This window comes from Vigna radiata, chromosome 8 (assembly GCF_000741045.1).
Source record: "Vigna radiata var. radiata cultivar VC1973A chromosome 8, Vradiata_ver6, whole genome shotgun sequence".
Lineage (NCBI taxonomy): Eukaryota > Viridiplantae > Streptophyta > Magnoliopsida > Fabales > Fabaceae > Vigna > Vigna radiata.
Genome location: NC_028358.1, coordinates 44114992 through 44184801, shown reverse-complemented (window position 1 = coordinate 44184801; position 69810 = coordinate 44114992). Strand labels below are relative to the sequence as shown.

General features: G+C 31.0%; 9 protein-coding genes across 17 annotated transcripts in view; 4 read left to right on the top strand and 5 right to left on the bottom strand.

The window, feature by feature from the left end:
• Positions 1-3717, bottom strand: part of LOC106771523 (B3 domain-containing protein At4g01580-like) — an 8504-nt gene extending 4787 nt beyond the window's left edge. The window contains exons 1-3 of one of the 3 annotated variants that reach the window (XR_002669503.1): positions 3283-3717; positions 1787-1901; positions 66-308 (exon numbers count right to left, since the gene is read on the bottom strand). Coding sequence is in view for 2 of the 3 variants with exons in the window: in XM_022785784.1 (XP_022641505.1) it covers positions 66-194 (129 nt within the window). In the remaining variant the exon portion in view is untranslated. The remainder of the gene's footprint in view (positions 1-65; positions 309-1786; positions 1902-3282) is intronic. The other 2 variants (XM_022785784.1, XM_022785783.1) reach the window with 2 other exon arrangements.
• Positions 3718-4465: 748 nt separating this feature from the next.
• LOC106770979 (NADH dehydrogenase [ubiquinone] 1 beta subcomplex subunit 7) lies at positions 4466-7105 on the top strand. The gene is made up of 2 exons (XM_014656841.2): positions 4466-4838; positions 7032-7105. The coding sequence occupies exon 1, from the start codon at positions 4519-4521 to the stop codon at positions 4813-4815; it is 297 nt and encodes a 98-aa protein (XP_014512327.1). The 5' UTR covers positions 4466-4518; the 3' UTR covers positions 4816-4838; positions 7032-7105.
• Positions 7106-21381: 14276 nt separating this feature from the next.
• LOC106771051 (protein PHOSPHATE STARVATION RESPONSE 1) lies at positions 21382-25241 on the top strand. The gene is made up of 6 exons (XM_014656939.2): positions 21382-22241; positions 22340-22416; positions 22519-22555; positions 23067-23223; positions 23422-23671; positions 24884-25241. The coding sequence occupies exons 1-6, from the start codon at positions 22115-22117 to the stop codon at positions 25175-25177; spliced, it is 942 nt and encodes a 313-aa protein (XP_014512425.1). The 5' UTR covers positions 21382-22114; the 3' UTR covers positions 25178-25241.
• Positions 25242-28832: 3591 nt separating this feature from the next.
• Positions 28833-33408, bottom strand: LOC106769847. 2 transcript variants are annotated; one of them, XM_014655626.2, is made up of 7 exons: positions 33141-33408; positions 32971-33017; positions 32707-32848; positions 32420-32603; positions 30304-30433; positions 29510-29680; positions 28833-29395 (listed from the first exon to the last, which is right to left on the bottom strand). In XM_014655626.2, exons 1-7 carry the CDS (start codon positions 33253-33255, stop codon positions 29237-29239), a joined length of 948 nt encoding a protein of 315 aa, XP_014511112.1. In that variant the 5' UTR covers positions 33256-33408; the 3' UTR covers positions 28833-29236. The 2 variants fall into 2 exon arrangements, with proteins under 2 accessions (XP_014511112.1, XP_014511111.1); XM_014655625.2 differs by having other exon boundaries at positions 33102-33404.
• A 1227-nt stretch (positions 33409-34635) lies between these two features.
• LOC106771059 (mitochondrial pyruvate carrier 1) lies at positions 34636-37693 on the bottom strand. Of its 2 annotated transcripts, none has more exons than XM_014656953.2 (5): positions 37537-37693; positions 36171-36281; positions 35999-36053; positions 35774-35909; positions 34636-34972 (listed from the first exon to the last, which is right to left on the bottom strand). In XM_014656953.2, the coding sequence occupies exons 2-5, from the start codon at positions 36261-36263 to the stop codon at positions 34933-34935; spliced, it is 324 nt and encodes a 107-aa protein (XP_014512439.1). In that variant the 5' UTR covers positions 36264-36281; positions 37537-37693; the 3' UTR covers positions 34636-34932. The 2 variants fall into 2 exon arrangements, with proteins under 2 accessions (XP_014512439.1, XP_022641503.1); XM_022785782.1 differs by lacking the exon at positions 34636-34972 and adding an exon at positions 35533-35644.
• A 1052-nt stretch (positions 37694-38745) lies between these two features.
• Positions 38746-40911, top strand: LOC106771203. 2 transcript variants are annotated; one of them, XM_014657135.2, is made up of 6 exons: positions 38746-39182; positions 39299-39347; positions 39480-39531; positions 39842-40008; positions 40193-40306; positions 40592-40911. In XM_014657135.2, exons 1-6 carry the CDS (start codon positions 38812-38814, stop codon positions 40748-40750), a joined length of 912 nt encoding a protein of 303 aa, XP_014512621.1. In that variant the 5' UTR covers positions 38746-38811; the 3' UTR covers positions 40751-40911. The 2 variants fall into 2 exon arrangements, with proteins under 2 accessions (XP_014512621.1, XP_014512620.1); XM_014657134.2 differs by having other exon boundaries at positions 39441-39531.
• A 1429-nt stretch (positions 40912-42340) lies between these two features.
• LOC106771979 (protein transport protein Sec24-like At4g32640) lies at positions 42341-59276 on the bottom strand. Its single transcript, XM_014658066.2, has 25 exons — positions 59101-59276; positions 58037-58949; positions 56531-56764; positions 56264-56338; positions 55632-55730; positions 53954-54065; positions 52684-52811; positions 51615-51734; positions 50713-50793; positions 50161-50238; positions 49971-50063; positions 48775-48829; positions 48000-48076; positions 47550-47621; positions 47341-47424; positions 46486-46605; positions 46335-46403; positions 45837-45914; positions 45569-45707; positions 45189-45353; positions 44575-44720; positions 44099-44278; positions 43797-43885; positions 43651-43682; positions 42341-42810 (listed from the first exon to the last, which is right to left on the bottom strand). The coding sequence occupies exons 2-25, from the start codon at positions 58847-58849 to the stop codon at positions 42701-42703; spliced, it is 3249 nt and encodes a 1082-aa protein (XP_014513552.1). The 5' UTR covers positions 58850-58949; positions 59101-59276; the 3' UTR covers positions 42341-42700.
• A 5100-nt stretch (positions 59277-64376) lies between these two features.
• Positions 64377-67397, top strand: LOC106769834 (uncharacterized protein At4g15970). 3 transcript variants are annotated; one of them, XM_014655611.2, is made up of 5 exons: positions 64380-64825; positions 65491-65856; positions 66565-66649; positions 66967-67046; positions 67162-67397. In XM_014655611.2, exons 1-5 carry the CDS (start codon positions 64565-64567, stop codon positions 67165-67167), a joined length of 798 nt encoding a protein of 265 aa, XP_014511097.1. In that variant the 5' UTR covers positions 64380-64564; the 3' UTR covers positions 67168-67397. The 3 variants fall into 3 exon arrangements, with proteins under 3 accessions (XP_022641502.1, XP_014511096.1, XP_014511097.1); XM_014655610.2 differs by having other exon boundaries at positions 64379-64825; positions 66565-67046; XM_022785781.1 differs by lacking the exons at positions 66565-66649; positions 66967-67046; positions 67162-67397 and adding an exon at positions 66356-66541 and having other exon boundaries at positions 64377-64825.
• Positions 67398-69598: 2201 nt separating this feature from the next.
• LOC106772341 (protein ACCUMULATION AND REPLICATION OF CHLOROPLASTS 3) overlaps positions 69599-69810 on the bottom strand; it is a 9249-nt gene continuing 9037 nt past the window's right edge. For both annotated transcript variants that reach the window (XM_014658707.2, XM_014658708.2), the window contains exon 16: positions 69599-69810. This exon is cut by the window's right edge and continues 54 nt beyond it. In XM_014658707.2, coding sequence (XP_014514193.1) covers positions 69807-69810 — 4 coding nt within the window. In that variant the 3' untranslated portion in view covers positions 69599-69806.

Genomic DNA, 69810 nt, shown 5'->3' with positions numbered 1-69810 from the left:
CTTATGGATGAGAAATCAGAATGTATTGCACAAAACTTACAAAGACAGAGATGGAAAAATCTTACCGCCGGTGAAGATGGTGTTGTTTGGCTCTTGGAGCTCTTGAAGATTGCTGGCTCTCTTTCTGAATTCGTTCTCCTCTTCTCTTTTTTTGATTGAATCCTTTCTCTTACTCCATTAGCCTTATTATTCATGAGTCAGATGAAGCCAAAGTCAAAGGCGTGGCCCTGTAAAATGGCAGCCACCCTATTCTGCTCTGCTGCTGTATTTCTTCTTGAGGTAAGCTAGCTAAAGGCAAAGGCATTGTACTGCTTACACAAAAATGGTTGATAGAAAAAAGATATTAGACCAAGAAAGAAGGATTGATATCATTGCAATCTCACTGATCAGTTTCTTTCAATTTTTTTTTCTTTTTTTTTTCTTTTTTCTTTTTTCATATGTTATCATTTTCATCTTAAAAATGATTAAAAGATTAAATAAAGTAAAATAAAAAGAAAATCAAATCAAAATAATAACATAAACTAAAATAAAAATGAAACACATAATTAAGTTAACACGTCTAACTCAATCAAAAGATTTTTAAGATGAAACCAATTCTACATACAATAAGACGAAAAGTGAAATCCATTTTATTTCAATACAAAAACAAGAGATTCCAAAAACTTTGAAATCAATTCCATAAGACACTGTATTATACTATTTATTTATCTTTTAATTTTTGTATTTCAAATATTTTTTTAAAACGTATTTAACTCATCAATATTATTTTATATTATTTATAATATTAAAAATAATTTGATAATCTTTATTTTCAATTAAATTAAACCTCTCATAAATTTTTTAAAATTTTATTTCTAAATTCAATTTTATCTCCTCCAAATTTCTTAAAAAAGAAAACACATTTTATTCATAATTTTTAAAAATACTTTTATAATGTATTATATTATATTATCTTATCAGTTTAACTTTCTTTTAAACCTGTCAAATAGATCCTGATATTAGTCCATGTGGGTTGGGACCAAAAAAGCCCAAAGAACCAAAAAAACCCTTTATTAAAAAAGTTTCCAGGGTTTTAGTCCCAAAGCCCTGTGGGTCACGCCAGCTCATGGACTTTCCTTTTTACTAAATTTTATGTATAGAAGAAAAAAAATTATGGTCCAGAAACATTGCAAAAAACATTCCACAACAAATCTGCATAGCTACAACATTCCAAATCTGCATTTCATTCTCATATTCCATCAGTCTTTGGCTCGATAATTTGTATCCATAAGAAATTCCATCGTCAATGAACACAAACGACTGAGATTCAGGCTCAAGACCAATATTTGAATGCTGAAAAGCCACTTTTCCTTCTGCACATTCATTATGATACTGTCAAAAATTAGTTAGGCTAGAATTTAAAAGTAAGAAAATTGATAATAAATGAAACAATACCATTTAAAACATTTGATAAACAGATACCCTTTATAAGCAAATCATAAGGAGAACAGGTGTTTAGAATAGTTACATAATTGTTTTAAAGAACTAGTAAGAACCATGCTTAACCCACATTCAACACACAGATCAAGAAACAAAACACACTAAACCAGAATTGAGAATCATGGCCAAACAAATTTAAATTGTATGTATGTGAGCCTCATTTGAGGGGTCACAATCTTGATAAAACACAAATGGTATAAACCAATGCTATACTTGTTTAACCCATATTAAAGCAAAAAACAAGTAAAAGTCAGCAAGATACAATAAAACAACCAATTGCAGGGATCATAAATAAACAGTATGTCACCTAATTTCATGGTGCAGCCAGGTAAAGATTCATGGGTAAATTTTCATCAACAGTCACAAGTCTTCGACTATTTTTAACCAAAGAGACTAGTCTGATTACATTGTTCTTCAGAGATCTGAAAAATAGAAAACAATAACAATGATGGGTTAGCAAAGTAACTAAATTAACTGCATGTAATGAAAACAAGAAGCAATAATGAATTCCACGATCTATAGAAGCATTGAAAGCTAAAAACCAATAACAACATTCTACTCTACTGTTCCAAAGGATAAAAAAGGAAGAAAAAAGTAAAAAGAGAAAGAAAGAAAGAGCAATTCTCTAATCATAAGAAATCATAAAATATTTATTTGCAGTTGACTATAAAACATCTTCAGTGAACTCAAATTTCACACACAAATATATCTAAAAAATAAATAAAAAAGATCAAACATTTGATAAATAAAACATCAGGTATTTGATAAGGGGAATATATCTGGATATTAGATCAAACACATTGTACATTGAGATCAAAACAAGAGGGTACCTAAAAGAACCTCAGATGATGAGCCGTGTGAAAACGCATTTAGATGACCAACATAAAGCATAATACCTTAAAAATTATAAAACTATTTGATTTAGAAGTTCATTGAATAAATCAATACAACACAATAAGTCTGTTAACTTTAATACCTTAAAAATTATACAATTTGTATTTCTTATTAGTTTACAATATTGTAAAACCTTTCACAATTTTCATTTACAAACAAGAAGGAACAATATATAAAGGGAATACTTGAAGTGTACCAATCTATGTAAAAAAAACTATAAAAAAGATGACTGTCAGATTTTGTTCTAAGAGTGCAACTACATAGTACCCTATCCTGAAAACCATTGTCTGCAGATGTTAAACTGTAACATGAACTGCTTAATATGTGTTAGCCTACTTAGATATTAACTAGGCCATATTAAGTTAAGCTGGTATGTTATCCCTGTCTTTAATCTTGCATCTTCTACTTCACCATGCTTGTTGTTTGACATCATATTCCCATGAGCAGATACCATATGCTATAGTTTTAGTTTGAATCATTCAACTACTTCAAGCAAACTAACAACATCCACTCCATTACAGTATAAAGAGAAAGATTACAGTAATTGGGAAAGATCGTATGTGGCTTTTAACCTGTATAAAGAGAAATTAACATTCATCTACGAAAATTACAGTGTCCTAATACATTAGAATGCTACGCATACAGACATCCTCATACACCCTCTTCACACTTGGTTTCCTAATATCCATGCACCAAAGTTGCAAATGAAGAATGCTACGCATACAGACAATTTTTTACATACTTTCCTTCAACAAAAAACAAATAAACCCTTGACCTTTGTCTAAGAATACATTAGATAGCATTTTCTGCAGGGGTCTCAAGAACTGATTTGGTAGCTCATGAATCATTGATGAAGTGGTTCACAACAATCTTTAGAAAAAACACGAAAAGTATTTGAAAGAAGCTAACCTTGATTCTTCTTCGCCGCCTGTACCACCGCTGCCGTGAAGTGTCGTTGACTCTACTTTGTGTCGTCGTTCACTGTGTGTTTCCGTCCACCATGCGCCGTCGCCTGCCGTCGACTCTGTACTGCCGTCTGCCGTCGACCTATGTTGCGGTTGCTAGCTCAAGGGTTTGATCAGAGAGAATGAGTGAGAGTCGGAAAAAGAAAAGTAACTTGGCGACTACGGGAGCTTTAGAGTAAACTTTTCAATGTTTTGAGAGATAGGGTTGACCCGACCCTGATTCAATCTCAACCCACTTTCTGGGGGTTGACAGCTCTACTTTCTTTTATCCTATCAACAATTTTTTTTTTTGAACTTCCACAATCTTGCTTTCAATTCGATAAACTTTTTCACCCTCTCCTGCAACTTCCATCGAATAAAAAGTTTAGGAGAGTGTGATAAACAGATGCAATGATTTCACCCTCTCTATTTAAAAGTTAATTTATCATATAATTTTCAAAATTTATATTTTTAAGTTGTGAATAAAATATTTATAAGTTATAAACAAATTTACGTACTTTTCTTTTTATCATTTTATAAATATTTATAGCAGAACTCTTTTTCTCCAATCTTAATGACTTGTGAAGGGTGAATTCTCCAGTAGAAAAAACAAATAAGAAGAAAAAGTTTATAAAAAATTGATAACATGGATATTCAAATATAAAACAAATTACAAATATAAAAAATATACAATATTAAAAGCAATATCAACCAAATTAATTATTTTTATTAATTTCCATGCTTATAATAAGAGTCTATTTTTTTAAGATAAAATCAACCGAATTAATCATTTTTATTAATTTTAATAATCATATTAAAAATGTTTATATCTTCAAAATGGTATTGTTTTATTTTTATGTTAAGATGTCATAAATATAATTAATTTGTTATCAACCTTCGTGTATTTGTAGATGTATCAGTAAAATTAGAAAAATATTACTCCTCTCCCCTATTACTATACTAAATTATATTTTCATTAGAGTTTTTATAATTTTATAATAAGCTTAATTAAATTTTAAGCATATCATAAATTTAAATATAAGTAAATTCATGTTAAAAGATTACATTTTTTATTAAACATTTATTCTTTTTATTTTCATTTAAATATTATTTAATTTTTAAATTTGAATAAAGAGTATATAGAAAACCCTGGGGAGGGAGGAAATTGATACACAGAGAAGAGCGTGTGGAAGAAAGAACGATGGAAGTTGAAGGATCGTCGAAGAAGATGATAGCGACGCAGGAGGAGATGGTGGAGGCTAGGGTTCCCTTGGCGTATCGGGATCAGTGCGCCCATTTGCTCATCCCTCTCAACAAATGCAGGCAAGCGGAGTTTTATCTTCCATGGAAGTGCGAAAACGAGCGTCACTCCTACGAAAAGTGCGAGTACGAGCTCGTCATGGAGAGAATGCTTCAGATGCAGAAGATCCGCGAAGAACAGCAAAAGGCCGACGCCAAACAACCGCTAATCCTCGTACCCAAACCCGCCAATGCCTGATTCCTTTTCCTCTACCTCTCGCTGTAAGTTTTTCAATTCCTTTCCTCTGCGCTTTTCTCTTATCGTCAATTGTCTCGTCACACCACTGATCGCCCTTTAGGATGACTGGATTCGCTGTTCTTAATTCTTCGGCAGTACCCTATTCACGTTCTTCTACTTTACTAATTAGAATTGTTAGGGCTACTATTCAATTTGGCCCTTTATCAAGTAATTAATCCCTTTTCCGGGTCTATGATAGAGTTCTTATGATTATACTATTATGTTATCACTTTCTGTACTGATTGTGTTGTGGCTGAAAAACAACTCTTGATACTATTCCATGTTGCAAATGTAGTTACCCTTTTAAGAGCAGTACTGAAGACTGATAGTTTGGGGGTACTATGCAGTGTATAGTTGAACCTAATACTGACTGATGGGGAGTAGTGTAGGACTGAAGGGTTGTCACCTTAAGCTTTATATTGATAGTACTAGTATGGTTAATTTGGCTGGCTTTGTGTGTCGTAATCAAAATATTATTCTGTTTTTGTTTCGACTGTAAACATCAGTGTGCGAGAGTTTGTAAGATACAAAAGATATACTTGTTGAAATAAATATAAATAAATCTGCGTAAGAGTATACTTGAGCATTAAGTGTAATAGGAATCTATTATGTTATTAACTCTGGCTTTTCAGTTCGGTCTGCTTTTCACTCTTCTGGTTTCCTCGTGACTCTTTTGCTGCTTTTCTGTATATTGGACAAAATTAGTTTGGATTTTTGAAACTACTTTAAATTTAGTTTTGATTTTAAATTGGAATTTGAATTCCTAGTCAAAGCTCACAATGAGTAGTGCATGATGAGCCAATGACATTTTGGTTGTGGCCATTTAGAGGATGACGAGCTAACACCATCCTGGCCACGGCTAACTAAACAATGTCTTGACCAAATGATGATTTATTAAGATTGTCATTGATTTTGGATTTTGTTTTTAAATCCTACGAAATATCCAATTAGTTGAATTTGATTTAAAATCCATCCATTAAAATGGACTCAAAATTGTTCGGTTTGGTGTGGTTATGGATTGATTTCGATTTTTTGCACACCCTTTTTCTTGTGGGTTTTGATTCTGCGAAGCAAGGACTTCCTCGTATCCCTTTAGACATGTCATGGAAGCAGTGTTCGCCTCAAGGACATGACCACTCAATTTCATAATTTGCCCTCTACACGTCACTCTGCTTTACCAACCCCTCTCCTTTTCCTCCCAGTTTCATTGTGTGAAACACGAGCGTCTAAGTATAGTTGTGGACGATGGGGATGCTGATGAAAATACAGGGTGCAGGTGCGAGGCCAAACAGAAGAAGTGGGACTCGGTCATCATGTTACAGACATAAGCGACATGCTAACAAGGATTGAATGCAACTTTTAACTTTTCTTTTGAAACGAAGAAAAACTCTTTTTAAATCTTTAATTTTCAACCTTAGATTTTATTTTTTTTTGTCTTTCAGATACAATAATTCTATATTAACATTATTTCCACACATTTACGAAGAAAAGATAGAGAAATGTGAGATAAGGACTGAAGTTAAAAACAATTGTATGCGAATTTTTTTTTAAAAAAGAGCAGTGGTGTGAAAATAGTATTTTTAGAACAAATTAAGCTTAAGTTTTGTCACGTATATATACACACATACTTTGTTTACCATGTTTTATGTTTTTGTTTGTTATGTCGTGCCCGAATCCGCTCAACGTAGTTTTGCTTTGATTAACTTGTGACACAGGAAGAGTCTGTTTTCTTAAGCTCACGAGGCTCTAAATCAACTTCGTGAAAAAAATATAGCGAGCAATATTTTCTTTAAAAGAATAGATGAATAATTTGCCGCAAGATTTATGAATAGGTAAGTTTTGCATACAGCTGAATCTATAATTCTCTTGGATGTGGTGATATTTATGTTATGCTCTTCTAGTTACACTCTGGTTTGCCGAGTGGTAATGATCAATGATATAAAACTGTTATGCATTATTATAAGTAAATAACAAAGTGGTATTTTTTCCTAGCAGAGTAGCACTATATGCTTATAAGTCTATCTTTGTAGATTTCATTTCCACCTTCATATCCTTTACATAATCTGTTGACCTTCTTAACCTCTGCCCCTACCCCACACACGCGAACACACAAAAATCTCTATTTATTTTATGCAGTTTCTATATCTTTTTGTTCATGTATTTTTAACTTTTGACAGGAACCATTGCTTGGGACAGATGTTATTTCATGTTTTGCTATTGTATGGATCAAAGTTACCTTGGAGTGTTTGTCCAAAAGACTACTTCAGAGTTTTTATACCTTTTTAGCTATTTCTTCTGTCATGGACCCATGTTTCTGCTTGGAAGGAATAAAATTTATTGTTAACATTTCATAGACATATTAACTGACTGGTTTCATACACACATCTTGTCCATGCCCTTGATCATTTTCAATAGCTTACTATTTTTAGATATTTGGTTGCCAGATTCAGATGTGATTCTAGAACACCTGCCGAGTGATCTAATCTAACGATGTAATTAGACATTTGAACGAGGTTTGAAGTAACCCTGTCAACATGAATTTTGAGACGGTATCAGAGCCGACGATGTAATATAGAATTCTGAAAAGACGATGGTTTACTATATTAAGGAATAGAAGGAGTTTTAAGTTGCAAATTGGAAAATCCTGGGGAAGAAATAGTACAATTTCATGAAACAAGATTCAACGACAATGTTTAGGAAGGGAAATTAATTCATTCTTGATTGCATTTTTAAGTTGGGGTTTGGCACTGCCAATTTCTTGGTGTTTGACCGATGAATATTCCTGAGGCTTATCAATATTCGCATCTAGTTCATTTCAGTCTATAGAAATGTCTGACCGTGTCATAAGTCAGGATTTTGGGACCTCGGGAGTGTGATGGTTTTTGAATTTTTCATCCTTTTATTAGGCTTGACTTTATAGCCCTGTATACGAAGCTTCAGTAGAGCTGTTTTTGGGTAGTTAATAGAAATGATACTTTTCTAACCTGATCAGTTGAATTCGTCCTGATTTGGAAATGTTTTCTGGATGCCCAAACTGTGGTTATCTTCACTTCTGTAACCATGATGTATCCGAAACATAATATGTCTTGGCCATATTACCTTGATAGAAATTTTACAAATGTAATTGTACTTTTTAAAGCCCCTCTAGCAAAAGAATTATAATTCACCTATAAAACATAAGTTTCTTTTAAATTTTATTAGAAAACAGTAGCAAAGGAATTATACTCCAGGACTGAGTTTAAGTGGGGTCACATGACCTTTATTAAGCCAAGTGTGTTGTTGTGCCCTGCAGCTTTAGTTAAAGGAATGGCAGCACTGCTATTAGATATTGGATGTGTCAATTATTTCTATTGGCTCACAAATTGAGTACAATTTTAGTAATTTCTATGCAACCTTTTGTGCACAACAGGCGCCCGACTTAAAGGAAGCATGGACCTTTACACAGTTGGCTAGCGTCTTGGGCTTGGACCATCTTTTAATAGTCTTTTCCAAATACACTTTTGAGGGAAAAAATTATGAAAATTTGACTCTTTTTTTTTTTTTTTACAAAGATGGAATTAGTTTAGGTATAAGTTAACTAAAATTTATTATATAATTTTCCAAATTTTTTTAATTTGTGCGTAAATTAACTCTAACTTTTTTGTTTTCTAGAAACTTTTTTCAAAGAATCATTCAAACAGACCCTTAATTAAAACATATCTAGAACAGAAAATAAATAAAAGGTATTACCTATTTGATGACTTAAAATACATGGTTCTTTTTTAAAAAAAATGCATATTTTTAATCTTTCTAATTTTGAAATTTTCATACTCTAAGCGGTTGAATAGATAGTGCTTAGAATATTTGTACTATTTTTATATAATTAGATAATGCTAAGAAAAATACCTTTCAAATTTTGAAAAACTATAAAAAAAAGAAGAGAGAGAGAGAGAGAAAGATAAACTGAAATTTAGATATTTTCGAACAAGTGCTTTTATCCAAGAAAAGGAGATAAACTGGAATTTAGATAAAAGGAGAAAAATATTTTTATTCAGCTGTCTCTTAAAGCTTGTCAGAATAAGTGGAATGTATGCCGTGATGGACCTACTTGGAATACCTGTCGGCAATTCCACATCCTATTATTCCAAATTTGTATGAAAATAAGCCAAAAAAGTTTATTAGCGTATTCCTAAATTTATACATTATCTTATTATTGAGTGAGAGGCTCCTATGTCAATATAAAATGTGTAGAATCTTATATTATATTGTAATGTTATTTATGGTAAAATATGCTTACATATAAAATTCCCGTAATATTAAATATACTTTAAAAAAAAACAAGTAATATTTTTATCTCAGTTAGCTCTAAATGTATTTTTTAGGTTTCTAAAGTTTAAACATATTTTGTAGAGTTCTCTAAATTTAAACTTGTTTTTAGTCTTTAATATAAACGAAAAATATATATACGAATGATGGTTTTAAGTGTTAGTTATATATCGAACATTATTTTTCATTTTAAATTTAAGTTTCATAATTTATATTAAAAAAGTGTTTGGGCATTGGATTTGGTCGATTGGGTAGAATTTTGACAAATCCATTATCCAACCCACTAAAAAATTTTGGGTTGAGTTGGGTTTCTGTATTGTTATGATAAATTCAATTAATCCACTCTACAGCCACTGGATTGAGTGATTAAGATTTAAAAAAAAAATCTCTTAATATTAAAAATTGTAATTTTCAAGTATCCTCCTAATAAAAATAATACAATATTTACAAAAGACAAATCAATATTGCAAGTAAGCTAATATGTCAACTCACACAAGTTTGTTCAAATTGATTTAATACATGAAGAGAAATATAATATAATTATTCTATAACACAAGTATTAGTAAGAGTGTAACTCGGATCATACATATCAAATTCATCACTTAATTCCTTTAAGAGTATGTCATTTAAATTAGATCAGATTCGATCCAGTCATAAATAAAAACTCAATTAGGTAATTGGGTAAACTTACAAGACATGTTTAAATTGTAGAGAGACAAAAAGTAATTTGAATTTTCATTTGCACTTGATATATTACACTATTCCCTATTATTTATTATTTATTAAATAATTTTTCTCATGGGTACACGTAAACGTGAATAAAAGTGAATAGAAAATTAGGAGTTTTAAAAGTTATGTGAAGGGAATGAATAATGATTGAACAAAAGGTACCTACCACCTTGACTTTACATTCTCAAGGCATTGAATTTGGATTAGGTTAAAAACAAAAGTTTGAATTTAATCAATTCATTGTCGTCTCTCTGTGTGTACCTTTTAAGCAAAAACACCTTCTTCCATATCACATACCAACAACTTTGACATCTTCTGCCTACAAAACAACCTCCACACAGACCTTCATAATCCAAAAATACTCACATTATTTTTATTTTTTATACATTGTATTGAATGGTTATTGAACCGACCGTATGAGATCATCAAGGAGGGATGTTTTGTTCTAGTAGATCGCAGTATTATATCTAACCAAAGACAAGTATTAATTACTAATCGACAACACAATTATGGAAAGAAGAGATCAGACGAACAATCTCTAGGATAAAGACTCTTAAACACAACTCCTTATCAAGATTACTGATAAGAGTTACTTAGTGAAAATTATGACATGATTGAGTTGTGATTAAGATTTCACTAATCACAAATCCATCTTGAAATTTATAGGTTAAAGATAAAAAGGTAAGTAATTGCATTTATTACGAATTTAAAGTATAATCATTGAGTCAAAATACTTTTAATAGATGTACGAGACGTTTTTTAGTACAAACAAAAAAAATTTTAACTAAAAACATTCATAACTCTCTAAACTGATTCAGAATAAAGTGTGAACGAGAATTTTATGAAAATTTCGACCTTACACCCAAAACATACATCTTTAACATTTTTATTTTTTTTAGTAGCCACTTAATAATAAAATTAAAAGAAATTAAAGAAGGAAAATGGGAAAGCTGATAAGATGCTATGCATGCATGCATGAGTTTGACATACATATGCAACAGTCGATCCAATGATGGGTACGTTGGATGGTATTTTTTTGACTTTGGTATTTGGTAGAACTAATAATGTAGTGAGCATTTAAAAAGGGTGAGTATATACATACATATATAGTAAATATGATTTGACGTAAAGAGAGCGTACATAATGCAATTTAAGATTATTCCTTACAAAGTGACAGGTGACAATTGCATGCAATAATATAGCATGCAGTTTAGGACCAAAATAATCCATATTATTGACTAATTATGATTAATAAGACGATAATATTGAAGAGAATGACACAATGGAAGAAGTTTATTGGGTGAAATAAAGTAATAGAAAATAGAGATTGTTTCTGTATATATCGAGGGAATATATAGATAGGTCCCATTTTCTTTGTCTCCATCTTCATGCTTTGCTTTTGTTTAATCCTTCAAGATACAGAATTAGGTTTTCTTTTCTTTTCAAACCTTATAATATGCTGTAGAAACTTCCAATATATATATATAATTCATAATCACCTAATCATATGCCCTTCGTGTCATGCATTTATTTTGGTAAGTTTCTTGTAATCTCTATATTTTATTCATTTACTTTTCTTATTAAAAATGAAAAACTGTTCATTTATTTAGTCTGTATATCAAATCACCATCGTGCTACACTCAACCTTTTGCTGTTTTCTTAAGTCATGCTGACGCTTATTGTGTGTCTAAATCACCAAAAATTTTCGATACTGCTGCCTATGTCTTAACCCTTTGTTTCTTTTAATTCTCAAACTATATTAATTAATAAGCTTTTTTTTTTCTTTTTTCCATTGGGTATGAATATATCTATCTTAATATACATGCAGACCTTAATTATCACACTAACTAATCTTAACATAAATTCCTACTATCACTTACTAGTAAAACATAGTTTTTTCACACTTAGATATTTATATCAATTCAATTCTATCAAATATAAAAAGAAAATAATGATAATTTTGTAAACAATTTTATTGTTATTATTTTATTTAATAGACATTAAAAAATAGACATTATGTTGATCCTTTAAATATAATTAATAATTTTTAATAAATACTTACTATATTCATAAAGATAATAAACTCTTTTATTACATAGTCAAATGGATATTGTGATTACTTTTCTTTTTAGTTTATCACGTTTATATTTGATTTATTGGGTGATATCCACATAAAAAATGAGTTTGAACAATAATAAAAATGAAGCTCAAAATCATGAGGTAAATGGTGAGATTGTGAATAACAGAAGCAAGCTATTCAAGATCTTAATTATGTGTGATCAATTAAGCAATCAAATCTAAAAAAAATTATATTTGGATCATAAAACTTTCTTTACCAATTTTAGAATCAATATAAAAAATTTCTACAGCAATTATAGGATCAATGTACAAAGTTTAATATTTTATATATTGAATGCATCTATACCTATTATCGAATTAGTATAAAAAATAATTTTTAATCCATGTAAAAAATCTATTTTGCACTGGGGATTCAATGTAACGGCACTCTATAGAGGAGAAATAAAGTTGAGTCACTTTCCTTCTTGGATCCTCATTGACTATTATGATTTGATCTGTGGGTCCCTTCCACAATGCAAAAATTTTAATAACACCATAATTACTAACTAAAGAGTAATTTGGTTTAGCTTATAACATCAGTAATTTATAATGTATATATTTGAGGACTGAAGCTCCTTTTGATTTTAAAAATATATTTTAACAACACTTTTTGATAATTTTTTTGACAATGGAATACGTGCCATTATTATATTGGTTTATTTGAATTTATGTTTAAAAAATATTTAAAACAGACCAATCATAAGCTGTCATGTTTAAAAAATATTTAACACAAACCAATCACAAGTTCTCACGTATGCGTTGTCAAAAAATTATTAAAAAAATATTGTTAAAAAAGGATTTTCATTGAAAAGATTTAAATTAAACTTCAAGCTTCAAGATTTTTAAATGTAAAATCAAATTTTCTAAAGCATGACAACAAAAAGAGAATCCAGTTAAAAAAAGACCACCTTAAAATTGAACAAGACATATTATATTTACAGGATGTAATGTTTTTGGAAAAGTGAAGTTTGACTAGGTAGGAGAAGTATTGGCGAAAAGTGTTGACAGTATAGTGAAATCAGAGAAACGTGTATTATACTCTTCAATAATGGAGTTCAAAATAGAAGTGTTTTGTCGGATGTAATTGTGTGTAATGGTCCCTTTATTTCTTTATCTTTATCAAACAGATTGTCAAAACAAAAGCATGGGGTCAAAACAATTTGTCTTTTGCCCAATTCCTAAAGCAAAAAAATGGTCTAGAAGCACCTCTTATTCATCAGACACTGTTATTTGTCAAACAATGTTTTATATAGTAACGTGCCTTGATTTAAGTGTTCCTTTGATAGGAAAAATCAATCTTAACGTTTGTTAGGTTTCCTTGAATGAAGGAAGGTATGGAAAGAATAACAATCAAGAAAAATGATTGTTTTTAGACAGTTGTAAATTAATTTTAAATCTAATTTAACTCTAAAAAAACGACTTGTAAGATAAGGTTTACACCTACTTATATATTATATATTATGAATTGACCTTGTTTGTAGTAGATTTAAGATTTCTAACACACCTCAATTTTTTATATTCATTTGATACTATTTTTATTTACTTTTTACTCTCTTCTTTTCTGAAAAACTACAAAAATTTATACTTTTATGACCATTTTACTCTTATATTTTATGTCAAATGAATGTAAAAATGTCTGATAATACCCTTACACTAATAAGGGGGTGTACATACTTTTACATTTATTTGACAGAGAATATAAGGATAAAATGGTTATAATTTATATTTTTTCAAGAAAGAAAAGAGTAAAAAATAACTAGAAATAGTGTCAAAAATTTAGGTCTATCAAATAATATTTTTTAATAAGAAAAGTGGGGTTTGTGTTTGTTGTGTGTTGTGTGTTATGGATAGATTCACGATCCTTTATTGACAATTTGGTTTTGATGGCAAGGAATGTGAAACCGAAATTAAGGTGTAGCAGGTTGTTCATTGTGGAAGAAGAACACGTGCGTCACTTTACCTTTTCTATGCTATAAACCTTGATTGACTTATGGCATTGCAGTGGCAGCAATTGGGTTAAAAGAAACTCATTAGGTGCATAATTCCAGAGATGCCCACATTTTCAAATTTTCTACTCTTCTACTGCATAAGCTCTATTACTTTCTACCTATAATTACCTGAATAATATTAATTTTTTTAGGCATGTGGGTGTTAGGTTTATCGAAGATGATGTTAGTTTTTAGAAAAATATAACACCAAAATTTATAGAAGAAAAGGTTTATCACAAGAAATATAATATCAAACATCACTCTAATCATATAAAAAATTAATATTATTCTCAAACTAAAATATTAATAATTTTACTTTCTCGTTTGTATAAAAATGAGACTTACATTCATGTTCAGATGCTTAATCATAAGTTTACAAAACTATATAAATAATAGTCATATATTAAAATTTTAGGACTTAATATGCAAAAAAAAGACGTTAAAAATTCATATAAAATACATTAAATAAAAACAAATAAATTTAGAATCCTTAAAACACTGTATTTAAACAATTATAAAGTTTTTAATTTTTATATAACCTCATAAGCCTATAACCAACTTAGAATGTTATACTTTAGCATTAAAAAAAATAAATAAAGTATTATAGCAAATAGCATTAATTATCTTGTAATGAAAGTTAAATGAATGGAGTCACACTTAAGTTTTAATAGTTAGATTATTATATTATTGACTAATAGTATTTAGAAACCAGGTCAAACCAATTTAAAGGATGAATTTTCATCTACTTTTTTCTTTAAATTCTAAATTTTCTCCAGATATAATCCATTTAATAGTTATTCGTGTTAAAAGAATTTATAAATAACTAACAAATTTAAGCTGAACCCGATTTCACATTTGATCAGTGACTCATCTGACAGCTTTACTCGACATTAATAATAATAATTTAAATTGAAATTTTGTACAATATTAATTTCTTTTACTTAATTTTCTTGTATTATAAAAAATCCTAATTATATAGCACTCAAAAGTATAACTTAGAACTCAGTATTTTTCCCACACAGAAGAAATCATAAGGAGAAAATAAAAAAGGGTAAAATTAGAGAAGCAAAAAAAAAAAATCGAACTTCTTTGACTAGCATAAGTCAATTTCCACAGAGAAAAAAGAAGAAATGGTGACAAGGTCTTGACGAATTTAGAAAAGGAGAAATAATTAAAGAAGATAAATTGAAAAAGTCAGACGAAATTTATCTTACTATTGATACCCTTTCTATAACCAAACTCACCGCTCTTTTTTCTTATTTTCTGACGACAAAAGTCAAAAACTAATAAAGTAGATTAGTTTTTGTGAAATTACAATGCTATTATGAATATAAATTAAGAGAAAGTAATAAGAGAAGAGTGATGATTAATGAAAAGAATATTTAATTTTGGTTGTAATTTAGTATTTTATTATAATTTTGATTAGAAAAATGATATTTTAACACTATTTTTTGACACTGTACACATGTCAAAATGTGATTGGACAATTTTAAATTAAAAAAAAAACTTTTATTTTTCTTTTCCAAATATACTCCTGCCTTAACTTTTTTAATGTAAAATCGTTTAATCACCTTTTAACACGTGTACAGTATAAAAATGGTATTAAAATATAATTTTCCTTTGGATTATAGGAAGAAAGAAAGTGAGGAGAGTTGGCACACGTGCCGAGGCACATTGACGGCAAAGGTTACCGGCGGCCTCGAGGGCAGGCAGGCCATTGGAGTGGAGGAGATATTTTGAAATGAATCCTGAAAATTAATAAAATTAAATATCGATCCCTGTAAATTGATAAATTATTCTTATCCTATCTTTATGTTGTCTGTCTGAGTGTGAGAGAGAGAGAGAGTATTAAATTAAATGCTGTTTGGACTGTTCCATAAGCCATGATTCGAATTGAGCAGGAATTTCCAGCATTCTCTTCCTTTACCTTCTGCCATTTCCATCATTATAACACTCTGACATATATTCAGAAGAGATTGAAGAGAGAGACACAAACTCTCTCCCAATCTGCACTTTCTGCCATCTTTTAGAACAATTCCTTCTGATTAGCTGAGAATGCCATTTTGTTTCTTTCCTTCCCTCTCTTATTATCCTCACCTGCTCCCTCACAACCCAAATTAATACTCCTTTTTTCTTTCCTTCATCAAATTCTCCTTTCAACTTTTCAATCTTTCTAATTTCGAATAATGATATTTAAATAATAACTTTTTTACAATATCTAAATATCATTTACATCTTATTACGTCATCAGGTTATAATAATATTTATGATTATTGTTATTAATTATAAAATAACAAATAAATAATATTTAAATATTATAAAAAAATATTTATTTAAATATAATTGTTTTTTATATAATTTATATTCACTTATATATTATAAATTTCTTTTATAATTATTTTGTTAAATTTTTAATATTGTATTATATTATATTATGTTTTACTATGTAATTTACTTCTATAAAAATTTTTAAATTGATATTTTGAATGTCTCGTCTAATATCTCAAATCTTAATATTTACATAAGTATAAACACTGAAACCAATTATAATCTCTGATGTTATAATACTTATAGTTTATCAAGATGAAAAATTATTGAGAATATATAATAATAATAATAATAATAATAATAATAATAATAATAAAACTTGAAATCGATTAACGTAAGAAATTAATATTGTGTTAAACTCAAAATTTTAAAACAATATGTTTATGCGTTTTCATCTTTATATATATTTCTTCACTTTTTAATTTTCTAACTTATAGTGAGTTAAAGTTTGAAGAAATCATGTTTCAAACGGAGCATTTGAATTGTTTAAGATTTGTATTATGATGTTGTTTTTGAAAATATATTTGAAATCAAATCTCTTTTTGCTGATTGTTTTTTCTTATATTTTTGTTCAAATAAAATATTCTCAAATAAAGAAAATAAAATAAAAATTCAAGTTTTACTCTCGTTATTGTTTTCATTCAAGTATAAAATATAATTAAAAATAACTCGTTGTTAGTCATATTTTCACTTAAGTCAAAGTAGCACCAACACTGTAACTCAATTCCTATATTTACTCAAAATTTGTTCAAAGGGAGACAAATTCTGTGAAAAGATTTTCGCTTATGATATTTTTTATTTTTTTAAATGTAAATTAATATTAATTTGTATATTTAATTATTAATTTTATTTTGTTTAAGTGAATTTTGTAGTATTAAAATGATTTTAAAGACTATAAAATTTATATGAATGTATAATCACATGAATGAAATAATATATAAATTATTATTTATTTTTGTATCAAACAATGACATTTATAATATAACAAAAATCTCTTTATAGTTTAAGTTACGTAAATTAAGATATTAGGTGGTTAAAAAATAGATTTTTTTTAATATCTTGATATAAATTATATAGTAATTATTATTTTTATGTATATATTCTATACACTTATTGTAAGTTTGTGTTTAATTGTCGTTAATAAATTATCTCTTCTATGTCCTTATTTTATGGTAAAAATTTATTTCAATAACTTACTTTATTATATACACAAACAACATAAAGGCCATAAAGAATTTATTTTGAACTTTTTTATGTAAATATTTATACATTTTTAAAATGTGAATACCTTATATATCATAAATCCTCTAATTTGTTTATATTCTGTTTCCGAGTGTTATAACATTATGTATGAAATAATTGATGATTATTTTATAAATAGATACTACGCTCTCAATAAATAAACCGTTTAATTTAAACATTTTTTTATATTTATTTATAGTGTATATTTAGCGTAATAATACTTCAGACACTTTTCAAATAAATGAATTTACAATATTTTTTATTTCATCAGAAAAATTTAAATATTTATAAAATTTGTAGTTTTATATTAATTTAAACAGTATCATTTTTATTCTGTTTATCTTTTCTTTTTAGTTTTCTTGTTTTTACTTTCTAATCCACTGCACCCACCCACCCAAATAAATAAATAAATTATCTTTATGTCGAATTATACGACATGGATTTTAATTTAATTAATATCATGTGAAAAAAATATCATATGTTTAAGAAAATGAATGTCAAATATAAGTGTCTCTAATTAATTAAAGATTAATTTAAAATATAATAATGTTAAGTAGTTAAAATGTTTGTAATTAAAGTTAAAGATTAATTTAAACTCTAATATACAAATTATTATAATTTTTTTTATTAATAATATAGACCGTGATATTAATAATTTTTAATTTATTGAAAATATATAATTTAGTTAATATAATAATTAATTATTTTTTACATAAAAAATAATTGTTATTTAATCATTTTTATCACATAAGTTATTGATTTTCAGTTGGTACGGTTATCTTCAGTTTTCAAATATATAATGGTTTGAAACTTACCAAATTTGCAATTGATTTGAGGATTTTGAAATAGACTAGAAAAGTGTTTTTGATGTGTTTAAATAAAGGTGCTGTTATGTGTATATGTTTTTTAATGTGTATATTTAATTTATTTACCTATTTATCAAATAAAATATTATAGAAGTACATTACAAGACATTTATTATACAGTTACTTGTATTTATTATTCATTAACTAGCAAACATTGACATTCTCACTCTTTGAATTTGAACTATTTTATTTCAATGAAACATGTTGGAATAATTTAAAAATTTGAGTATATAACTAACAAACACTCACTAAAATACAAGAATATGTATAAAATGAAATTTTGTTTCTGAAACCAATCATTAGGGACCTACCATACAATGAATAAGGATCAAGTTATATTAATCCAACTCAATATTCGACTAAATTTCTAATATTGTTACTTTTGACCTAGAATTTGCATAATATTTTGAGTTGACTTAAAGTTATAATTATTTGTATGTTTTATTTATTTTTTATTCAAAGGGGAGCTATGAAGAAAAAAAAAAGGTAAAAAGAGTCAAACCTTTTTGAGTTTATTACATTTTTCTAAAGTTCACATTTATATTTGTAAAATATTTATAACATTCAAGTCATTAATAGCTTTAGAAAAGTAAATACGAGTAAAAAATTCAGAATATACAATTTATTACATGATAATGTGAATTTATAGAATTTTGAACATAGTTAATTAATCACAACAAAAAATATACTTGATTACATTATGTAGGCTGTTGACTAACAAGTGTTACACAAGAAAAAAAAATTTATCTATTATACTAATAACAACAACAACATAATAATAATAATAATATACTCTCAATCTAAATATATTGAAAATCATTCATATATATTTTCTATTTTGTATAATTATAAAACTAAAAAATGATGAATCTTATAGAGTGATATAAAATATGACTATTAAACGAGCTTTTAAATCGAATTATACCTAGTTCAAATTTTCAAACATGTATTTATTTAGTCACTTGAGTTTTAATTTTATTTTTTTGATGTATGGACAACTTTAACACAATAAGTATGAAATTGAATTTCAACAATTGATTTAGTTTATTAAGCTTAAATTTTCGTGTTTCATAAGAATGGTTTGCTTAAGGTTCCTTTCACATGTTTTAATAAAATTATAATAATAAATATATATTTCAAAATAATGACAAACAAATTTTATTTGTTTTGTAAAGGATCAAATAAATTATTTAATTTAAATAATAAAAATTACAATTATATGTTATTTCTTGTGCATATGTATATATTATTTTAATTTATATGTTTACCAAATTAAACATAAAATTTTAAGTTTTTGACATTATTTTTTAATTTGAATAATATCACTATATAATATATAGAAACTGTTCAATTGGAGTAGGTTTTAAAATTATAAGACATATAATCGTTATTTTACTAAAACTTTAATAGAAGTGAATATTTATATAAAAACGAGAGGAATTATTAGTATCGTTTAATATACTCATATTTTTACTATAAGCATATAATTACTTATCAATACATTGATATAAGATATTAAAGTGTACAAAATAATGATAAATTAATAAAAACTTGAATAATGTATTTGAATAATGATAATGATCTGAGGATGATTGAGTATTTTTCTACATACATACTTAAATGAATCTGATGTTAAAAACAATAACCAATCCGTAGTTAAAATTAATTTATTTCTTTAAAATTTATAATATTTATTCTAAATAAACACCACTCTAATATTTTTTTTCATAAGTAATTGAGTGAAAAAAAGTATTTGTTTCCGGATTTCTCTTTCTAAGAAAATAGCTAAAGATGAAATAAAATTGTGGGAATACTGTAATATTCAATAAGTTTTATAAGTAAAGATAATAAAGTTGTAAATGAATTATTATAATATTATTGCAAATGATAGAATATAAATATTGAGAATATATAGTAAAGAGAGTTGATTGATTGATTTTGATGGCACATCCCAGCTGTGTAGATTGACAATAGTTCAGAGTTGAAATTCCACATACGGAATTCATCACGTTGACGTAAAGATCCTTCCAACGATCCCAGCCGTTGATTTACGATGTGGTAATTTCGAGGTGCCACCATCTGATTTATTTTGGTGTCTATTGGGATGACAAATTTCGTACGCATCTCATCTCATCAGTGTGCTGCTTTGGCTTTTTTGTAATTATTTTCTTTTTATGTTATTTTTCTCATTTTCCACTCTCACCTTAATCACTTCCTAAATTTTAATCCTTCTATTCTATATCTGTCTTTCTTTGACTTCTTTTTTTCTCTTTTATTTTTTTTCTTGACATGAAAGATATATTCCCTACGACCTTAACAGAAATGTCTAGTCAATAATTCACAAGTCCATTAAGCTGTTCAGATATACATTCTTCATAATTTTCTATATTTTTTTTAAAATTCTTTTTTTATTTCATCTCACTCTGCTTCTTCTTTCTCCTCCCAACGATGTGGAGCTTAAAACAAGGACATATTATTATTATATTAACATGCTTATATTCATCTCCAAAAAGTATATGTAAAAAGTTGTCATGGAATTGTTTGGAGTTTGAAAGAAGATGGAGAGATAGTGAAGTTAACAATTTGATGACAGAAATGAAAAGATTTTAGAGGGTTGAAAGTAGAAGAATAGGAAAAAGGTGTGGTAATAATAATAATATTATGTGTACTATTTCCCATGCACGTCCAAATGGCATTACAGGCAGTTTATTGCTTGGCACACAGGTAACCTAAGTTTAGATTAGGGCTGGAAAGAATGTGGGCCCCATAGAAAGGGTAAAATGGTCTGTGAAAGATTGCAGTGAGGGCAGATCTGTGAAATTATGTTGTGCAATAATGATCTTGCATTCACACAATGTTCATTCACAGAAAGGATAGTATAATAGGTATAATAGTAATAATAATAACTAAAAAGAAGAAAAGTATTTTCATGGGGTCTTACACAGTGATGATGACGACGTTGGCGTATGTAGCAGTGGTCATATTCTAATGAGTAAGTCTTTGTAGAGAGAGAGAGAGAGAAAAGTGGTGAGAGAGAGAGAGAGAGAGAGAAGCAAAGGTCAAAGCGAGGCAGTTGAGTAATTGTAACACCGTTGATAGTACCCATTATATTGGCAATTGCATAGGTGTAATGATTTCGTGGAAGGTCAGTGCAAACAAGATCAGAAGCCTCCTCGTGATTTTTATCTGAGAAAAAGTGTTTTGAGTTTTCTGCTTTTTGGGGATTTCAGTTTTGAGTTTGTAGTAGTTTCTGTTCCCTTTATTTATTTTTTAGTTTATCTGATTGCTCCATGGCAACTTAAAAGGTACAGCAACCACCGTATATATCAGGTATTATCAGTGTATGTGTGTGTGACTCCTAAGGAATTTGCAGACCTCTTACACATGTCTTCTTCGTCTTTTCATTTTCTCTCGTGATATTCCTCCTCTCTCTCTCTCTTTTGCCCCCTCTGCTTTCTGTTTGCGTGGGGAGCAAAAAGCTCATTCTTTTTTCTCTCTCTCTCTCTCTCTGATATATAAGACTGAGAGGTCCAAACAAACTAAACTTCTTGTGGGCAAGACGTAACCTTTTGGTGTTGAGGAAGAAACACAACAAAGTGAAGAAAGTGAAGGTCTTTTTTACTCAACCAAGGGTTTCGATAGATATATATATATCTATCTGCTTTACATAAGATCAAACTGAACATGGGTAGTTGTGGAAGAGAAGGAGCTGTAAGGCAATATATAAGGTCAAAGGTTCCTCGTTTAAGGTGGACTCCCGAGCTGCACCGTTGCTTTGTTCACGCCATTGATAGCCTTGGAGGTCATCAAAGTAAGTCGACTCGTTTTTTACTTTTGGATATTCAGGATATAGGATCCGTTTTCCCTGGCTATTATTAATTTCTGATATTTTTTTAATTATCTTTTCAGAGGCTACTCCTAAGCTTGTTCTTCAGTTGATGGATGTTAAAGGGCTCACAATTTCACACGTCAAGAGTCATCTTCAGGTTAGGAACGTTAGACAACAACATGGTTTTTGCTGATGCATGGTCATGTTTCATTTTCGGTGTTGTTTATTGATATTGGGTTTCTCTCTTTACACAAACCAGATGTACAGAAGCATGAGGGGCGACTTGGGGAGACAAGGTACTAACCGAACCCTCTTTACTGCAAAACATATGAACAATGACAGAGTCTTAATCTTTGTAGTTGTTCCTCATGACGATCGTGGTTCCTCAAGAGTATATTTCTGTCACGTATCCATGCCATGCGTGGGGAACTATAAACCATGCTTTGTGCATTGAATGCTGATTTTAGTTTCTTCTCTTGGTACATATTTGAAGTTAAAAAACACATCCTATGAACTCGCACTTATACACAAGTTGGGAAACTTGAAACTGAGTTGCACATTTATTAGTCTCTTCTTTACCATAACAGTGTAGGGAGAAGAAGGAGACAATGTCCTTTTAAATCTTCCTCTAATGGCATTTTGATGAAATCCACAACTTTTTTTCTTTTTTTTTGTTTTTTTTGTTCTGCATTCTTCATACACAACAAAGGTGGTTCGTTGCTGGCCATGTGTTGAAAGCACAAGGCATTAATTGCTAACATGTTTTTTATAATGTGTTGTTGGTAACTCGGTACGTGTATTTGTCAGGTAGGACACAGTCCCAACATAGGAACCAATCTTTTGAGGAGCACGATGATGGGTGTGTTGATGAAGTGAATGATGTTTGCGTTGAGTACTCATGTTCGAAAGCCATGGGAATAGAATCTGATTCCTTCTTCGGCCACAGCAATCTCCCTCCGAAAAGGTCAGCCTATATAGCTTTATTCATCTCTTTTCTCAGCTGAAATAATTTCAGACTTTTCAAACGTCAAAAATAAAGTGTGGGAAGAGAAGCAAAAGAGAGCGGTGTTACTTACGCTTGCCTTGATCTTTTGCTTTTCTGAGCCAACTTTTACTTTTTTACTTCTTTTTAAATTCCTTTTCGTTTGGATTCTCTACTCAGAGCAAGAATCGAGACGAGGAGTTCCATCTCAGAGAGTCTGCAATGCAGCCAAAGATTATGTGATGCAGTTCCAAATCCGTACTGTTTTTATGATTATCTGCAGAAGCCCATGGCTGAGCACAAGGGAATAAAGGAGTTCTGTAAGGCTTCAACATGGCAGACACAACCCCATTCCTCTCTGTTACTACCACATTTTCCCACCCTCACTTCATTCCAATCTCCTAACAACCAACAATCAGATTTCCTCCAGGTCTCTCTTCTCTTCTTTTCTTTTTCTGTTATGCTTTTAATTTATTATTTTAGGGTTAATTAATTGGAGTTTTACTTCCATAATACACATATATAATTATAGTCTAGTCTGCATTAAATGCTGATATTCAGTGTGAAACTTAAAGGAATGCAAAAAAGTTATATTCCTTGGTGGGATGCCGAGATGACCAATCCATAGGGTGGAAGCACTCCACTTTTGTTCAGTGTGATCTTACGTTTTGTCTGTCAAATGTGCACAGCACAGCTTTTGGGATCACGTTGTGTGTTAAATGGGAAACCGTTGGTTAATTTCTCAGCTGCCTATGCCTTTTCTTTCTCTATCTTTTATAGAAAAATACATTATTAAAGTATTAACTTTGTTCTGAGGTTGAAACAGGAAGGTCTTTTGTAGAAACTAGTTTTGATTTTGTTGTAAAGAAGAAAATGAAAACGTGAAGTGTTGTTGAACACTTTATGTAACATTTAATCTGGTTGTGGAGTGGTTAGATTGTTTTGGTCCCCTTTTGTACGAATTGAGATTGTGGTGGGAATAGAGGAGAGGGTGCTTGTGATTGTCCAAAATTTATCATAGGCTGCAATGTGGCCGAAAGGGTCATCATGGCTTCTAATTTATATTCTGAGTTTTTTCACATTCAGTGGTCCTCACAAATTATTGAAATTCTGACTTTGCAAATGGAAATTTATCTATGCCCTTTATTGCATCCATACGGATACTTCTTTTGAAGGTAGAGACCCCACAAGTAGGACTTAACCTCAACTTCTTTCCTCTCCATAAAATCCAAAACTTATAATTGCTCTCTCTGGATCAGAACAAAGATAAAGACGTCAATGTATCTATTTTTGTTTGATTATAAAAAATAAATAAAATAAAAATGTTAAATTTTTCAGTCAATTCAAATTTTAAATCTTTCTCTTTCTCTCTCCTTCCTTTCAAACTAAGGCTAAGTTTCTTCTCATCTGCACAACTCCACATAACATGTACTCATTGGTCAAAAAATGCATGTGGGGGTGTGCTTAATTTCAAAAAGAAGTATATTTGTTGTTGTTTCTTGATCTTCTTCCCTTTTCAATGTGTATATATATATGTCTTAGGAATAGTGGTCAAATGTGAGAAGCAAAAGAGTGTTGTTGTTACTTTGCAGAAGTGAGATTTTTGAGACACTGTTGGTTATGTGTTTTGTGGTGTTTATAGGTGACAACATTAAATGAAGGAAAGAGCAGTGGAAAAGGAGTTAATGTAGATGTGAACACTGAGACAGGTGAGGCAGAAGTTGAGGATGTAGGAGGGTATGAATTGTCATTGTCTCTTACATTGCCAAATCCTTCACCTCAGAGAAGTAATTGTTCATGTTCAGGCAGTGAGATCAGTGAGACAATCTCATCATGCCCTGCTGCAGGTTTTAGCAACTACAAGGACTGCTCTACTTCATCCAATCTAAATGAAACAATTAATTTAGACCTTTCTTTAGCCCTATCTGGCAATTGATTTCATCCACTATTGTAAAATCAATCTATTATACCCATAATCTACTCTCTACTTCTTTTTCTTTTTTTCATTCTCTTCACTAACAATTTTCCTCTTTTTCTCATTTTATTTTAATCCATTTCTTCACTTTTCTATTACATCTTCTAATATTAATATGCTTTCTTTTTCCTTCATCAACTTTCTACAAAGATCAATTCTTATGAGTTTCCATTACAAAATAGTACAAAAAAACATAACAAAATGTAACAGATTTCTAGTTGAATAACATCTGCAAAACATGACTATCTGTATAAGAAAAATTGAGACTAGCTAAATTGTAAGAGGCATGTACGAAATGCAAAGGTTGGATTCTAATGAGTTATACAATTGTCTTTAGATGTCTAATATGTGATTAAATAGTAATAACTGTAATCATTAATACCAACAAAAGCAACCCTTTTTCTTATTTGTGTTTTTCTATATATAGAAATATACGTTTTAACGACAAGATATAAATAATTTTTTAAAACTAGAATTGGGAAACTATGTACTATTTTCTAGTTGAGGATTTATACAATTGTTTTTTGTAAGAGGGATTCTATGATTATGTATTTGATATTTTAATTTAAATTTAATAAGGGTATATATATATATATATAAAATAAAAATAACACTAGAACTTCTATAACAAATTAAATTGTGACAACAAAAAATTATACTTAAAAGTGGCATAAAAAAGTTATAAAAGATTGTAGTTCCTATGGTATAAATTTCAGGTCAAGTTTAATAAAAAGGAAAGTGGTATAGTTCAAATAACAATAAAAGTAGTTACAAAAAGTTATATTAATAATATATTATATACAATAGTATAATGATATATTTTAAATAAAAACTAAAACTTATTTACAGGTGTTATTCCCATTCACAACATTAACTTTTTGAAATTAGAAATACATAAAATAAAATGTCAACATAAAATTTTTGAAATTAGAAATAAATAAAATAAAATGTCATAACATTGCAGTATACAATACCCGAAAATAATTTCTTTGTATTACACGATTTTGAAAGTTGATTGAATTACTCTCATAACCGTTCTAAGTAAAATCTATGGATAATGATATTTAGACAACATTTTTTTGACTGACAACATTTGAACATTGATTATGTGTCAATATGTGATTGGTCAAAAATTACCCCGCAATCAATAATAATAATAATCATAAATATTATTGTGGAGTAATTTTTGATCAATCACAGATTGACACGTAATCAATGTTCAAATGTTGTCAAAAAAATGTTGTTTAAATATCATTATCCAAAAGCATAAAATGAATGTGCGATTATATTAGTACATATTAATTCGTTGTTAATGTTTATCTAACGGAATGTATCATATTGAATTTTTTAAAAATATAAAATAAAAAATAAATGAGAAAAATAATAAATCAATGTATAAATATAGAAACTAAACATACTATTTAACCAAAATAATACATGTTGAAATAGTAAAACATGTGCTTTGCCTTATAAAATATTTGTAAGAAAGTTGGTTTTTAATTATTCTTTCACACTATTAGCTAAATTATTATGCATCGGTATTGAGTTATGAATATTTTGGATGACTTTAAGAGTTTTATTTTCCTGTGAAAATTCCATAAATTCAAAATTTTACTTTATATTTTGAGTTTTCAAATTCATTGTTTTTATGTTGCTTTAAATGTTTTTTAAAAATTATTTTATCTCTTTCATATATTTTAATATTCATCTCATTAACAATCATTGTATTATTAACTTGGATAATGATATTTAGACAACACTTTTTTGATAACATTCAAACATTGATTACGTGTCAATCTGTGATTGGTCGTAAATTATTCCATAATCAATAATAATAATAATCATAAACACTATTATGGAGTAATTTACGATCAATCACAGATTGACACGTAATCAATGTTTGAATGTTGTCAAAAAAATGTTGTCTAAATATCATTATCCTATGCTTTTTATGAGAAAAAACGAAAAAATAAAAAAACATTAAACATTATTGCAATCAAACATGCTATTAAGTGTATTATTTTTTATGACATTTTCTTTTACAAAGTAAAGAAAATATTTGAAAGCCATATATATGTATGAATAATATATTATAAGAAGAAAATAAAAATTCTTGCGACGCAAATCATACTGGTCCATTTATGTTGAAATAAAACTACATATTAATTGATAGACAGTTACTTTGAAGAGTTGTTTAACGTAAGAGAATTGTCATAGGTCCACATTGACCCTCTCTATAGCCATCGTCTTTATTTCACATGTTACTATGATTTGATTTTGTGGGAAAATCATTCTTGATGAACAGTGTTGTGCTCTTCCGCCAGTGAAAATATTTAATTCTCTGATATAAAGGTAGAGCTACATGCCAACACAGTTAAATTCTTTTGCTCTATCTCCATAATTCTACTGTTATTCTTATAATTAACTGCATCTCTGTCTCAATCTGACATTTAGATGTCAGGTCAAAGTCTGAAACAAAATGGGTAAAAATGTTAAATTACTAGCTGTAGCTAATAAAAATGTGTTGTTGGGAGTTTCTCACACCAGCTACATGTAGGGTTAGAAATTAACTCAGTGCTCAGTTTGATTTCTAAAGTAATGTTTACTTTAATATCATTTTGGTTTTTACTTGTTCTTTATCTGTGTATTTATCTCATATAAAAATAAAGTTAACTATAAACAGAAGCATGTGTAATTCAAATAAGGAGATAACTTTTCAATCATGTCTTTCGTAAATCAAGCACGAAATAAATCATGAATCATCGAATGAAGCTTGAAAGTAAATTGGATTACTTGAATTCATTCTGAGTCGTAGGTACTAGGTACCTGTGTCGCACTGATTCGAAGTAATTAACATTGTAGAAAAATGTGGTTTGCTTGTGAAATAGCATAATTTGGTTGGATAAGGGTGGCTGGGATTTTGACCAAATTTGGTTGTCTGGTTCCATAATGGTAAGGTTGTGAGCATGGTTTGTGGGAGAAATTGAAATGGTGACAAACTTCATAAATGAAAAGAAGAAGCTATCTGTTTAGGATTCTGACAAGCTACTTGAAAGGATTTTACTTTTAGACTTGCCATGTTTCATTGCACAACCCTTTATGTTAATGATAAATAATGAGATTAGACGCACTACTTGGCAGTTAAGCTTCATTTAATGAGAGTTTAAAATGTAGTTATTTTTTATTTATTTATTTATTAACTGTAATATGAGAAAAGTAATTATATATAAAGAATTGATAAGAAAAAAACGTAGAACACATTGATAGAAATTCTCGCCTTCCTTTCCATAATTCAGTTTAATGTAATGAAAAGAGACTACATACACATATATACAGCAGTCATGGATGTTCAAATTAACATATTTTGTCCTTAAAAAAATCAATAGCTATTCACTTGTGGAATGAAAAGGCAATTCTACAACTTAATTTACCAGTATCTACTGAACGATTCGATCTTGAATTCCCGTAGAATAAGGTTAGAGCTAGAATATATCATTTACATTCTTGACAAGACATTTTTAATGAGTACGAAAATTATCAGCACGAAATGGAAATAACAATACTCTTCATAAAAGCAACCATTAAAATGAAAACATCCATCATGCAAATGGTACAGTTGAAACTAATCCACACTGTCTTTTGTCATTAAAAACATCTCAATTTAATGCAGTACTTTCCATACAAAGAATGCAAGGGTTCTACATAAAACTTCAGAAACCAACGAGTATAGGAAGAAATGTAGCGGATAAAGCTGGACATGTACGACGAGTATTCAACTTGATTTCGCAGATCACATTTAATATTGAGATATTAAGATATAATAAGCTTAACAAAAATGGAAGGAGTGGAGAAAAAGTAGGTACTACAGATTTTACTTGTGATAAGTCAGAAAGGCAAGCTATTTCTTATTTGTAGCTGGTCTTTTTCCATTTCCATTTCCATTTGCAGGGTCATACGAAATCCAATAGATATAGCTTCTAGGATGTGTAACCTGACAAAGCAACATTGTCCACGCAGTGCTCATGGAGCTAAAGAGGCTTCCTTAGTATTGGAAGTCAAGGCTTTGATGCATAGTCGAGGCTTTGTACTAACAAGGTTGCTGGGGAGGACAGAGACTGCGACTATTCTGGACCCATTGGGTACTCCAGAAAGGGGTAGCAACTCAACAAGCACAGAGAGCTGCAACGCCAGTGCTAATCAATGCTTAGAGTATATATAAATGCAAAATACCAACTGCATAAAGGAAAATACCAACAGCTATAAATAGTTCAAGGTAAACAGTACGTCTTTTACCTCTGGAGACCTGAGATCCACTACTGAATCTTCCACAACATGATTGACTGCAGACGCCACCACACCAAAGCATTTATTACGGTCCAGCAAACTAAATGCTTTAGAATCATTTGAATTTCCCTTCGCAGATGTAGTTTCTTCAATTCCTCTTCGGTTGAACCCAACGGCAAACTACAATGGCAGTTTATAATTATTTTCATGTCAGATTGATAACCGATGTTCATCAGATCTAAAGAATGAAATTTACCAAAATATAATTTATCTCTGAAAATCTGAACATAAATATATCACTAATTCATATAGAAATTATTGTCTGAAACTTAGACTATAATTGTTTAACAAATCAATTCATTTACAAATCATACCGTGTTTATATTTTCATTATTTGTACAACCCAAACATGCTTTTGATTATATTTAGGTATAATGTACTAAATATGTTTTTTCTATTAGAAAGTTGAGAAAGCTCCAGAATGTGCAAGTCTTTGGTTGACAATCGAAACAAAATCTTGGCTCTGGCTTCAGTTGTCATTGACACATAATCGGTAAGGATGTTTAGAAGCTACATGCAGATAAATAAATATTCGTCCACCATTTGCGATCAGGTTTATTGAAATTCAAATTTTAATTAAAATCTGGATTCTTCTTTCGTGGACAATGAGAACAATGAAGTGTGTGTCGTGTGGGGGGGAGAAGGGGATCATGTATCTCAAGTGATGAAATGAAAATGGAAACCAAAGTTAGCTTATGCACAGCATGGCTGATTTTCAGTTAAAAGGCAATACTGTATTGGACCTTTAGAGGTCGTTGTAGTTTGTCCTGCTTAGCAGCTACAAATTTTTTAACAAGCATTGATACTACTTCTTGTAGTTCTTTTTCGTTCAAACTGCAGGTAGCCTGGATAGGGAAAATGCGATGACACCAACTGCAGTAGAAAATATGCTCACTGTTAGATAAAAAAAGGAAGGTACAGAAATCAGACAGAAGAGCTTTTATAGTATACATCCACAAGCCTACATATGTCCACTCAATAAGTATGAAAAAAAAAAAGAGAGAATACAGGTAGAATTTGCGTGTCCACCCATATCTGCAATCAATCAACATATCAGCCATTCTAAAGCTAAATCTGCCGTTGTTAGAACTTGAAAGTTCAATAAACAGAAACAAACAACAAAATAGCAGAGATGGCAGCCTAAAAGCTGAGAAAAACAAAAACGGATGAATTTAGAATAATTTACAAAGAACAAAGAATTGTACTATTCTTTAAGTTGAAGTTATAGTTTTAATCTAACAAATTTATAGGCTACTAGTTCGCTTTTGCAAAAGCTAAATCCACCTTATGGGAAAATCAAATAGGAGGGAAAGTTGTCCGGAGAGAGGAATATTATTCAGATCTGTATAGAAAAATTTTATAGGGAAAGGGGATTATATTGTTTTCTTTCAGATAAGAACCTTGGTAGAACCACAACATAAAAACTAGTCATTGTAATTGGGTAGCTTGGGGCCTTGTAAACCCCAAATAACAATCCAACATTTTCAATACGAAACTCAAGGCTAATACCTTACAATTAGATTCTACCATCAGATCAAGTTTCACAGGCCTTTGCATCCACATGAGCCATCTGTGCACGATCCCTTTGATTAGCCTCGAGTGAGAAAGTTCCATTACCAACTGATAAGAACTAAATTTTAGGAATACTGATCGGTTGGGCCTAAAGTGGCTAAAGGATTATATTGGATGGTGCTTTATTGGAAGACCAAAACCTCCATTGATGTCAACCATGGTTAAGGTTGGAGTAACTTGCTGACTTCTCTGACCAACCGGCCCCAACCTTCACCTCATCCAACTATGCTCGTGGGATTCCATCCAGCATGGTTCCCCTCCCCCCTCCCCAGGCAACCATGCTACCCTCACCAAATCAAATTTCCCTTTCCCCCACTATATATACCCAATTCCCATTAACATATCGCCCTCCACCACTATACACCACACGAAACACATTCCTAACATCCATCCCCCCACCCATTCAACCAAATATTTCAGTTTTCGTTCCTTCCTCGTCAGTCTGGCTCTCCATTCATTCTAACGGGGAATCTCAGTCAACACCTTCCATATGCTATTTTTTTCTTCATGTCACTCAGTCAACATCAGTTTGATATTTTTGAAATTCAGAACAAACTAACCACATCACACCCACTCATCAAATATGGCACGTGTCCCCTCCTAATTGCATGACATGTGTACCCCTCCATGAATTCTAACCAACTTTCTTATACCTATTGGACATTCACTTCTTTTGGTGACTTTTTTCCCCCCAACAAGCATTCCAAGGTGACCTCCAAACAATCTGATTATTTTAACATTTTAATTTTTCTCATCATATCAGTTAGGTGATGTCCCATGAAGTCTTTGGCTCCCTTTCGACATGCCCACGCCTTGATTGCCCTAACAAAAAACTTGAGTACTTGACCATCCATTTGCCACTTAAATGATAAGAGGAGATCACAAATAAGTTAAGTTGTGAAACTGGAAATGGAACAAGCAGGTGAAGCAACAGAATATTACAGAACCTTAGCAAGGGGCCTGTCTAAGGATTACAGGTCAAATGCATCCATCAAGCCGCATTGTGTAAAATATCAAGCTATTTCCTTTTCGTTAATCAGCCGGTAGGTCAGATTCACAAATGGTCGATTGGTTACCAAGTTCAGCAACTTCATTACCACTTTCCTATCAATCAGGTCCCCTTGGACCAACATCCCCGGCTTGAATTTTCAAAGTTCCCCCATCTTTCCCTTTGATAGCAAGGCAATGGGGGACAGAACAAGTTTACACTACATCTAGCATCATTTCCATGCTAAAACACTAAACAAATAAAACATTTGTAACACAAGTATGAGCGAATTTACTTACCCCAACAAACTTCCATTCCCAGATTCCAAAGCTTGGATGATATTTGAGACAATATTAACAGTGTCAGGATGTGTGTGACTGGGAAAGGTAAGGAGAAGCAACCCATTCCTTGTGAGCTTAACCAAAGAAAGATCAGTTACTCCATCTCTGTCTGGTCCTGCTTTAACAGCACTTGAAAGTTTACCTGCCATCAGAAACAATGAACGTGGCTGGCTGTTTAATAAAATCCTATCACACAACATTCCATTTCCCAAAACTGAGAAAAAGGAAGTAGATAAACTGAATACCATCTCCAGAGTCAGCAGTAGCAGACTCAGTTTCCTTGATATCCAAACATTCCTCACCAGCATCATCAATCAACTTCCGTCTCTTGGAAATACTATTCTCATTAAGGTTGTTTGAAGAGTCAAAATGACCCGGCTCAACGAACTGTAACAACAATTATATATGGGTAATGAGACAGAAAGAAGCCATTTTTCAGTAATTTTCACAAATAAGGGAATATTTATGTTAGGAGGTTATTTTCAGGAAAAAAGAGAAGTAAAAGTGACCTTACGAAGGATGGCGATTGCTTCTTTTGTGGCGCTCTTCTCTCGCTCTGCAAAGAGAAAAAGAAAATGAAAAAAATGAAAGGGAAAAGGGAATGAATGAGAAAAAGAAGATAATGAAGAAGTAACTGAACTGAGAGTGCAAGTGATGAGAAATCCAGAGTGAGAGTTACGAAGAAGAGAAGAGGGAGCGTTGTAGTCGAAACGAGGAAGGTTGATAACCGCCGCATGCTGCTCCCATGGACTCATCGTCTCCTTCTCCACTCCCTCGCTTTTCTCTTCCGCCATTCTCTCTCTCTCTTTCTCTCTTCCAAAAACTCTTTTTTTATTAACAATGAAAACTCTTCATGTTTACTCTGATCAATCACAAACCCTTCTGCACAAACCCTTCTGCACAAATTCTGTGTTTCTTCTCAAATTCGAATAATTTCTTGAGTGTATGTACTCCAAGATTAAAGCCTAATTTTTTTTTCTTTTTTTTTTTACTTTTCATTTGATTTTACCAAACTTTTTCTGTAGTCCCTAAATTTAAAAATATTATCGTTTGGGTTTTGCTTACTTTAGAAAAAAAAAAATTATATATCAATGTATGTTTTGTAATATTAGGAGAAAAATTATTTTAAAGACAATAATATTCAGTATACCAAAATTTAATTTATTTTAATGAATTTTTTTTTTGCCTTGTTATATATTTGTATCTATCCTACCTCTCTCTTTTTTTTTTCTATCAAACATAGCTAAAAAGATATTTAACCATACCTGTAAAAATAAATAAATAAATAAATAAAACGTGTGCAAGATATTTATTTTATCATACGTCCAATTACGAATTATTAATTTTAGCCTTTTCAAAATACATCGATAATTTAAAGAATTTTTTGAACCTTCTTTCGATAAAAAGATGGCGTATATAATCGTTATTAAATCTTATAGAAATAAAATATCTAAAAATGATAAATATTACGATTTATTATCTATTGATACTATAAAATAATTATCATTAGACTCTTTTTATAATCATAGTTAGGCTTGACTCTTTTTCAGTAATATAATATAAATTAAAATGCTTAAAACCCGACACGCATTAATACTAAAATTTCATTAAAATATACTAATACTAATAATATAAATTCAAAATGATATTTACATTTAAATTGTCAAGCAACTAAAAATTAGTCTTAGAAAGATAATTTAACAACGACAATGGACTTTTAGAGTGAATACAAAAGCAAGAAAATAGAGAATGGTGCAGACACATTGTCTCAGCAACATGACAGTGTCCTTTTTTTGAGGTGAAGTTGTAGATGCCATTTCAAAAGAAACATCCACCATCCCTTACTCCAACTGCAACAAAGTATCACTACAATTATGGAAATAGGATCCGTTTGGTTTATCACTCATGGCTTAATCTTTTATAAGGGAAAGGTACAATTATTGACCACTTTTCCTTTCTCTCTATTCTCTCATTCTTTGACACCTGATTTTCCAACTCCAACAACTAAACCAAAATTTTCATATTTATTTGATGAAGTGACATGATTTTCTTGCTAAACCTGAATCAGAATTAATAAAAGTTCTTATATTGAATTATTCAAAGTTAATTTATAAATTAAACTTAATTTTTATATGAAATTATTTTTATCTTAAGAACATTAACGAAAGAAATAGTCACAGTACAATCCTCAACACTCAATTTTAAGTTAGTAGTTTGAAATTGAAATGAATTTCAGAAATAGACAAATCTGTTTATGCTTTAAGATTAAAAAATCATGGGTCAGTCAATATGTTGGACATATAAAACCCACCCATGCCTTCAAATAATTTAGACTTCTGCTTAACTAGGCCTGAATCCTTAGCAGTTTCCACAAGGCCCTTCTTACCACCACTGGTCACTTATTCAAACGTCGACGAGTTCAAATGCAAAATCTTTTAAATCACTACACCGAGGAAAGCGTTATCATCATGTTACTGAGATGAAGTTTCCTCCTTCTTATCAGACAGATGCCTTAAAAAGAAAATGCGAACTTTATCAGTAAACAGTATATCCAGCACTCCATTGAACTAAAAATAAATATATGACAATGCTTCAAATATTGCGAAAAGGAGCACCCCATATTGCAAAAACAATTACAGAGAAAGATATATTCTTAATCACACTCTTCTTACATTAGGATTAGATAAAACTTACGCGACTCCCACTAAAATACACGAGCTCTGTGTAGTAAGAAATACTGGTGATGTGTATCAACGTCAATGTAACATGGATTCGGTAATCATATGATATTTGTTCTTTATTTCTATAATCATAATAGAAATTTATGCAATAAATTTACAAGTCTATGTATTTTAAGAAAATTATTGTTTTGCCATTGGAGTTTGAAGTGGACAGTTCGCTGGTACGTGTCATAAAAGTGTCGTATGCAGGGTGTTCATACCTATCGAACACAAGGACACACCATTTGTGAAGTGTGTCCGAGCTTCATAGGTCAGAGTATTTCTAGGTCTCACACTATTCAAGTAGAGATTGAAGTCGTAATAAATCATAATAAATCAAGAGCATGGCCATTTTCAAATATTTTCATTGCACAAAGTATGGCCGATTAATATTAGGCCTAATTTCCTAGTAGAGCTTGTTAATTGAAGAAGCTTTTTCAAACACCACACCCCTGGTGACGAGCTAAAAAAATACAAGAGGAATGCATAACAAATACAAGTTAAAATAGCATTTGTGATTGCAGAGGGCAGCAAATAATAGAATAGAATAAAAACATAGTAATTTAGTTTCGCTAATATGCAAGCTGCTTACCCCTCTGCCCTTGCCCATCGAGAGAATTGATAAAGTTGAACAGTCTCATTCGAGGCATGACAAGCAAAAAGTAGATAATTGCGTGGCTGTACCATCCATGCAAATCTCATGAACAATGCTGAATAGATACACATTGCTGCAGCATCAACAAGAAACAATAGATGCAATAAGCAACCAACTGGGAAAAGGTTTCAACATTTTGTGGGACAGAGATGATAGATAAACCTCCTGTCATGTTGCCAGAGATCATTTCTGGAGGTTTCTTCATGTCAGCCAATCCCTTTTAACAAAGATTAGTTTACAATTCAAAGATTAAGACCAATGTATTACAAATAACTAGTCGAGTGAATAAATGAACTTCTAACAATATAAACATATGATCATGATAGAAACTCACAGCTGCCACAAATCCCCAGTTGGCAACAGGTCCCCAAAAGTGAGTAGTTTTGGGACCCATTGGACTGTTCCAAAATGCTCTGAAGGAAGCCATACAATACCGGTGCTACTTCTGATTTGTCATTACAAATTGTAAGATGACTTCAACACAACAGAAATATAATAACCATGAATGTAAAATGCAAATATTTATTTAATATTAAAACCCGCCAAAGTAAGATGTGAAAGTAAGGTGGTTTCTCAGAAAAAGACTAATGACCATGAGCCCTCCTTCTACTTATTCAATAACATCCCATGGCATCATACAGTTATTCTACTCACACAGTTATTCTACTCACAGGAAAGAAGAAACAAAGGTCAGCAATCATTCACTACATCAGGGAGTGCAGTGTAACAGTTCTATGAGACCACCAAGTCTGTTATTGGTGGCTAGCAAAATGATGAGTTGTTTATATACTGTTTGGACAAACTTTTTCATAACCTCCTGTCATCTTATAAAAAATAAAATAAGATGAACAAATGAATTGAATTTCATCCACTAGAGATAGTTTATGTATAACTTAAACTTAGTTTTTCTTCATGCTTTCTTCTCCTGAAAGGGAAATCCAAACATAACAATAATTTAGTAATAATCCCGAAAAATTATGTGCTACTCTTTCAATCATTTGATCAGTTTTAGATTTTCGAGATCCTTGACAACGGTTTCGCTAACCAAACAAAGTCATAAACCCTGACCACAACAGATTCACTGAACGATAACCACTGAGAGGGTAAGCAGAAACTCCCTCTAAATGATTGTTCTCTGTAATGAGCAAAGCAAAGGTATGACTATGAAGATCTTATCAAACATTTGTCAATACAAAAGCATGATTTCTTCTCTTCCCCTATCCTTTCATTTATTTACTTCCCGTTTTAGCGTGCAATGTCTAATGTACAATCAGGCAACACACCATTCACATGGTACTGTTACAATCCCCTCCATTAAAAATTAAATAAATAAAAAAAACATAAGAGTAACGGTCTAGATTCAGCCAATCAACAAAATGATGGAACAGAGAATGTTGTATAATAATAAAAAGGGATTCAATTAGGTCAAACTGGTAAGTGTAGTTTATAGAATGAATTTCAATAATTACGCTAAAGAATGAATGAGATGGAGAGAATTAGGAAGCTGAGATATATCAAGAACTTGAATTAAAGATAGAAGGAGAGAGAATCGCTGGCGATGTTGATTGTGGGAGAGAATGTTGTATTATAATAAAAAGGATTCAATTAGGTCAAATTAGTATGAGTAGTTTATAGAATGAAAATGAAAAATTATTCTCATGAATGAATAAGATGGAGAGAATTGGGAAGATGAGAGATACCAAGAACTGAAGAAATGAGAATCGCCTGTTCAATGCGGAAGAGGACAGCGCCGGAGAGTCAAATCTGGAGGAAGGCTTTTTTGCTTTTGATTTAACAACTCTTACCTCTTCAAACGCCATCACTATTTGCGTTTCACCACTTTATGGAAGGGGAGAAATCATACAATGTACATTACAGTTTTTTGTTTTGTTTTACACCTACTTAAAATTAATAAAACCATATTTTTATTTTTAAATATACTTTTCTTTTTTGAATAATTAAGGAGAAAAAATAAATATATTAGACCAGTTTTTTTTTTAATTTTTATTATTGTATTTGGAATAATATGAAGAATAAAAAAGTAGACTTAAATTCATAAAAATATTTCGTATAATGTTATTTTTTATATGGGCTTAATACCTCTTTTGTTCCTCGTATTTGTATGAAAATCTCAGTTCGGTCCTCAAGTTTTGAACTGTCTCAATTGGATCATAATTTTTATAAAAATGTACACATTTTACCCAACCGTTAACTCATCTCAAACGGCGTTAAGTTTAGCTGATGTGGTATGCTGATGTGTTGGCTTGATCCCTTCTTGGTCCTCGTATTTGTGTGAAAATTTCAGTTCGATCCTCAAGTTTTGAATTGTCTCAATTGGGTCATAATTTTTGTAAAAATGCACACATTTTACTCCAATCGCTAACTTATCTCAAATGTCAGCTAAACTTAACGCCGTTTGAGATCAATTAACGGTTGGGGTAAAATGTGTGCATTTTTACAAAAATTATGATCCAATTGAGACAGTCCAAAAATTGAGGACCGAACTGAGATTTTCACATAGGATCAAGGGAGGTATTAAGTCTTTTTATATATTGATAAAGTGAGCTAAATATTTTCTCAAATAATAATATTTCATATAATTTTACATTTGTTTTTATAATAAGATTGTAATGAATTTCTTAAAATAAAATTATAAAGAAGCTTGAAATCCTAAAATGAACAATATCTATTGCTCATAGGATGGTTTATTGTAATGATTTCATTTTTAAATATCTCAAAGTGTTATATTTTTTTAATTTACTTAATTGTTCTGACTATTTAATTTTAATCTTTCCAACAAATTAGACCAATATTTATTTGTCACGTTGTATTTTCTGAAATTGGTATATTTTATTAAAATGGTGATTAATTTTAATAAATGAAATATTCATAGTTAGGCCTGAAAAACCACTTCCATTGAAGGAGAAGAGCTTCATCAAGTGTTACCATTTTCCCAAGACATAACCTTCAGAGACATGACCCACCAAGTGGTAAGGCCCCTAAGACAGTGGCCATGGTTCCACCACCACCGCACTTGTGTCACCCTTCCTCTCCTCCTCCACCACCACCACCACCACCACCGCCACCACAACCACCTTCTTTCTCCTCCATCACCTCACCCCAGTACATCTAAAACATCGCCAATCTCTCACCGCTTTTCGTTTGCCACGCTCGCTTCTTCTCGTCCTAAACTTCGAACACCCAACTCTCCTCTACCAACCACCTCTGACACGGATCTAGAGGCCAAGAAGAGCCGGAACGAACTGAAGCGAGAAGCCAAGCGCGCTGTCAAGTGGGGAATGGACTTGGCTTCCTTCTCCGCTCCACAAATCAAACGCATCCTTAGGTTTTCGATCACTCTTTTCATTTCCCGTTATACCTTCTTCCTTTTCCTCAATGCCCGCTTCGCAAAGTTCCCACCTTTGCTCAAAACCTGTGTGCTTTTATGTTGGGTTGATGCAGGGTCGCTTCCTTGGACCAAGTTGTGTTCGAAGCTGTTATGCTCGTTAAGGTGCTTTTTTCTTTTCTTTTGTACCATATTCAGGACAATGGGAATATCTTATGTATCTATTTAACAGGTTGTATGATTGTTATTGTGGATTAGTTTATTGTTGAAGAGAAAGTGTTTGTTGTTTTGCCTCAGAGACTGGGACCTGATGTCCGGGAAGGAAGGCGGAGGCAGTTTAACTATATCGGTAATTAATTGCTTCCACAGCATTTCAATTATATTGGGTTCAATGCATTATGCATTTACGATGATAACAAACATTCAAACCATGATCATATATTTTTGGATTACAGATGTGTTTTTTCTGCTCTTTCCATTTTGTTTGCATTAGTTATGAATCGATTTTTTCTTGTTAGTTACTTTGTTAACGTATCATTTCGCGCCAATTGGGGTAGATTACTGTACAATCGCTAATTGATATATATGTGGTGAGTTCATTTGACATTATGTATATCCTGCAGTGCAGATTCATGTTCTTCATACATAAATTGTCTCAGGGAAATTGCTACGGGATGTGGATCCTGAGTTAATGGATCGATTAATTAAAGCTACGAAAGATTCAGATCACAAAGAGTTGCAAGCTTTAACTGGCTTAGGGTCTGATGACCCTGAAGATGATGATGAAGATGACTCGGTTGAATCTGAATCAGAGGAGGACCAGGAGGTATGCATTCAACATTCATACTTGAACAATATACAGACTACACAAGACTCTACTAAGTTAATACCACACCTTAATCTCACTCACATTAGGGTGTTGTTTGCTAAATCTGTGTGTTGTATTTACTTATGATGTAATAATTATTATTTCCTTGAGGTGTATCCTTATTTTTGGAGCATTTGATCAGGAATCCAATTGGCACGATGGTCAGGTGACAAGGTGGTTTGATGGTTTGATCAGCAAGGACATTGAAATCTCCAATGAAATTTATTCAGTCCAAGGAGTTGAATTTGATCGCCAGGTAGACTCTTTACTAAGTCGAAAAGTGTAAATCTGTGTACTTGTGCTTTCAGATTCTGATCAATTGTGACTCATACATTATCTTAACATGGTATGGGAAATAATTTCTAGAGCTTATTTCAAATCAACCAACCTTCAGGAGCAGAAATCATGTAAAAACTTGAGGATGATGGCTGTCTCAGCTTTCAAATGAAACACTATATATTCTATACAAAAAGTATAATAGACCTTTTGAAAAGAACCTTCATTTTATGTTGTCTATACGTATAATGAATATGTTTAACAGGAGTTGCGAAAGCTTGTACGTAGAGTGCACATTACTCAAGAGACGAAGGCTGATAATGAAGAAGAGGAGAAAAAAATAGAAACAGCAACACTAGGTGCTAAGAAGGCTCTTATTCGTTTCCTTCGTGGCCTTACAAAGAGAATCCATTATGAATACTAATACGTCAATTGATCTTAGCTTTAAGAATTTACAAAGAATTACATTGCCTTGGTGCGGAAAATCTTATATTCTTTTTTTAAGTTCACTACCACATGATATTTTGAACTCTTTTCCGTAAATTATTACTTTTATTGTCCAAATGAAATTGTTTACGGCTCAAAGATTTTGGAATTCGTGAAGTCATTAAGCATTAGAAAATATTTGTATCAACTACTCGAAAATGAAAAGTAATGTTTTATTTGTATTATAACATGACAATTTCACGCTTTTGAGAATGATCGTGGAAAAGTTTAACCCAAGAATGCTTCGGAAAATATTGTTTCTTAAAAGATTAAGAATGTTCCGACATTCCGAGATTATTCGAAATCTACTCATGGAATTAAGATTTTAATATGTTTATAATTAAGTCAAAATAGTCGAACTTAAGTGAAACATCACATAAAAATAGCTAAAAAAAGTATAAAAAAAAGAGAAATGGAGAAAAACAGACAAAGATGGCTTATACAATTTTATCTATCTCTTTTAATTGAAATAGTTTTGATAATGCCATAATTTTTTTTATAAAAGATAATTTAGAAAAATATATTTTTAAATATTTGTGATGATATTTTTAAATTGTTGAGTTTAATTGAATGATTACTTTAATTAATTTGATTGTCTAATTTTAAATTAATTAAATAACAATCTTTTGAAAAACAATGACGAATCCTTATTTGAAAAAAAAGTAAGAAAGTTAACCTAATTTCATCACATTTATTTAAGTATTTTACATTGCTCATTTTTTTTAAAACATTTCCCCATTTTCATTTAATTAGGTGTATTTAAATTTGCATGCATTTGCATTTCAATACATTTAAATTTATTTAGGTGCATTGCTTACATGGAAATTATTTTATTGTATTCACTTAACTCTTGTTAACGTAGAACTAAATTGTTGAAAGTCAATTTCGAGTTGGTTAGGAGAGTGCTTCGATTAGTTTTATCCTAACTAATTATAAAACAAATACTAAAGTTGCTAGAATAAAATAGTATTAATTTTGCTTTTGTTGTTAGCTTTTTTTAATTTGACAAATTTAGCATTATCAAGAAAAAAAAAATTGTTTTAGTTTTGATTGAGGATATTTTTTACTAGAAATTTTGGAAACTAGTTGGTGTTAAGTTTGTGCAAGTGATTCATATTCTCTATACACATTAAGGTCTCAACTTATTTCATTTTAGAAACTTTTTTCAAAGAAAAAAAAATGTAAAACAATTTTTCATTCAAAAACAGCGAACAGTAAAATTTTCAAATGAATCACTATTAATATTTCTAGTGGCCACATGTCTTCACTGTTCGTTTCTTTTTTTAATATTTTTAGATGTTCGTTTCCTTTTTAACCTTTTTACTTCTGAGAATAACAGACTTCTAAGAGACAATTAAGATCAATCAATCTTTCAGAATTTAAACAAGATATACTGTTATTCTCCAACCAATAAATCTATGCATCGCGTTTCAACTGCATTATAAAATAATTTTTGTACTTGCTCATTTTTCATTTTAATTTCATACTTTTCGAGCATATATTTAACTGTCTAGCACTGAATCTAAAATGAATATCAAACAATATTTTCATACAAGCTGTGAAATTGTCCTTAGTCTACTATTGTCCTCTCAATTTATTAAAAATATGACACAATATTTCGCATTAAAACACAATTGGACATAAATTTGATATGTCGAGAAACAGTAGAACCCAAAAAAATAAATCTCAGATAATCCAACTATCACCATCATTAATTATCTTATACAATGTACATCAACAAAACTTGACAAAATGTGTCGCATGGTTTTCCTCTGACAAACTCAAGGCATTTGAATGCTCAGAAATACGCAGAATCTCACCTATACTCGGGGCTTGCTCTATTTTTAAGGTCTAAAAGCTTGCAAAAATGAAGCTGCCATTATACTCTTTATGATGTCATTTTATTTTGAATTTGCCTATGAACATGGATAAGAAACTCTACATAGGAGAAGCCACCTGCGCTCTTGTCTTCTATCATATATGAGAAGAATAACATTCCTGATGAATAGTAAATAACATACATTAAGTTCAAAAATCAAGAACAATGTAGACCACCATAACAATTGTCTACAGATTTCTTTCTTCTATTTGAATACTTCCTAGTCTAAGCCTAGCAAACCAATAACAAAACTTAGTAATCAATGCAGCATCTGTTTAGGATTTCCTGACAAAAGTATTCCTTTATGAATTTAGCAGACAAGTTGTAATTTACTCAACATTATTGATACACAAACTTTATGTCTTTTGAACTTGAAGATAATATTCCTGGCTAAAAAGTGTTTTATAAAAAATATTGGGTGCATAAATTCAATCAACATATTCTACTGCCAACATTACAAATACCACTCCATGACAAACCAATCCAGAAAAGTTTCACATAGCAAAGCATCCAAGGAATTTGCCAAGAGCAATCATGAAATGAAACATATAACCACTGAGCATGTTTAAAAATAAGAAAGAATGTTTGGGGACAGGTTATAAAAAAGATGGTGAAATAAAATGTTCAGTTGAAATGAGAAAAAAAGTTCAGCATTTCTTTTAAAGAAACAAGTTTGCTCAAGTGGACACCCGTGACTTTTGAACATTAGGTACCAGGAGGCAATGGTTTCCAAGAAAACATGGAGCACTGGCTCAAGAAGCAAATATCGCCAAAAAGAATAGGCAACAGGTTTAAATACAATACAATTGAAAACTTTGAAGACATTAAATTACTGAAACACCGGCAAATGAATCTGAGGTTTTATGTTCAAAGTTAACTTCCATAACTTATGTTAATAGCTAAAAATCCAGTTTGTATTGAACAATCATTTAAACAATCATTCTATCTAAAGCACTGACCTGATGGATCCCCTTTCCTGCAGAGCTTTAACCTGCACAGATATAAAAAGTATTAAAAATATGTCTTTTATTTAGTCATCAAATCACTTGGAAATTTATTTGAAAAGGTCGGAAACAAGCAATAATTCCCACAAAAATTAGCTTACCGGAGGTAGGAACATCTTTGCCGCCGTATCTCATTTATCACTTCATTTAACCTCTTCGATAATGGATTGTCATATTGCTGCAATACAAACTGAGAAAACAGAATTGTTAACTTAGAATAGCCAGGTCTGAAATAAACAGCTCATTTGCATCATGATTAAAACAACTATTTCTTTCAGCATACTAACTAGGAGTCATATATGATTTAAGGATGATATGAAGTTTCCTTCAAAACACGTCCACTGATAGGGATAGAATGTTAGACAGACACCAGGAGAGAAAGACAAGACAGCAAGCAAATTACCAGAGTAGGCACTTCGTCAATTGTAGCAACGCCAAACAGTTTCCTCACAATGTCATGATTCACAGAGTCTCCAACATATATCAAACAATCGTGACCATTCTCAAGAAGATATATTCCATCATCACTAATGTGTTCACTAGAAAGAGGAAGAAAGGCAGGAATAACAGAATCTTCATCTTCCTGCAATTTATAAAAATCTATCAGTGCCTCACGAAGTGATATAAATATAAGGTCTAGGTTAGCAGGCATCGGTACAAAACATATATCGAATTCGTCAAAAACATGTTACCCTCTTCAAATTTTCATATAATTTAAATGGCTTCCACCACATTCCTATTTTCAAAAATAAAAGCTTATTAACATTTTCAAAACTCATTATTATGTTCTGGTGAAATAGTTGCTAATATGTAATATTACACCACATTGCTAATATCATGATTTTTTATATATTCTTTTAATATGATTAATCAATATACCTTTGATTCAAGATCATGGATAGCCACCATCCTAGGATACACAAGTGGTATTGCCAATGGAACAGAGATAGAGGACACATAATTTATCCAAAATGACCGTTCATCTATTTTCCCCTCCGTTCTCAACCCTGTACTCTTAGTTAATGCTGAAAAAGAAATGAAAATGGAATTAGCACCCACTTATACGGCCCTTCTTAGAAGACCATATGTCAAAGTTTTAACTTCATTTATCTGGCCATTGACAAATCAAGCGATATCATCTTTGACAGTCATCAATTAGCGAAAACAAGATACTACCTTCAAAACAGAAGGACCACCATCATGAAAATATTGCTCAAGTCAATGACCAGAGTATTATTGTCCAATAAAATGCACGATAAAATATTCTAGAAATGCAGTATCATTCCAATGTTGGTCACACTTGTAAGTGGCATATGAATGCAGAAGTGGAAAAGTAAAAACAGACAAATATAAAGAAAAAGAAAATTGGTTAAAGATTATCTGTTAAATAAAAGGTAGAATGCAGCATATGAATAAACTGTTACAAATAATATCTCTAGTTCCACCACATTGCTCATCAGAAAAATTCTGAAATGCATGAAAATTCTACATACCAAGTGTGTACAGGGGCAAAAGCTTCAGTGCCTCAGGGAGAATAAGTTGTCCAGATGAGGACACCGTTGCACAAAATTTACGGTATGAAAATAGTGCATTAATGCAAAGGTTTGTCACTTGTTCCCGAACAAGTGGGAGTGGCTTTGAAGGAATCTCATTAGCAGCTGCAGGAAAAAAATAGTTAAAGCTCCACCCAAAAATTATACCTGTAAACACTATCTAAAATATGAACAGGATGATACCACTATGGAATCATTTACAATATATAAAGCCAACAAAATTCAGCATAGAGCAGTTAACAACAATCCATATCTGGCAAAAATAAGAGTCAAGAACAGAATAACATTAAGGGAAGTGCATAATCACGAATGATGTATACCCTGTTTTAAGAAACAGCAAAATTGAGTGTCCAAATCAGCTGCACGGAACAGATTACTGAGCATGCTAGTGACAGGAAGAGATAACGTCACCACACGTATCCTTCTTTGGCCGTATAGAGTTGTGTAAAGAAGGGCACACTGAAGAGTTGGAGAATATATAATCAGAACAACAGTATAATATTTTCACCCAGTGACAACTTTCAAAGTAGGGTGAACTGAAGATCGAAAACCCCTTGGAATAAAGTTGAGCAGTAAACTTTCTAATACCTGAAAAGCACATTCTGATCCATCCTGTAACTTATCGTCATGTTTCAAAGTTACCATGAAATTTTTGTCACAGTCAATCTGCATAAAAGAAAAATTAGGACACAGGTTGAGCATTTCAAAGTATTTTAATTAATTCTACTTTTGGTCAACAAAGAAAAACTGGCATGCTAAGTCATAAACATGACAGACAGCATACCAAATATTGTTTATGGGCCAGTCTGTTTACAGTTAAGAAAGCCGTTACTCTGGTATTAAATAATTTAATTGCTATTTTGTTTAAAAGAGGACTAATCCCATCAGTTTAAACATTTTAATCATATCGGAACTATGATTTGGCATATATGAATAAGTTACATTATACAATTAAAAAAGCCAGCAGATCTAAATATCTTTAATCATTAATGTGTTAATACACAAACAAAGATAAAGTATAGATATGCACAATGTCTATATACACATTCATATAATTATATTTGGAATCTTGAAAATTATACAAACCCCAGGTAAGTCGACATCAGTTGGGATGCGTTTACAGAAGTTGCCATAGTATTCCTGCACTTGGATACCCTGACAAAAGAACAAATTTGAAATTTGTGGAACCTATTTGTTTTATGAAAAGGTACCAAAGAAAGTGAAACAAAGAGATTACCTGACTGCACCGCACACGCATTACAGCCTCAAAACCTTGTGGCCTAGTGATGTTCCATCTAAGATCATTGTAAAGTTTCGCTGTATCAGAAATAGCTGAGAAGGGATAATAGTAATAGACCTGGAAAAAGGTGAAAAGTTACTTTAGTAAACAAAACAAATAATTCAAAATGACGGAATGTGTTGAAAGGATTAGTAACAAACAAGTCACGTGTTGGGTACATGTATGAGTATTCTTATTTATAATGAAGAGATACAATAATAATGAACCAAATCAATATCTAATAGTGAGAAATATTTGGTAAGTTATTTCCCTATCAAAATGTATCATATATCCCTATTTAGTGTAATCAAATCATATTTGTAGCATAATCAACTCATGTCCCTAATAGAATGAACGTAACAAGTGTTGATGAAGAATAAAACACACTATATTCCACTTTTGACTTGTGAACAATCATAGAATCCTCAACGAAGATGGTATCATAACAAAACCCTTTAGGATTAAAAGTAATGTTTCCTCTTTCTTTGAAACAACTACTTATTACATACATCTGATATGATTTTCAATTATTTTCCCCTTGAACAACATTTCCTTCATTAAGAATTTCCAGAAAATGGTTAAAAGTGTAAAAGTGTCTCCAGCATTCGTAAAAATGGAGATTTACTGATGAAGTGAGCAACTTGTATCATTTGTAGTAGTAGAGAATATTAAAAATAACTTAATTTTCCATCATTACAACAAACGTCTGATCAATATAAAAAATAACAGCGATCAGAGCTTCAATTCATTTAGCATGAAAAGCAATAACACATCAATAATTTCAACAACAGAGACATAAAAATTCACATAAACCTGTCCACCAGTAGTCCGCGGGATGACAGATATGGAAGCAATGTCTACATAAGTCTGAGTAGTCACAAACACATCAACACAAACCTGCAGCATACCAAAATAATTATACTTAACTAATCCATAACAAGCTGACCAACAAACAAGCTCGCAAAAATCATCCAGTCATAAAAGTAATGCCTGAATCACATGAAAAAGTAATCAATATCAACCTGATACTCAGCAAATTCAACAGCCAGTTCCTTGAACGTTTTATCTGCAGGTTGAAGTAATTTATGGGCTTCCTGAAATTGAACAAAATTTAGATTTCATTGAAGTACAAAACTATCGAGCACCAACCTTTCAAAAGGTAGAACAGATAAAACAATATCAGATGAATCATGGAAGAGATGTTATGCAGATGAATACTTTACATGTTTTCAATTATAAATTAAAACATCAAACGCTGCATCAATGAAAATCAGTATCCTTTCCATTTTCATCACTAGATATACAATTGGACTTGCAAACGCGTTGAATTTATCCCATTGCAAATGCTTGGAATTTATCCCATTCCATGTGACTGCTAATCAAGCTAGTGCAGATAACCAAATTCATATGTTTTATGTTTTATATTATACAGGACAAAATCCAACAATTCAACAACCAAATTGAGCAGATACCTTTTCACCTGCAGAGATGTTTGTTCTACCTTCAGCCTCCCTTGCAGAGAGGGCACCAATGCCAATAGATGGCAAGACTGGAGACAGCAAACCAAAAGCGTGAAAAACATCAAACACACTCAATGATGAGTCAGACAAAAAAACAAACATACAATCTCACACAAAGTATATACGGAAGAAATGGACTAAGATAAAACCAACATGATGACAATAAACCAAACAAAAGATTACAGGATTAGGGAAACATAACATCATACAAATGAAGATTTAGCCACAGAAGACAAACAAAAATATTCTAATACCACTATAAGTACTGTTTCAAAATGTGTTAATAAAATTTAAAGGCAAGAGCGTTTAATGGCAACATGTTGTTTACTAAAAACTTCTTTCGTGCTGAATTGACAAAACATGTTAACTATTTTATTTATTCAATTTCTGTAATTAAATTGTGACATTGGTAAAACTTTTTTAAGATATTTTTCTTTTATTTTAACCATAATGTGCATTGCAGAATATTAGTAATTTCTAATTCAGATCCTGAATTTTACTTAATTAATGTCCCAAAAAGAGAAAAAGATTTGGTCACAAAACAAATGTGGCAGATGCATACTTTCAAGCAAGAAAATTGGTATAACATGAACTATATAATATAAAGGTCAGTCAATTAATATATTTACAAATGTGGCAGATACATACTTTCAAGCAAGAAAATTGGTATAACATGAACTATATAATATAAAGGTCAGTCAATATATATACAAACTGAGAAACTCACCTGACTGGAAAGCCAACAACTTTCCTCCAGTGTCCTTCATTGCAAGGAAAGCTGCCTAAAAGATATAAAAAATAAAAAAATTAAAAAGTATAAGCATTGACATGTATTTATTATATTCACATTTTGATCTATCTAGCTTTGATAGAAGGACTAGTTAAACTTAGAGTGAGGAAAGTAAAAATAATGTCAAATGCAGTGTAAATAGCTTGTTAGAAATTATTTGGTTACTAAAGCACACGTCAAGGGAAATAGAGAACCAAATCAATGAATAATATGTAAAGGGCAGAAGAGAGATGTGAATTTTTGGCTGTAACAACCTTGCCATTTTGGGCAAGGTGAATGGGAAATACAAAGCAAGGAGAAATTGACAGAGAGATGGATCCTGGTGGAAGGAACCACTCGCAGAGTGATTGCTTTTACCCATGGGGCAGGGAGGAAGCTGGGGGATTGAAACCATTTTTGTTTCTGATCTTGTTTTACTTCTGTTTCTGAGGGATAACAGAGGACTACCTCAGCTCTAACAGTTCCATTCTCCGCATTTTCCTAAATAAACTGAACAGACTGGCATTTACAAGGGAAAAACTACATTAGAAGAAAAGGAATAAAGTGTAGGACAGAAAGGTATTTGCTTGGAAGAATAACGGAAAAACAAAGTAGTTAGTTTTGAAAGTTAGAACAGTTAGTTAGCTGAGGGATTAGCTATCCAACTAGAGAGAAGGGATGGGTAGGGGGACCATTCAAGGAAATGTATTTTAAGAGATCCACGCGAGTTCTCAATTAGGAAAGGAGAAACCCTTTGTGAGGAGAAAAATAGTAGGAGATACCTCTCTATATTTTGCATTCACCTCAGTCTAACTAACAATTTTTTTTCTTTACTCTGTTTCTTTACTCAAAATGAAACTCAAGCAACACAAAATAAAATAACAAACCCCTTCAACTTCTGTAGCATATTACAAAAAGATACCCTATGAAACTTAAAATATTCTACATCATAAAAACATCCAACATACAGCTAGGAAATCTGAGAGCAGGTGTAGATAAAACCTCAGAAATGCAGCAAGTTAAGAAGTTAGAGAGTTCAGTCATGGTTGGTCCTTTATTACCCTTCCCTTGTTTTGAGGATTAATCATATTTTGACAACCATTCCAGCAAATAACAAATAAAGATAATTACAACTTTAAATAAAAATTCAATACCTTGATAGCTGCGCCAAAGGCTGATTCAGAGGTTCTATTATTTTGGAACATGGTAGGAATGTTTTCCAGAAGTAATTGTAAGTGTTCACGGCACTAAATTCAAAAGAAGCAAACAAGTCAAATATTGCCAAGCGAATACTTTCTACAAAGATAATTGCCAAAATTCAAGGAGGAAATATTTGAAACTAACCTCCGATAGAGGAACAATTACGTCAGTTTGCAAGGGAGTATAAACATCTTGGACATCGGGAACAATGAGCATCAGTGGCTACAAGTTTTGAATTTCAAAATCAGCCTGAGAATCAATTACTTAAAATTGGAAAATGCAAAAAGCTTATTATCTAAACTATTACACAGATAGTTAGAACTGTAAATGGTAAATTTATCAAACAGTTCTCAAAGGAATATTTTTGAAGATATAATCAACACAACTGTCACAAATTCAAAACATCAATACAAACAAATGAAAATAGATAACCCATGCATCAACCGCTAAGAAACAAAATAATCTGATGGAAAAAACAAAGCATTGCTCAGTTTTCCAGACACCAGTTAACTGTAGTATATAAATTATCTATCATGGGGGCTTTTATAACAAAAAAAATCCATATTCAATTTTACATAACATTATGTATTTCTAAAGAACGTACAAATTTATAAACTACATGAAAACATGGACTTACAAATACAAAAAAAAAAAAAAAAAATCAGAATATGTTTAAATTGTGTACTTGATCCATACCTGCTGCAGTGCACGTTTCAAGTTGTAGAAATGAATTGTTGAGTCAAAAGTTGCAACTCCGACAAATGTACGAGGACCCTCCTGTAGCAATATAATCAACAAATTTAGTATGAATTATTTGTCAAGATATATTAGGGTATCAATGTAGTCCAACAAAACCAAAGGAGTGTGTGTACGTGTAATTGTTTTTAAAACTCAAGGAAGGCATCTATCTGCAATGTACGGAGTAATAATGGAACATTTTTAAAACAAATGGGAGGTTTGTGTAGAATTTTAAAAATTTGGGGAGTCTGAAATCCAAGAAAACCGTACAGAGTGTTCGTATAATCTACTCAAGAAGAAACCCAAACCTTCCTAATCAAAATTCTGTCAGATATTGACCACAAAGAGGACAATGGTTTACCAAAAGGAGTGTGAAAACAACTAAAAAGCCCTAAACAAGACATATTTTTCAAAATTATAATCATTTCAATATTCCATGTCTCCCAAGTCTCCAGTAGTCTTTCTTGGGTGTAAAATATTGAATTCGTTAATGTGTACATCTGCTAAGTATGATACCAATGTGAAATATGTTAAAGCCGCTCAGGCTCATTGGATGAGAAAAGATAAAACAAAGATCTAATGCACACACTTCTCCCTTGTAAGATCTAATGCACACACTTCATCAATTTTATTTCATTACTTGTTTTGGAAGTTTCATTATTTGTTTCCGAGGCAGGTGGAGAAAAGGAGGGAAGAATCTTAAAGGTTTATCTTTCCTATATTTAAGTACCAATTCAAACAGTGCATAATGAAGCAACGTGTTTCAGTCCAGTGAAACAAAAGAAAATTTGGAAAATATTAAGCATCATACAAGCTGTCTTTTATAAATTATTCATAAGTTGCCAAAATTCATAACTCACAGGAAGGTCTGAAATAACTTGACTTATTGCACTGCAAGCTGCAGCTGCTGCACCAGTTTGAACAGCATTCATGGATACATCAATGAGAAAGAAGTACACTGCAGGCATTGGCTCACGAACCTACACAAAATAGTGAATCACACACCAGTGATAACAGACACTAAATAATGAAGAAACAAGAATAAAAGAAAAATAAGTCTTGTGCCAGGCAGAAGCATAAACTGCTCAGTTTATTATTAGCTTATACCCATGAATAAACTAAGCCAACCATATACAATTAACTACACAGAACCAATCCAGTACACAAAAAATCAAATAAACCTGACTAAAATACGAGCAAACAGACGTGTATAAAACAGGCAGCAATAGCATAAAATGCAAATAAGCATGAAGAACAAAATTGTTACCATATTTATTTTTCGGTGATTTGCTATACATTACTAAAGTACAACTGCTCAAGAATTATTTCATTCAGACATTTAGTAAGCTGCTAACTGTTCACTTCACAATTTAAGACTAGGAAAATTTTTAATAAATTGAAATGCTAAAATAACTTCATCTGGCGGGATAAACCTCTTGTTATTTGGTAGTAGAAATAATGAATTAATTTTAATGTTGGGCTTTGGTTTATTTAGATGATACAGGGTCCAATTTATATATTTAGGTCTCACTAATTGGTTATATGTGTGGTTGGCACGTTCAAATCCCACAAGAGCAACAATTTGTCCACTAGCCTGAGAAAGTTAGGAACTTTTATAGGAAAAAACCAGAGGAATATCTTACTTTTGAAAAGGGACTCACTTGCCTTTTTTACCTCTTAAGTAATTAATCCAATCATGAAGTATTCCAGTAATCTTTTTTTTATGAAACGAGAGCATCCAATGACCCTGTTATAAACTTTTAGGCAGTCATAATTGCTACCTCACCATCAATTTAGCAACCATTAAAACTTCACTTATGCATCCAACTGATGCTGATTTCATTCAAGGTTAGTTTATTTTCTTACAACTTGTATATTTTACAAAAAATCATCATCGTATTGCCTGGTATATTTTACAAACAAACTAACCATGAATTCTTTTGTTGCAACAAATTCAACGGTTCCCCTACACAGCTCAGGCCTTTCATCAGCATCTCTACGCCGACCATCTGGACCTAAATTGCAGTGGTAGTCCCGTGGAGTTTCATCACTAAATCCTGGAACAGAAATATTAACGATAAGATGTTTTGATAATATCACAAATTGACAAAAAAGTAAAATTTTAATGAATAATCCCATCACAAAAAAAGCTAGAATTATGAGAAAATAGTGAAGCCTTATATGTAATCCACTGTTTTTATTTAAAAAAAAAAAAAAAAGAGTAAAAGGCTGACCAGAGATACTATCCATATTAATGGCACATTGTAGAACTGCGTACAATACAACTTTTACCCTGATATGTATGTCATGTCTACTTGACCGGAATCTGTTCTTACATGTTCTTCTGTTGTCCCATTATAAAGTTTTTCATCCTTCTTGGTGGTGATGGATCTTGAGTACTTTGAATAAACAAACAATATATGCTATTATTTGATGGCACTTCATTGGCTCGTCAGGTGGTTTTAAATATGATTAGGCAAGTAATATCTAAATGGAGTAAGGCAAAAAATCTTCTTGAAGGGCTTTCCTTGACAGATATGAAGAGGAATAAAGCGGCTTTGCTCCATTAATGTTTTCTAGACTTTCTTCTTTACCTTGAAGAATTTCTCTTATCAAAATAAAAAAAACCACAGTCTAGATACACTACATACCGAGGTTAAACTGTGGTTATCACATTTTTGGGTGAACAACTTAATTAAGCAGTGCTTGTTGAGCTAGTTTTTATAATTTAAGTGTTGCATTATAATTTGCTACCATTACCGAAGAAGGAATAAAGTTAAATTGTATTCAAGTAAGTCGTAAAAATATTTTATGTATCCCAGAGCACTTACTAAAATAAGCAAAAGAGAAGCTTATTGATATACAATAAGCTATTTTCATCAATTTCTCCAAACATACATACAAACATTGATCATAAGATAAGCCTATATAAATTCTTCGCAACATGCAAAACTGAGCATTAAATAACTAGTGCATCAAAAGCATAAACTTGTGATACAAATAACAATATCAACCAACCATTAAATCACTGATTAACTTGTCTTTACCAGCCGAGAACAAGAAATTCCCATTTCTCCTCTGATCACTTCGAGGGGAAGTAACATAAGATATTGTAACAACGTGTCATTTGCAGTTTACATAGTATGACAACAAAAAATAGTAGGATGAGAAATTGATAGCAGATATAAATAGTACTAACCACATAAATTGCATATGAAACGCCTTCCCTGATCAATGAATTTCATGAAGGGGTTAATGTAAGCCTTGCAACGAGAGCAACGAACAGGACCACTCTCTCCAAAATCAACAACCTAAAGTTGTATGCATTCAGTCAAAAGATTTACTGAGAAAATAAATACACAAATTCTTCATTGGGGGCAATATTTTAGAATAAAAAAAGAGTGAACTTAGTGAATATTATAACATAGTTTACATTCACCACAACAGAAAAAGAGAGAGAGAGATTTCAAGACAGTAATTATGGGCTCAACAGCAGTCACTAATCTTATTAGTGTAAAGTTTAAACAATTGAAAATGCTTAGCAAAACTGGTGAAATAATTTTTTTTCAGTATTCCCCACTGGCAAGAAAATTACACTATGAACAAACAAAGAAAACCAAATGATGTTAGTACATGAATCTTTAATGTGAAAATTGTTTAGGGAAATTTGTTCAAAGATCGTCCAGTTAAACAAGTTTGTTTGATAGTTCATGGTAGTCTACTCGTCGAGGATCATCTGGTGAAAGTCCTATTACCCACCAAAGGAATGAAAAGTGTCTTGTCTAGTAAAAAGATTCTCATCTACCCATTTGGTAGACAACATCTCGTCTACTGGTGAAGAGTATCTCATCTAGCAGTCTGATGGGAGTGTGTCTTGTATGCTCTTGTGGTGGAAGGTCATCTTGCAAGCCATCAGCATTGACTACTCTGTAGTGCATCTAATGTGTTTCCACCTAGTCCAGGTGTGAAACACACATTTCTCGTGTCACAGAATTTGTTGAGTGATACCTTGAAGGGTTTGTTAAATTCACGTAGTATATATTAGATACCTTGTGTAAAGCATGACGATAGGTTGTTGTTAGAGAATTATAACATTAATTACATTGTGAGAATTCACTATATTGAGAGTAGCAATTAAGCTGTCACTTATCTAATTACATCCTCCTTAGTAGTTGGTAATCAAAAACTCAAAATTCTCCTTAGTAACGGATATTTAGTTGTTAGACAGTGAGGCTTTGAGTATGTCATCTGCTCGAGCAAGTAAGGAGAAGACGTAATGGTTAGATGACATGAAGGAGGAGATGAATTCACTACATATGAACAATACTTGGACTTAGGTTCATAGATCTATGGTTCTAGATTGGTTAGTTGTAAATGAATTTTCAAACAAAAAGGATGGAATTCCAGGAACTAATCAGAACAGATTCAAGGGGTGATTGGTGACAGGAGGCTTTACTCAGAAGGAAGGAATTGATTATAGTGATATATTATCTCCAATAGTAAATATCATATCCATTCAAATGTTGTTGGCCATAGTTGTTGAGCTTAATCTTGAGCTGCAACAGATGGACATTAAGATGGTTTTCATATGTAGAGACTTACATGAGACCATCTACATGAAACAAATAGAGGATTTAAGGTACCAGCAAGAAGGGTTTTGTAAGTTAAACGGATACTTTTATGGTTTAACGCAGTCCCCAAAGCAATGGAACAAGCATTATAATAATTCATTACAAACATTGGATTTGAAAGTAATAAATATGATACATGTGTTTACTTCAAGTTCCTAGTAGAAAATCACTTCAAAAAGAATACAAACTAATACAGAAAACATCTACAACTAGCACACTTCAAAAGAAATAAAAAAAAATCCTTACTTGAATAGGCTCCTCAGATGGGTGTGGAAGGGCCAGCGGTTGGACTAGCATAGCCAATTGCATTCCTGATGTTGCCAAAAGATCAGCAGTGAAAGGAACCTAATTTATTCAAAAGAAGAACAAAGCAAACGAAAGAAAATCAATACAAATTACAGGTATCCCTAAATTTTCAAATTAAAGTAACCAAACTCAGAAAATTATTAAGACCAAAATTCACTTCAAATAAAAGATGTTTGAATATTTCTTTAAAAAGAGAAGAACCCATCAATAGAATCAGGCATCTTCTTAGGGAAAACATATTGATAAAACTCTTCAAAAACTAAATCATAAAATACACCAGAAGTAAAAAGACTTTTACGCAGCCACAAATACAACTCTATACAATCAAGGAATAAAAAAGAAGGGTGTCTTGGTGCATGACTGCATGAGGCTGCCACCTAGTGGGAGTGTATGGAAGATAGACATACACATCCTGTTCCGGCAAGTGGGGAGTCTATTTCCAATAATTGAACACCACTGCACCAAGGTTCATCCTCTATAAAAACAATTAATACAGATACGAAGCCTGGAAATTATAGCATTTCTCATGACCTTACATAAAGATTAATAACATCGAAGAAATTAGACATGACCTGATTGATTGTGCACTTCATGTAACGTGGACTGCAATTCCCTGTATCTCTTACAATGAAATCGCTTGTAGCAGACTGGACAAAAAAAGGTAGTGCAAGGTAAATGACTTTCCAGAATAATAAGGAAAAGGTAATTTATAATATTAAAGACCAAGAACAATCATTTGGACTTAGTAAGCCTCAACTTCAACATACAGTAATTTATCTCTATCTCTAGTTTGTTGAAAAGAAGAAAAAAACATGGATCAGTAATTTTCAAATGACTACCGGAGGAATGGTTGCTTGGTTGCCTTGACGAGTTTCATGCAAAATAACAGAGGAACCAGGAGTAGGTCTTGGAATTTGATTGGGATCAATTTTGGAAGGCCCTGCCATGGGGGCTCCAGTTTGACCAACAGCAGGTGATATGGTAGTAGTCATAGATTGATTTGCCATTGGTGGTGGCATGCCAAACATCCGAGGAGGCTGTGAAGGACCAGGAACAGGAGGAGGTGGTGCTACCTACATAATTCCAATAATCAGAATCCATACAATTTTTCAAAAGATGGATAAATGTGCATAGGACATATTAAACACAGTTTGGGTACTAGATACGGTAAGGCATTATCATATCTATTTAAAGGCTTGTATTTTCATGATAGTATACCAAAACTCATGTGAGACACAAATGAGAAGATGTTAATAAATAATACTTGTTTGAGGATTACTAATCAATACCTGTAATAAGAGAATATCTTGCCTCGTGTTTCTTTTTACTTCAACTTTTAGAAAAAAAGGATAAAATCATATAGATGCAATTTTCAAGGTACTGGAGAACATATTAATACAGCATAATTAAAATGGTATTTCGTCTTAATTAGAAGCAGAAATTATAAATGTAAATGGATCTTACTGTTTGATCAATATGCACGGGAAAGACTCAACATGTTAAATATGTAAACTTGAGGTCATAACTTTCTGGGTGTATTAAATATTCAATGTCTGTTTCATGAGCTTTTTTTAAGACTCCTTTTGCAACAAAGATTCTAATAAAAATTCTACTTGTAAGTTTTTTTCTAATTTTAAAACCAACATTTCAATGAACTATCTCTACTGAAGATTGAACTATGGAACCAAAATTTAGAACCTCCCTTTGACGAGCAAACATAAGAAACCTCCATCAAATATGAAACCTCTTTCGACCAATTAAAAACAATGTATTGCTGTAGGACCACCACTTTGCTGATGATTCCCGCACATATCCTTGCTTATAAATGCATGAGTTAATAAATTTGTGAGAAAAGATACGCAAATGTTTTCTGAATTTGTTTGAGTGCATTTTCCTACCGGAAGGAGAAGAGACTTGTTTATAGCCAAGTGCATTACAAAGATGATTAATACCAGAACAATTTAAAAGAGAACAGTTAAGATACCACTGCTTACTAGATCCATTGAACCTAACTATAAGAAATACCTAGGCTATTTAGACAAATTAACAATAAAGAAGCTCTTATCTCCAAAAAAAATTACTATTTCAAACAAAAAACCTCGTGCTCGAATTTCTCCGGTTATGCACAAGACAAAAAAATTTAGAAGGTCCATTATTTTGTACATATGCTTATGCTAAAGACCACGTAGTCTCCAAAATCCTTTTTCCTTTAAAAATGCAGAAAAAGACTGTTCCATGTAGTATTGGTACAAGAATAGGTTACATTTTTTTATCAATTCATCCAGCACATATTGTGGGTAAAAAACATTCAAATACAATAAAGTTCAAATGTATAGAAGAGCTACCTGCTGGGATTGCATCTGCCAAGAAGGGGCTCCAAAAGGTGAACTTGGAGGCTGCATTATTCCTTGAGATGCCATGGGATAGGGGGGTTGGGGACCAACTGGACCTGGAGGAGCTCTCATGGTTGGAGGAGGTCCAACAGGAGGTTGTGTCACACTGGCAACAGGAAAGCGTTGGGGACCTGCCAAAGCCCCGGCAGAAAATACAGGCGGCCCATTATTCATGAAATTACCCGATGCACTGGTAGGGACTACAGCCGGGGGAGCACTCATTGGCGGTGAAGAAAAAGGACCCGGACTAGGACGAGCACCAGGAATCGCTTGAGGTGGCACTAGCGGACGGGTTTGTGGAGAACCACCAGGAGGAGGAACCCCAGAAACAGGCGCAACAGCACTAACCGCCGGTGGAAGAGAGCCTGGAGGGGGTCTTGACACAAAAGATGGAGGTTGACCAGGAGGTGGCCCAGTGGGCCTTCCAGGAGCAACATTTGGTGGAAATGTAGACAATGGTTGTCCAGTAGGAGGCCCTGCAGGCCTCACCATGGGTCCAGGAGGTGGCCCAGGTCGTGAAAATGGCGGTGAGGAACCAGGGAACCCCGGTGATGAGGCCGAAGAAGGAAAAGGTGGTGGTTGACCAAATGGGGGAGGTCTGGAAGCAGGATTCGAGGTCATGGGAGGCCGATTAAGATTCAAATTGTGCATATTATCAGCGAGTGCATCAGGAGTGCCCCTGATGTTAGGGACGTAATTAGGGGGAGGTGGCTGTGGTGTGTTACTGCCGGGTCTAGGTGCCCCTGGAGGCACAGGAGCAGCCATTACTGAATCAAATGAAATCAAATCCAAACTCAATTTCCAATAATCCTCGCCCTGCTTCGCCGGATTATCAAAATAGTACCGCAAAAACAAAGATCCAAATCTACAAGGATTACAGATTCAAGAATCATTGCATTATTCAAGAAAAATGATTAAAAAAAAACAAGAATAATATGGCACGTGAGCGTAAATCGAGAATAAAAATGATCGAATAAGAATGCAGATTACGACGAGGTAAAGGAATACGGAAAAACCTGATGTGAGATCGGTCGAATTGGAAAAAATTGGGAGCAGAAAGATGAGAAAGAAGTTGGATCGGAGAAGGGGGGTTTTAGAGAGTGGTTAAATGGTGCGTAAAAATAACTTATATATCACTGCCTATTTAATTTCTTTTCGCTCATTATGTGTAACTGTTTAAAGCCATTTGGTTCGGGCATTATCATTTCCAATTGCCAAACCTCCGCAATGTTTTTATCGCCTTGTACCACTGGTCCAAATTCCTTTTTTTTATTTTCTAAATATTCACTAAATTATTTAATTTATATTTAAATTATGCTATATTCTTCAACACTGATCAAAAAATGCATTATTTAATCAAATTTATGTTAAGTTTATTAAGATATAAGTGAATTTTGGTGTTAAATAATATAATGATTATTTTAAAAAATAAGCAAAAGTTTATTTTATATTCTTGACCATTAAAATAATCATTTTTTAAACAAATTTATCTAAAAAAACACTATTTATTTAAAAAAAAAAAATCCTTCGTAAAACTTTACTTCTCCCTTCATCGAGTCAAACGAATTCAAAATAAAGTTTTAGGACATCTGTGGAGTTTATGGATGTGAAACTATTTTTTTTATGGATAAATGATTGTAAAAGGGATAAAAAAGAGTAAAAATTATAAGCTCAATTGAGTATAAAACTTAGAATATTAATTATTTGGTTATTCATTTGCTAAGTTAATTATCTCTCTAAACATTTTTCTTTTTATGTTGTTTTTTATTTTTCTAACTTTTATAAGTTGACAACCGTCTTTTTCTCTAGATAGTATCAACAAAACAATAATAATAAAGTAAAGTTCGATTATGATTAATAAGAATTTTCATTTATAATAAATTCATTTTTGTTTATAAATTTCCTATGTATATTTTTTTAAAGTTTATGTGCCTAGTTTAAATCTTCACAAGTTTATAAATTGAGAAGGTGACTTTTTTTTTTCAAAATAAACGTTTGATGTTTTTTTTTCTTTTCTTGATCCTATAAGTTTTTTTTATTAATATTTGATATTCTTTCATATCTCTTAAAGTGAAGTTAAATTTATTTGGATGCATTGTGAGTGAATGCTGTGTTGAGTTGAATTTAAATTCAATTATTGTATCATATGAATTTTTAGTGAAAACTACAAAGTTGAATTGTTGAAAAAAATTGTGGTATTAAAATATATTTGTAATGTTATGGTATTTTAGAGAAAGTAAGTGTAAGAATATGAGTATTTTTCAACTTTTTTTTTAAGACTACGAACTTTATTTATACGGGGGACATTTATATTTTTGAGAATGTTTATATTAGAGCTTTTAAATACTTTTGTTCAAATATGTTTTTATTTTATTTTGTTATTATTTTTAACTAGTTTTTTGAAGTTTTAGAGAGATAATATTAGTGTTTGTATTTTTATATGTATATATATTTTAAAGTTTATCATGTTTGTTATAAAAAAAATACATTATTATGATAATAATTCAGTTAGTTTAATTTTTGTTCATAAAAAATAATATAAACAAAAATTAAACGTAACACGAGTCTAAATAGAAAAATTTTAAATATTTTTATTCGTTCGAAAAGTATAAAAAACAAAAGGTAACGTAAGTCTTAAACATGAATTTGTATTAATTATAAATTTCGAATGTAATTTGACAAAGTGAAGAATTATAGAAAACCTTATACCAAAATTTATTATTTTTCTCAAAATTACAAATCAAATAAGTTGCATTTTATTAAGATCAATAAATAGAGATGATATTATAATTAAAGCCGATAATAAAAAATCAATGTTATATCTTTATTTACTTATTTGAATATTTTTCATAATCATTTGAAATTTTTTCACAATAAATATAATTTGTTTATGTTTCATAAAGTGTATTTTTTTACAATGAATTTAATTTGGTCTTCCATAACTTTATATATTATATTTATATTTTTCTAATAAATCATCATATGATAATTAATGATTTATGAGTTTTGAGAAATGTTAAATTTTGTAATAATACTTAATATAAACACTTATTTGAAAAAAAAAAAGTTAGGAATGTTTTGCATATTAAAATTAGGTTGAAAGTGAGAATTACAAATTTATTTTAAAAAACATTTTTTATGATGGTGTAATTAATGACTTTTTATCCTACATAATTTTAAATATATTCCTTTTGGTGTTTCAATGGAAACCCATATTCACTTCCTTTTAATCCATGATTGTTTCATTTAAGATGTAATTAGTTGCATACAATTTACAAATTAAAAAACTTGACTCAATTTAAATATATTGTTTGAAACTTTTTTTAATGAAAATAAAATGTTCAAAGTACACATTTAAAAGATTAATTTTTCAAGCTTTTTTGTTTTTCTGCAATATTTTGACATCATAGTTGCCTGCATCATTGATATGTGAAGATAAGTGCTATGATTTTTCCTCAATAGCCATACTAACTAATTAATAAATTAACAAATATTTTATATTTAAAATTTTATAATTTTAATCATAAATTTATCTTAATAGGTTGACAATGGATTATAGAAAAGGAATATGTATTGAAATATAACAACAGTTTATTTCATTGAAAACATCTTACTTTAATTTAAAAAAAAAAAACTAATAATTATCATAAAAAGATATATTAACAATAAGAATAAGGTGTAACATAAGTGATACTTTAATTTTCAATTTCTCGTATTAAAAACATAATTAATTGACAGTTATACCGTTTTAGATAAATAAACTCTTTATTTATAGAATTATATAAATACGACACTAATGATATTAAATGGTACATTAATTTTTTTCTAACTTTGGTTTCTTAATTATATTCACAGATATCAGTAAAGAAGTATTTTTTAAAATTTTTCATAAATAATTGTAATTTTATAAAGCAAATATTTAAAGAAAACGTAAACACATTTCCCAGTTTGAAAAGAAAAAAAAGTGTGAACACTTATGGGAAAAAAATAAAATAAATATTCTTCAGAAAATGAAAATAAACTTGCGCAATTTAAATTCCATAAAACTTAAATAAAATGTCTGTTCCATATAAAAATTAAAATTAAACACACTATTTTACTTGATTTTGATTTATAAAGTGAGAGAGAAAAGAAAGGGTGAGGATGAGAGAAGGAGAATGCAATAGGCACGCTTATACTTTATTAATACTTTATTAGGTTTTATATATATCAATTCAAACTTTTAAAATGAATTAATAAAAAGATAAAAAATAATTTATTGAGATAAAAAAAAATTATTAGATAAAATTGTTGTGCTTTTCATCGAGACTTACAACAAAACTTAGAAGGTTTATAGTATTTGTTATAAAATTAAACTGGATTAAACTATTTTTTATTTATAAACTTTATATTTTAATGATAAAATATTTAAACTTCATTTATAAAGAACATTTTTCTTTTAATTTTTTCTAAGAAGTCACATTATAAAAAAAAAATAAAACTTAAGAACAACTTTATTTACGTCAATAACATTAACAAAAGATTTATAGAAAAACAAAACAATAACTACCTCTCCCTCCTTTTTCTCTCTCTATATATTTGCATTAATATTACATCAATAACAATTTATGGTAATAGATGACAATGTATAATAATTTATTATTATTATTCTATAATAATAACGTTAATAGTAATTTTAATTGGTTCACAATGTAATATTTTTACACTTTAAATATGTAAACTCATACTCTTTAATCAAAATTACCATTAATATACTTTTTTTTTTTTTAATCAGAGCATTCTAAGTTATTCTGAAATCTGGATAGACTTCCTAATAATCTTCCATTATCCAAATTGCGTTGTTCGTTCTCTCTTTTCTTTGTCATGAGCCATGTGAAAAAATACTTGCAAAAATACTATGACGCCCAAGTAAGTGATTTTACTATAATATTTATAATATTTAATAAAATGAGTACTCAAAATTGGTTAGTTGACCTTCCTGTCAAACATATATTTATAAATATTAAAATAAGTTTTCTCTTAGGCTTGATCCCGATAGAAATAGATGGTTAATATTTTTATTAACTACTAATGAGATGTAACTACGGTTATCTTAACCAATCGGTTAAGAGTCGTTAATTGTTTGTTTGTCTAGTCCATTGGCCTGACATGTATCTATACCATACACATGCCCTTAACTCCTAAGCCTAAGCAAGTTTTTTTATTGAAAGATGCGTGCAAAGATTATTATGAGCTTGGGAGAGACCGTTTGCATTGTATTAGGGAGCATGTGTTGTAAGTTTTTATTTCTGTATTAACTAGCGAACAGGAGTTCACTCAGAATGTTATTTAAATCGATGAAATTTCAATGAGAGCTCACAAATAACATTCCTCACCGAGTGATTGTTAAAAGTTAGTCAAGTGACTTGCATGTAATATCATGTTATCTGCATGGAAAAAAATAACAATCAAAATTGAACTATAAAAAAAAAAAAAAGTAGAGAATTAAACTAACACTAAGACGTTAGACAACTAATAACTTATGCTATAAGGCTAAAGAGGCAAGTAAGCAATACTGTTCGGTTTGTTTTTGACAAGTGTATTTATGTATTTAAATTGTTATATTAATCAAGATCATACTCTTCAATTTTATATATAAAAAGTTCGATATTAAAATAATTTTTTCTCTAAAAACCAGTGAATAGACGTGATAACACGTTTACAATTACTTCTATCTTTATCCAGAAGTTTAGACGTGATATCGAGTGTGATTGAAAAATATAACGAATATTCTCATATTAATTGAGTTTTTATTTTTTTAATTTTTACTAAAAATTAGAATTAATTTTCTTCGATAGTTTTTTAACTAATTTAATTTTTCATCCTTTTAACATTTTAATTTAGTCGTTTGTATCAAAATTTTGTTAAATTTATTTAAGATTTTAATTATGTTTCTAAAAAAGATACGTGTCAAAAATATTGAAATATTAAATTTATCATTTAAAAAATTAAGAAACAATATTGAATCAAAATTTCGAAAAAAAAAATTATTTTTATTTTTATTTAACATATTTAATTATTTTATTAATTTCATAAGCTTTTAGAAAAAGTAAAATAGAGATAGAGATAGTATATACATCTTAAAGTGAATGAAAATTATCATGTTAAAAAATCTTAAAAACAAAAGAATTAAAAAAAAAAGGAAGATTTTTTTCGTGTTGACTAACCGCAGGTAATTGTAAAGGTGCAATGCCAAGTGTGCAGACAGTTAGAAACGGTAACAAAATGAAAGTGACAATGAGTGTGAGTGCATTAGGCACACTTAATACAGTAACACCAAAATGCATTACGCGTTGCGTTGGTAACAGAATCACCTCGAATCTTGAGCTTTTCAACTTGCACACACAATTTTCGTTCATTCAATCCACCCACACACACCTAAATTTTTGAATTTCTGGTTTATCTCATTATCTCTTCAGGCAAACGCTAACATGACCTCTCATGCGCCGTCAGAGGACACGTTTTTCCTCCGCCAGAGCGACGCGTGGCTTAGCAGCTGCTGATCTCTCTGCCGACATGCTTCGGGAGACCAAAGTCCTCCACTTACGGCGCGCCGTCGCCGCCTCGTTCTTCTTCGCCATCGTTTCCCTCTCTTTGTTGGTCCTCTTTGGAGACCTTAATTCTCGTAGATTCTTCTCCACCTTCCATTACTCTTATTCCCTTTCTAGCATTTTTCCATCGGTTTACAACGATCCCATTGCGGTCAGTTCTGTTGCTCGCTTCGTTCTGTTCTCTTGCATTATGCATAGTTTTTCAGTTCCTGCTAATTGTTGCTGCGTATTCAGTCTTTTCTCTGTTTTTCGCATGCTTAATTAGTTAAGTAATGCATTGTCTCATTACCTATATTTGTTTAACAATTAATGCACTGTCTTGTGTTTTTACCGTGATGTATCACCAATTGAAATGCCATTGGAGTTATAATTTCTTTCCGGAGTTGAATAGTCTGGATGTGTTTGTTTTAGGAAGTGTATTTTATGCATGTCATTGAGAGACGCCATGGATTTGGGGAATTAAGTGTGGTAGTGTCAATAGTACTGATGATTTTCGCTGGACATTGAGTGTCAAGTTTCTTTAATAGATATTCGCAACTTTCATATATTCTCAAGTTTAGTTTACTGGGGCAAACTAGGTTTATTAACTATTAATTTAGTTTATTAGATCATTAGAAACACTTGTAATAGCTTGTGATTTCCCTGTGTAAAATTATTGTAGCGTCTGTTGTTGATATGAATCTGTCATACTTCAGTCATTCTCTGGTCTTATGAATAAAGTGATTCAAATGTGAATATTTATTACACTAAATCCATTTGTTTTATCTAGTTTCATAAGCATAATAAGCATAATTTTCATCATTGACTCTCGAGCAGACTAGCAATGAATATCCACTCGAAAAGGTCCTGAATGACGCTGCTATGAAAGACAGAACAGTGATCTTGACCACGTTAAACGAAGCATGGGCTGCTCCAGATTCAATCATTGATCTTTTTCTTGAGAGCTTTAGAATAGGAGATCGTACCCGTTCCTTTTTAAATCATTTGGTAATCATTGCGTTGGACCAAAAGGCATTTGCACGCTGTCAGGTTATACACATTCATTGCTTTTGTCTAGTTAGTGAAGAAACTGACTTTCGTGAAGAGGCGTACTTTATGACTCCTCGTTACTTGATGATGATGTGGAGAAGGATTGATTTCCTACGATCTGTTCTTGAGATGGGATACAATTTTGTGTTCACAGTAAGTTATTTTTTCCATCACTAATAATACCTCTTGCAGCTCACAAGGACTGACTTGTGTGAACATTAAAGTGGTTTTAGTTTTAGTTGCCATGGAAACATTCTAAAATCTGTGGAATTTATTGTTTTTTGTGATTGATTTTCTTATGATGTAGTGCGTAATGGGAAAACTGTCTGTCATGTGAGTGAGGGAATGAGTTACTTGTAATTTGACTTTGTATACTTGGCTAATTTATTGAGTATTTTCACAAACAAATACTATATTGATTATAGAAATGCATGTGGGCTTTATCTATGTGACAAGATTTAGAATTATTCTATTTTGGGTTTTGTACGATAAGGAAAAGTAAAATATGGTTGTGGTTAATATAATATTCTGATCAAATCTTGAGGAAAAATATTATTCCTTGGTTATTTTTATAGAACTGTATGTTGAGCTAAACTTCTGCCTCTAACTTCCTTTTTGGAATTTATTTTAAACTGAAATTCGCAACTGATAGGAACTAGCGCATCAGTGCAGTGTCATAACGGCAGAGTTTAGGCTATACATTTTATTGTTGATGCTCTCATGTATCTTCCTACAATGAATTGTCTTTATGCAAAAGGGGAAGATATGAAAAGGACAAGACTTCGGAAAAATCTATAGAAGAAGCTAGATAAATTTCAGAAGTATCTTAATTAGATACTTACTTTGGTGTTCCTGTCCCAGGATGCCGATGTCATGTGGTTTAGGAACCCATTTCCACACTTCCACGTTGATGCTGATTTCCAGATAGCGTGCGACCATTTCACAGGTAGATTTGATGATGTAAACAACAAACCTAACGGAGGGTTCAACTTTGTAAAGTCCAATAATAGATCAATAGAATTTTATAAATTCTGGTACTCTTCACGAGAAACCTATCCTGGATACCATGATCAAGATGTCCTTAACTTCATCAAGTCTCATCCTTTCATTACTTATATTGGACTGAAGATGAGGTTTTTGGATACATCTAATTTTGGTGGTTTTTGTGAACCAAGTAGAGATTTAAACCATGTCTGTACCATGCATGCAAACTGTTGTTTTGGTTTGGATAGCAAGCTTCACGATCTCAGAATAATGCTTCAGGATTGGAAACATTATTTATCTTTACCTCCAAGTTTGAAGAAGTTGTCGGTTGTTTCCTGGAGGGTTCCTCAAAAATGCAGGTTGGCCGTTTACTCAAGCTTTTCTATAATCTAACTTTGTTTTTCCTTAGCATTGTGAAACAACTCTTTTTGACTTCTCATTTCCTGTTATTAATGGGGTGAAATTTCACCTCAGCCTTGACTCTCTCAGGCCCCATGATGCACCAGAAAGGAGTCCTGAAGAATAAAGTGTTCATTCCATAAATTTCTGACTTAACTGTGGAAGTTCAACTGTGCACTCGGATGAAGGTATGGGTTAGGAAAATCAACTTTGCTAAACCGATATTTGATGGAAGAATTCTTCCAAGTAAAATTACCTTAGGCTATGTGTAAGATGTAATAAGCTGTTTAATTCGTTGATTTTTTTTTTAATTTTTTTTTGTGTTTTCCTAGAGCAAACTTTCTAACATTATGGTACTGGAACTATTTTCTTAGCCTCAACAATCACATCCATGCCTTCATCTTTTCCCTCAATAAAGAAATTCAGAAACAGAAACCCAACAACAGGTCTTAACTAGTTTAGAAATTGAAGCAAGAATAAGAAATAGTTAAATTGAAAGGACTGTAGATGAATTGTTTGAAAGCTACTTTCTGCCTTTAACCATTGCCCTGCTTCCGTTTCTTTGCTCTCTATTACACAATTACTAATTTTGCTGTTAGTGAGTCGCAAGTGTCGATGGTTTTGATAAAATTGAATGCTCTTAAATTCGTAGCTCTTCGGAGGGACGGTATGCAGACAGAGTCAGATAACCACCTAAGTAATCTTAAGTTTATATTAGGCACTGGGATGACATGAAAAATTTATTAAAAAAAAACATAAAAAATTTTACTAAAAAGAAAAAGAAAACATAGGAGGTATTACACATAAAAAAAAAAAACAGAAAAACAGGGAGGATATTACATCAATATTGAATTGAGATATTGACCACATAATTATAAGACATTCTTCTCTTTCCCTTTTATCATATCTTTTATATTATTTACTCTACTTATTTTTACCTTTTCAATCTTTCTATACAATCATTTCTAAATGAATCTTTGTAGACAGAATAACATGTTCGGAAAATAAAATAACTTCAAATATTCAATCACAATGTTGTATATATTCCCATAATATAGATTAGAATACAGTATACTCAATTATATACTTCAAATATCATCATCTCTCCTTTTGAATTTGTATTTCCCACACTTTTCTTGTAATTAGGAAAAAAAATAATCCATCTAACTCATTCCTAAAAATTATTTCGGAAAAATTCGTCCAAAAAGCCATTATTTTTAATATATAATTTTTTTTCATAATTTTCTTTTTAAAATCCAAACTAAATCGAAGTCGACAAATTTTAATGTCGCAGCTTTTATTTAAAATCGTTTTATGGCTCAAAAAACTATTTCCAAACCAATTTTAAACTCAATTTCAGTTCAATATACACTCCAATTTTAAACTTAATTAGGTTTTGCAGTTAAATATGTTTCAAATGAATTTTAACAAATTATTCAAATGCCGTTATACACTCCAAAAACATGAACGACCGAATTATCCAAATATTTGTAAACTTCGTTTTATACGCACAAAAATTGTATCTTTTCTTAAAAATATGATTTTAGAATTCTCATGCAATCATAGATCAAACTTTCCTGAGTAGTTTAAAATTAATTCTGAAGTGAACTTTTATAAAATGTTAAATTATTTCTGGAATAGTCCTTAAATATCCTACCTCATCACCTTGAATGCTAGAATTATTATACTACACATTATCTTCGAGATTTGCTAAAGCTATTATATATATAAAAATATGAAAGATTGGTAAAATTTTGGCAGTCTAGTTATAGAGGATAAAATAAAATTTAAAGTTGTTTACGATTATAATTCAATTTTATAAAATACAGTCTCTGGACAAAATATCTAAGAAAAAAAAAATCTAGAATTTATGCACGTAATCACTTATATAAGAGAAATAAAATGACTTAACATATGAAAAAAGAGAGCAAGAATTTAAATCTCTTATGTTTGTCTTCTCTTCATATTGTATTCTTAACTCAATTTTAATTTTAATTTTGATCAAATACACCAGATATAGGATTATTTGTTTACCAATGTGACATTTCCAGCTGACTTAAAACAAAGTTAACAAAAGAACTTCAACCAATTTCGAAAAATAATCCAAATAAGCTTGAATAGTTGTTATCCTATGAACTAAACTTTTGTCTATAAATTGAAAAATATCTGCAACAAATTCTTAACTAAAGAATAACATCGTGATTAAAACAATCATAAATATTAAAATTTTAAAATTAAAAATTATTTAACATTGAAACAAATTTTTATTTTATTGATAAGTAAAATAGTTTAACGAAATAAATAAATCAAAATTAGTCAATCTCGCAACTCAAAAAGTGGTTTAATATCAGATGACATATACAAACGGATCAGATAAGCTTGTTTACAGTAAATTACACTACAAGATTTTTAGATATATGGTACACTGAATATTCAAGTATATGATGTTTCACATGCTATAAAACTAATGCAAAAAACAATTGATTTTGTTTTATACATCTACTCAAAGATATAGTTGGATTCGGAAATACTTTTAAAACCCGAAATATGGATACTAGCAAGCAAGTTCTACAATAATAGGGGGGAGGGGGATTGGCCACGTGGGAAAATAAAGACAATAATACAACACAAAAAGAGATAAATAAAACATTAAAAAATGGAGACAAGAATAAAATGCACAGTAATTACAAAATTTTGGGTACCGCATTCGCCCACCTCGCTCAT

What these genes read in the sequence shown, in the direction of transcription:
- LOC106770979 (XM_014656841.2), top strand. Translation starts at nt 4,519, where the DNA reads ATGGAAGTTGAAGGATCGTCGAAGAAGATGATAGCGACGCAGGAGGAG.
- LOC106771051 (XM_014656939.2), top strand. Translation starts at nt 22,115, where the DNA reads ATGGGTAGTTGTGGAAGAGAAGGAGCTGTAAGGCAATATATAAGGTCA. An exon ending in TAGCCTTGGAGGTCATCAAA is followed by an intron (nt 22,242 to 22,339) that starts GTAAGTCGACTC and finishes TTATCTTTTCAG; the next exon opens with AGGCTACTCCTAAGCTTGTT. An exon ending in GGGCGACTTGGGGAGACAAG is followed by an intron (nt 22,556 to 23,066) that starts GTACTAACCGAA and finishes TGTATTTGTCAG; the next exon opens with GTAGGACACAGTCCCAACAT.
- LOC106769847 (XM_014655625.2), bottom strand. Translation starts at nt 33,255, where the DNA reads ATGGCGGAAGAGAAAAGCGAGGGAGTGGAGAAGGAGACGATGAGTCCA. An exon ending in TCTCATCACTTGCACTCTCA is followed by an intron (nt 33,018 to 33,101) that starts GTTCAGTTACTT and finishes TTCTCTTTGCAG; the next exon opens with AGCGAGAGAAGAGCGCCACA. An exon ending in CAATCGCCATCCTTCGTAAG is followed by an intron (nt 32,849 to 32,970) that starts GTCACTTTTACT and finishes TTGTTGTTACAG; the next exon opens with TTCGTTGAGCCGGGTCATTT.
- LOC106771059 (XM_022785782.1), bottom strand. Translation starts at nt 36,263, where the DNA reads ATGGCTTCCTTCAGAGCATTTTGGAACAGTCCAATGGGTCCCAAAACT. An exon ending in ACTGGGGATTTGTGGCAGCT is followed by an intron (nt 36,054 to 36,170) that starts GTGAGTTTCTAT and finishes CTTTGTTAAAAG; the next exon opens with GGATTGGCTGACATGAAGAA. An exon ending in CGATGGGCAAGGGCAGAGGG is followed by an intron (nt 35,645 to 35,773) that starts GTAAGCAGCTTG and finishes GTATTTTTTTAG; the next exon opens with CTCGTCACCAGGGGTGTGGT.
- LOC106771203 (XM_014657134.2), top strand. Translation starts at nt 38,812, where the DNA reads ATGACCCACCAAGTGGTAAGGCCCCTAAGACAGTGGCCATGGTTCCAC. An exon ending in AAGCTGTTATGCTCGTTAAG is followed by an intron (nt 39,348 to 39,440) that starts GTGCTTTTTTCT and finishes ATTGTGGATTAG; the next exon opens with TTTATTGTTGAAGAGAAAGT. An exon ending in GAGTTGAATTTGATCGCCAG is followed by an intron (nt 40,307 to 40,591) that starts GTAGACTCTTTA and finishes TATGTTTAACAG; the next exon opens with GAGTTGCGAAAGCTTGTACG.
- LOC106771979 (XM_014658066.2), bottom strand. Translation starts at nt 58,849, where the DNA reads ATGGCTGCTCCTGTGCCTCCAGGGGCACCTAGACCCGGCAGTAACACA. An exon ending in ACCAAGCAACCATTCCTCCG is followed by an intron (nt 56,339 to 56,530) that starts GTAGTCATTTGA and finishes TTTTTTGTCCAG; the next exon opens with TCTGCTACAAGCGATTTCAT. An exon ending in ACATCTCTGCAGGTGAAAAG is followed by an intron (nt 47,622 to 47,999) that starts GTATCTGCTCAA and finishes GTTCAATTTCAG; the next exon opens with GAAGCCCATAAATTACTTCA.
- LOC106769834 (XM_014655610.2), top strand. Translation starts at nt 64,565, where the DNA reads ATGCGCCGTCAGAGGACACGTTTTTCCTCCGCCAGAGCGACGCGTGGC. An exon ending in GATACAATTTTGTGTTCACA is followed by an intron (nt 65,857 to 66,564) that starts GTAAGTTATTTT and finishes TTCCTGTCCCAG; the next exon opens with GATGCCGATGTCATGTGGTT. An exon ending in AGGGTTCCTCAAAAATGCAG is followed by an intron (nt 67,047 to 67,161) that starts GTTGGCCGTTTA and finishes ATTTCACCTCAG; the next exon opens with CCTTGACTCTCTCAGGCCCC.